The following is a 64885-nucleotide window of genomic DNA, read 5'->3' as shown; positions in this document are numbered from 1 at the left end:
AGGGAGGTTGTCCCCGCCGCCATCTTGGAGAACTAAGCCCAGATCTTCTGTGGATTTTTTTTGCTTCAATCCGTCTGTCTCTTCATGTCATCCCAGACAGACTGGATGATATATCCACTTGGTGCTTCTTCAGAAGGGTCTGAACACATCTAGACTCCCGAGATAGACCTTGATGATACGGACAACAACTCCAAACATCCGGCCAATGTTACCAAGAACATGGAGTCCCGGAAGTAATGATAAGGCCCCCACAGACACAGCCCTGATCTCATCATCGTCCAGTCTGTCTGAGGTCACATGAAGAGAGAGACGGATTGGATCAAGTCTACACTTAGAGGAGATCTGGGCTTAGTTCTCCAAGATGGCGGCGGGAACAACGCCCCTACCCAGATCTGCTAAATACTGTCTGCAAGTACCGAGAAGAACTGATGGGGGGCAAAGGGCAAAGGTCACACCGAATATCGATGGGATTTCCATTTCTCTTCAATCACAAAAATAAATGTAAGTATTCTCTCCACATCTTCTATCTGGGAGGTTAGAAATTCACATCAGTGATCTCAGATCATATCTTTCCTACAGATCTCTGATATACGAGGGCGCAGAGCTCTAGTGAGACATTAACCCTGCGAATATTAGTAGGCCCGACCCACTATTGTGTATAAGATAGGATCCCCTCTCTAATGGGCCGAAGGATCGGGCGGCTGGGTGTGACCATGCCAGGCTGAGTGTGCATGTATATGGGGGGGCAGGAGGGGTCCTCTATCCAGCCACTATTACAGTCTATGGCCGGGCTTAGATTGTCAGCTCTTCAGTAGCAGCTGCTGTGATCAGAGTTCCCATGCTGCCGGTTCTGGAGTCGTCCTCAGAAGACGTCACCTGTCTTTTTGATGAGTAATGTGCGGATTTATCAGAGCGGGGATCTCTGCGGCGGCCTTGTCTTCAAACAGTTAAGTCTCAGCACCTGGTGGGGGAGAGCCGTGTGCCTGACACATAAGATGGCCGCTGTGGTCATGTGCACTGCTGACACACTTTACTGCTGCTTGTGAGGTTTCCTCAGACGTCTTCTGATGCTCGGCTTCTTAGTACTGAGCTGACCAAAGATTTACTAGCACAGGGCACCCGAAACAAGAATATACAAGAGGGCCATACGTGGATACGAGTCTATGGGGGAAGAATGTGGACATGAGTCTATGGGGGCCAAATGTGGACATGAGTCTATGGGAGCCAAATGTAGACACAAGTCTAGGGGGGCCATATGTGGATAGGAGTCTATGGGGGAAGAATGTGGACATGAGACAATGGGGGCCAAATGTAGACACGAGTCTAGGGGGGGCCGAATGTGGACATGATTCTATGGGGCCAAATGTGGACATGAGTCTATGGGGGCCAAATGTGGACATGAGACAATGGGAGCCAAATGTGGACATGAGTCTAGGGGGCCAAATGTGGACACGAGACCTTGGGGGCCAAACGTGGACATGAGTCTATGGGAGCCAAATGTGAACACGAAAACATGGGGGCCAAATGTGAACATGAGTTTATAGGGGCCAAATGTAAACATGAGTTTATAGGGGCCAAATGTGGACACGAGACCATGAGGGCCGAATGTGGACACAAGTACATGAGGGTCAAATGTGGAAATGAGAACATGAGGGACAAATGGGGACAGGAGTCTGTGAGGCTAAAGCTGCTTTCTGATGGTTTCCCTTGGTAATTGTCCTCTCAGCTCCCACAGTGTAATGTAATAGGCCGCTATCTGGTGGTATAATTCTGACTGCAGCTTTAGCTGTGAATGGAGAACAGGCAGAATCACTACAAGATAGTAAACAATTTGCTGAGGAACTATTCACGTGGCACTGAAAACCCTACACCCCACGTGGCATAAACGACAAAAACCGCCCCGTATTACAGTCACTGCAAAGTGGCAAATCCATCCTCACATTGCCGAAAAAAGACGTGCAGCAGAATCACTGCGATTCCCAAAACTGTCGCAGTTGGAAATCACAGTATGTCACTTATACCTACAGAAATGTTGGCGGTAAACATTTTTCCCCGTAGCGCTTTTTTTTTCTGCGATGCGTTACGTGAGGTCTTAACCTAAATTGTGTTTTTTTGACTGAGAGCGCATGGATTTATGTATGAGATGTCACACAAATTTCAGCAACAAATCTTCTGCAATTCAAACATATACATAGATTTTGCCTATGGAATTATGTACATTTCTGGTCATCGGTATATTTTCTCTTAAGGAATGTAATATTGATGACTTATTACTAATATCAGATCAGTGGGGGTCAGAAGAGACTGTAATGCTCCAGTGAAGGCTACAGCCTCTACAATGACACTGCAGTACAGCGCCACACACTGTATAGTGGCTGGGATTGGTACTGCGGCTTAGCCCCATTCACATGTAAGGAACTGAGCTGCAGACAGGCCGTGTGTTGTATGAATGGCACTGCCGCTACTTCAAGAAGCTAATCTGTGGGGGTCCCAGGGATCAGATCTTAACCCCTTCCCCTAGAACGGGGAAAATTAGAGCGACTTTTTTATAGGTTTTATTTTTACAGCGTTCTTTGTGCAGGCACAATGACCTGTCGCCTGTATTCTATGTTTCGGTACGATTCCGAGGATACTAAATGTATATGGTTTTATTTACATTTTAACCCTTTAAAAATACAAAACTTTGCAAAACATTTTTTTCTTAAAGTCGCCGTATTCTGACAGCCGTAACTTTTTATACTTCCGTGGACGGGGATGTATAGGGCGTCTCTTTTTGCGGGACCAGGTGTACTTTTTAGTTGTACACTGTCATTTGTTTGACACACTCCATAAAGCAGCCTGTGATACAAATAAACGCCAGACAAGACTGGGAACCTTCAAGAGGCTCGCGGCTGTCATGGCAATGGAACGCCTGCCCAGGATCTTGTTCCTTGTGCCAGCGATCCTGCTATAAATGTGCCACTGGGAAAATGGCGCTTCGGCCTACTTTGATAAAGGTGCCAGGGTCCTTGATGGCATTAGTGCCGGGTCTCTGCTATATAATACGGCAGAGACCTGGCAGCTGAGCAACCATCATATTTACATACACAACATCTGCTGTACTATTATGGAAGATGTCGGGATGCAGTTAAAGAGGTTTTCCAAACTAAAAACGCTAACGACTATCATATATATACAGTATATGTATATATATATATATATATATATATATATATATATATGTCACTAATATCAGATCTGTTGCGGTCTGACACTCTGCACCCCTATGGATTATCTGTTCTCAGCTGATACACAGAGAATGGAGCTGGCATCGGATAGCGTTGTTCTCTGTTTGGGTCTCATTCAACTGAATAGTAGCTGCCCTGCATTACCATGTCTGGCCACTGCACAGAGAACGGTGCTCTCTGCTTCCTGCTCCATTCTCTGTGTATCAGCTGCTGAGAGTTGCTAGTCTATGGGAGTGCTGGGTGTCTGACCCCCATTAGTCTGACACCATGACCTATTTTTAGCCTTGACATTCCCTTTAATCCTGTTGTGGTGCCCTTCACTTAAAGAGACATAACACTGAGCGTTGCCCTAAATGTTGGGACTCTGTTTAGCGGGTACATTGCCTGGCAGCAGCACTCGGGGCCAGTCTGACCTTTTGTGGGATTCATGTTCCCGTCAGGATCAAGCAGATAAAAGGGAGAGTTCCCGTCATGTCAGGTTGTCGGCGGCTCCTGAGTAATAACCGGCCGCAGGTCTGCTCTGGTGACTCAGAATGAAATCTATTCTCTGACACTTTGGTGCATCAACACCCACAGGAAAAACCTAGACTTACACAACAGCTATCGGGGGTGGTTGAGTTGTGAAATATCCTGTCCAGGGACCGCCGCGTGATGTACTGATTGGAAATACTGCTGTGTACCTGAAGAGAGCGAGCGCCGCGTGAGAAACACGGAAACCTGTCCCAGATAAAAGAAAAGCCGCCCTGTTGTACACGGCATGTTATATCGAATATACATGTCATGCGCTTAATGCCGGAAAAACACTCTACCCAAAAAATTTTTTACTACCAGATTTTTCCTTTATGGCTGAATGATCCATTTTAACCCCATTTTTCGACGCTTCCTAAAAGCCATAACCTTATTATTTCCCCGCTCACAGAGCTGTATGGGGCTTATTTTTTGTGGGATAAATTGTACTTGGCAATGGAACCATCTAATATTAGTATAATATTCCGTAATATTCAGAATAGGGTGGAATTCGAGAAAAAACGCATTTGCACCATTTTCTGAGGGGTGTCACTCTGTAGTAAAAACAACATATGATATTCTTCATGGGCTTCAGGACGGCGCGATCACAGCAATACCAAATTAATAGGGTTTTTGTTATCATTTTAATATCTTTACAAAACCCAAAACTTTCCAAAAATGATTTTATTTGCTAAATTCTGACCCCCGTAACTTCATTGGTCAGCTTTTTTTTTGAGACACAATATGTCGCTTTTATTTACACCGCTTTGGGTAATGTCTAAGGTTCTGATCACTTTTTCTGAAATTTTTTTAAAGGAAGGCGAAATGGCACAAATGGTGTTATTTCAGCATTTCTGATTTTTTTTTTTTACTGTATGGGATAAATGTTTTTCTATTCTCTATGCCTAATGGGATTATGTATCACTGCGTTTATTTTTTATGAAAGGAGGTCAATTAAAATTTGATATTTTTAAAAAATATTTTAAAAAACTTAAAAAAAATTTTTTAACCCCTCAAGGGGACGTGAACCTGCGATCATTACCTTGCTTGTATTATCGTTGTATTGCAGTCATCATAATTGTATTGCAGTCTATGGTAAAATACCTATTGAGGTCTCCCAAGACTGTACTGAGCGGGAGCCATACTGGAAGACAAAGGCGAGTGGATGAGGGTGTACAGGGGGAATGGGGGTCATAAAGTGCCATCCAGTAATACAGGCAAAGAAAGAAGAAAAGCGCAACAAATCGCTGCAATGTCTAGAGACAAATATAGCCGTATAGCAGGCATCCAGCTGCGGAGCGCTGTAAATAAACTCCTCTGATCTTCAACGTCCTCCTAAGATCTCTCCAGCACCTGGAGCCAACGTACAGGCTGACACTACAGTCAGACCACAGGACCTGGCAGGGATCAGGAGCCGAAGCTGCACCAACCCTGCAACCGAATCCTCTATAAATAGACCTACACGAAGTCAACCATCTGCTGCCACGCCGCCATTCATACAGTATATAGGATACCTTAGTGACAGACGAGAGTAGAGAAATAACATCCGAGCTGTTACAGAACATCGCCATTATGTTTGTACCTATAGTACACACCTACTATGTCGCACATAGGATGATAATGTTATGGGGGCGCAGTGTACGGCACTATTACATGTGCACAGTATGAGCCAGCACTAGGGACATCAGGGGGGGATTTATTACGACTGGTGTTTCCTATATCAGTCTTAATTGTCAACAAGCTCTCTTAATAAATGGGTGACAGACAGTAAAGCTACGCTGGTCACTAGATGTCCTATAGATATGGCCAATATTCAGGAGTGAGGTGTAATAATTATGTTGGGCTGAGGCCTTAATATTCTGCATCAGTTAGGCGCAGAACGGAGAAGGTAGAGCGCAAGAAAGGGCGCAGTAACCAAAAACTGAGGTAGATGGGTTCATAAACCACCCCCACCCATCATCATTTATCTTATTTATCATCCGTCCGTCATTTATTATCATTCATTGTATCATGGATTGACTATAAATTTATATCAATGTAATATTAAAAAAAAACAACAACAATGAATTATCGAATCCAACTCTGACTCCTGCTCCTCCATAAATGGCGGACAGCCGTGGTCCGACAGAAGAAGTAAAGATATTCTAATTCCCAAAAATGTCAGCGATCGATCACTATGATCCTACTAATAATATACACTCACCGGCCACTTTATTAGGTACACCATGCGAGTAACGGGTTGGACCCCCTTTTGCCTTCAGAACTGCCTCAATTCTTCGTGGCATAGATACAACAAGGTGCTGGAAGCATTCCTCAGAGATTTTGGTCCATATTGACATGGCGGCATCACACAGTTGCAGTCGCAGATTTGTCGGCTGCACATCCATGATGCGAATCTCCCGTTCCACCACATCCCAAAGATGCTCCTCTATTGGATTGAGATCTGGTGACTGTGGAGGCCATTGGAGTACAGTGAACTCATTGTCATGTTCAAGAAACCAGTCTGAGATGATTCCAGCTTTATGACATGGCATTGCATTATCCTGCTGAAAGTAGCCATCAGATGTTGGGTACATTGTGGTCATAAAGGGATGGACATGGTCAGCAACAATACTCAGGTAGGCTTTGGCGTTGCAACGATGCTCAATTGGTACCAAGGGGCCCAAAGAGTGCCAAGAAAATATTCCCCACACCATGACACCACCACCACCAGCCTGAACCGTTACCGATACAAGGCAGGATGGATCCATGCTTTCATGTTGTTGACGCCAAATTCTGACCCTACCATCCGAATGTCGCAGCAGAAATCGAGACTCATCAGACCAGGCAACGTTTTTCCAATCTTCAATTGTCCAATTTCGATGAGCTTGTGCAAATTGTAGCCTCAGTTTCCTGTTCTTAGCTGAAAGGAGTGGCACCCGGTGTGGTCTTCTGCTGCTGTAGCCCATCTGTAGCCTCAAAGTTGGACGTACTGTGCGGCGTTCAGAGATGCTCTTCTGGCTACCTTGGGTGTAACGGGTGGCTATTTGAGTCACTGTTGCCTTTCTATCAGCTCGAACCAGTCTGGCCATTCTCCTCTGACCTCTGGCATCAACAACGCATTTCCGCCCACAGAACTGCCGCTCACTGGATGTTTTTTCTTTTTCGGACCATTCTCTGTAAACCTTAGAGATGGTTGTGCGTGAAAATCCCAGTAGATCAGCAGTTTCTGAAATACTCAGACCAGCCCTTCTGGCACCAACAACCAATGCCATGTTCAAAGGCACTCAAATCACGAGCAGTTGGACAGGTGTACCTAATAAAGTGGCCGGTGAGTGTAAATGTGACAGCTTGTGTGTTTGGATGTTTGTTCCTCAATCACGCGGTAGCTTTGGGGAGAGGGATTTGGGGGGCCAGTAGGTGCCCATGGCCATGGGACAGGGGGAACGCGGAGGAGGAGTTTGGGGGCCCACCCAAGAGGGGAGGGCCGCGCAAAACTGCTTTCGGTGGCCCGGGGGTACTACAGTGTTGCACGGGATGGGTCCCGCAGGGGAGGAGTTCACGGTGTGCCGTGTGGGAGGGGTCGGCGCAAAACAGAGGTTTGGGGGTCAGCGGGGGTCCGCGGGCACAGCCGCATCGTTCCCAACAACGGCCCGCGGTTGAAGTCGTGGGCAAATGCTAGTAGTAAATAACAAGCTATACATCTAATAATTAGAGATGAGCGAACAGTGTTCTATCGAACTCATGTTCGATCGGATATTAGGCTGTTCGGCATGTTCGAATCGAATCGAACACCGCGTGGTAAAGTGCGCCATTACTCGATTCCCCTCCCACCTTCCCTGGCGCCTTTTTTGCTCCAATAACAGCGCAGGGTAGGTGGGACAGGAACTACGACACCGGTGACGTTGAAAAAAGTAGGCAAAACCCATTGGCTGCCGAAAACATGTGACCTCTAATTTAAAAGAACAGCGATGCCCAGCTTCGCGTCATTCTGAGCTTGCAATTCACCGAGGACGGAGGTTTCCGTCCAGCTAGCTAGGGCTTAGATTCTGGGTAGGCAGGGACAGGCTAGGATAGGAAGGAGAAGACAACCAACAGCTCTTATAAGAGCTAAATTCCAGGGAGAAGCTTGTCAGTGTAACGTGGCACTGACGGGCTCAATCGCCGCAACCCAGCTTTCCCAGGATCCTGAATGGAATACACTGTCAGTGTATTCCCGTATACCCGATATATACCCCGATACCCGTTCCAACGGTGTGCCCCCCCACCTTCACCCCAGAAATACCCTGCAAGTCCCCTAGCAATAGAATTGGGGCTATATACACCCACAATTTTTACTACTGGTATACAGTGCCATTGTCTGACTGGGAATTCAAAGAATATATTGGGAATACAAATACCCTCATTTCTTGCTACTGCCATATAGTGCCAGTTTCTGACTGGTAATTCAAAGAATATATTGGGGTTACGTGCACCCACAATTTTTACTACTGGTATACAGTGCCATTGTCTGACTGGGAATTCAAAGAATATATTGGGAATACAAATACCCTCATTTCTTGCTACTGCCATATAGTGCCAGTGTCTGACTGGGAATTCAAAGAATATATTGGGGTTACGTGCACCCACAATTTTTACTACTGGTATACAGTGCCATTGTCTGACTGGGAATTCAAAGAGTATATTGGGAATACAAATACCCTCATTTCTTGCTACTGCCATATAGTGCCAGTGTCTGACTGGGAATTCAAAGAATATATTGGGGTTACGTGCACCCACAATTTTTACTACTGGTATACAGTGCCATTGTCTGACTGGGAATTCAAAGAGTATATTGGGAATACAAATACCCTCATTTCTTGCTACTGCCATATAGTGCCAGTTTCTGACTGGGAATTCAAAGAATATATTGGGGTTACGTGCACCCACAATTTTTACTACTGGTATACAGTGCCATTGTCTGACTGGGAATTCAAAGAATATATTGGGGTTATAAATACCCTCATTTCTTGCTACTGCCATATAGTGCCAGTTTCTGACTGGGAATTCAAAGAATATATTGGGGTTACGTGCACCCACAATTTTTACTACTGGTATACAGTGCCATTGTCTGACTGGGAATTCAAAGAATATATTGGGGTTATAAATACCCTCATTTCTTGCTACTGCCATATAGTGCCAGTTTCTGACTGGTAATTCAAAGAATATATTGGGGTTACGTGCACCCACAATTTTTACTACTGGTATACAGTGCCATTGTCTGACTGGGAATTCAAAGAGTATATTGGGAATACAAATACCCTCATTTCTTGCTACTGCCATATAGTGCCAGTTTCTGACTGGGAATTCAAAGAATATATTGGGGTTACGTGCACCCACAATTTTTACTACTGGTATACAGTGCCATTGTCTGACTGGGAATTCAAAGAGTATATTGGGAATACAAATACCCTCATTTCTTGCTACTGCCATATAGTGCCAGTTTCTGACTGGGAATTCAAAGAATATATTGGGGTTACGTGCACCCACAATTTTTACTACTGGTATACAGTGCCATTGTCTGACTGGGAATTCAAAGAATATATTGGGGTTATAAATACCCTCATTTCTTGCTACTGCCATATAGTGCCAGTTTCTGACTGGTAATTCAAAGAATATATTGGGGTTACGTGCACCCACAATTTTTACTACTGGTATACAGTGCCATTGTCTGACTGGGAATTCAAAGAGTATATTGGGAATACAAATACCCTCATTTCTTGCTACTGCCATATAGTGCCAGTTTCTGACTGGGAATTCAAAGAATATATTGGGGTTACGTGCACCCACAATTTTTACTACTGGTATACAGTGCCATTGTCTGACTGGGAATTCAAAGAATATATTGGGGTTATAAATACCCTCATTTCTTGCTACTGCCATATAGTGCCAGTTTCTGACTGGTAATTCAAAGAATATATTGGGGTTACGTGCACCCACAATTTTTACTACTGGTATACAGTGCCATTGTCTGACTGGGAATTCAAAGAGTATATTGGGAATACAAATACCCTCATTTCTTGCTACTGCCATATAGTGCCAGTTTCTGACTGGGAATTCAAAGAATATATTGGGGTTACGTGCACCCACAATTTTTACTACTGGTATACAGTGCCATTGTCTGACTGGGAATTCAAAGAATATATTGGGGTTATAAATACCCTCATTTCTTGCTACTGCCATATAGTGCCAGTTTCTGACTGGGAATTCAAAGAATATATTGGGGTTACGTGCACCCACAATTTTTACTACTGGTATACAGTGCCATTGTCTGACTGGGAATTCAAAGAGTATATTGGGAATACAAATACCCTCATTTCTTGCTACTGCCATATAGTGCCAGTTTCTGACTGGTAATTCAAAGAATATATTGGGGTTACGTGCACCCACAATTTTTACTACTGGTATACAGTGCCAATTTCTAACTAGGAATTCAAAATGCGCAAGGCTCCCGGAAAGGGACGTGGACGAGGCCGTGGGCGAGGTCGGGGGAATGGTTCTGGGGAGCAAGGTAGCAGTGAAGCCACAGGGCGTCCCGTGCCTACTCCTGTGGGGCAGCAAGCATTGCGCCACTCCACAGTGCCAGGGTTGCTTGCCACATTAACTAAACTGCAGGGTACAAACCTTAGTAGGCCCGAGAACCAGGAACAGGTCTTGCAATGGCTGTCAGAGAACGCTTACAGCACATTGTCCAGCAGCCAGTCAGACTCTGCCTCCTCTCCTCCTATTACCCAACAGTCTTGTCTTCCTTCCTCCCAAAATTCCGAAGCTTTACAGAACAATAACCCAAACTGTCCCTGCTCCCCAGAGCTGTTCTCCGCTCCTTTCATTGTCCCTCAACCTGCCTCTCCACGTCACGATTCCACGAACCTAACAGAGGAGCATCTGTATCCAGATGCTCAAACACTAGAGTCTCCTCCATCTCCGTTCGATTTGGTGGTGGATGACCAGCAACCCACCCTCATCGACGATGATGTGACGCAGTTGCCGTCAGGGCATCCAGTTGACCGGCGCATTGTGCGGGAGGAGGAGATGAGACAGGAGTTGGAAGAGGAAGTGGTGGATGATGAGGACACTGACCCGACCTGGACAGGGGGGATGTCAAGCGGGGAAAGTAGTGTGGATGTTGAGGCAGGTGCAGCACCAAAAAGGGTAGCTAGAGGCAGAGGCAGAGGTCAGCAGCTTAGGCGAAGCCAGGCCACACCCGGAATCTCCCAAGATGTTCCAGTTCGTACCCAGCCCCGAAAAACTCCCACCTCGAGGGCACGTTTCTCGAAGGTGTGGAGTTTTTTCAAGGAATGCGCCGAGGACAGATATAGTGTTGTCTGCACAATTTGCCTCTCGAAATTGATTAGGGGCTCTGAGAAGAGCAACCTGTCCACCACTTCAATGCGCCGTCATTTGGAATCCAAGCACTGGAATCAGTGGCAGGCAGCAACGGCAGGACAAAGGCCGCCTGCCGTTCACGCCACTGCCACTGCCTCTGCCTCTGCCTCTGCCACTGCCACTGCTGACTGTGCTGGCGATGCACTCCAGAGGACGAGCCAGGACACCACTTCATCTGCCTCCGCCACTTTGTTGACTTCTACCTCATCCTCCCCTGGTCCTGTCTTATCTCCTTCTCCTGCACCATCAAAGGCACCATCAGGCGTTTCTTTACAACAACCCACCATCTCTCAGACATTGGAGCGGCGGCAGAAATACACTGCTAACCACCCACACGCGCAAGCCTTGAACGCCAACATCGCTAAACTGCTGGCCCAGGAGATGTTGGCGTTCCGGCTTGTTGAAACTCCCGCCTTCCTGGACCTGATGGCAACTGCGGCACCTCGCTATGCCGTCCCTAGCCGTCACTACTTCTCCCGGTGTGCCGTCCCCGCCTTGCACCAGCACGTGTCACTCAACATCAGGCGGGCCCTTAGTTCCGCGCTTTGCACAAAGGTCCACTTGACCACCGACGCGTGGACAAGTGCATGCGGACAGGGACGCTACATTTCACTGACGGCACACTGGGTGAATGTAGTTGAGGCTGGGACTGCTTCCCAAACTGGCCCGGTGTACCTCGTCTCCCCGCCTAACATTCCTGGCAGGGACACGAGAAGAACACCCCCCTCCTCCTCCTCCTCTACCGCCTCCTCCTCCGCCACCGCCTCCTCCTCCGCCACCGCCTCCTCCTCCGCTGTTAGATTGACCCCAGCTACGAGTTGGAAACGTTGCAGCACTGGCGTTGGTAGACGTCAGCAGGCTGTGCTGAAGCTGATCAGCTTGGGGGACAGACAGCACACTGCCTCCGAGGTGAGGGATGCCCTCCTCGATGAGACGGCAATATGGTTTGAGCCGCTGCACCTGGGCCCAGGCATGGTCGTTTGTGATAACGGCCGGAACCTGGTAGCAGCTCTGGAGCTTGCCGGACTCCAACATGTTCCATGCCTGGCCCACGTCTTCAACCTAGTGGTGCAACGTTTCCTAAAGAGCTACCCCAATGTTCCAGAGCTACTGGTGAAAGTGCGGCGCATGTGCGCCCACTTTCGCAAGTCGACAGTAGCCGCTGCTAGCTTAAAATCTCTCCAGCAACGCCTGCATGTGCCACAACACCGGCTTTTGTGCGACGTCCCCACACGCTGGAACGCAACGTTTCAGATGTTGAATAGAGTGGTTGAGCAGCAGAGACCTTTGATGGAATACCAGCTACAAAACCCTAGGGTGCCACAAAGTCAGCTGCCTCAGTTTCACATCCATGAGTGGCCATGGATGAGAGACCTTTGTGACATCCTACGGGTCTTTGAGGAGTCCACAAGGAGGGTGAGCTCTGAGGATGCGATGGTGAGCCTTACAATCCCGCTCTTGTGTGTTCTGAGAGAATCCCTGATTGACATCAGGGATAACTCAGATCACACAGAGGAGTTAGGGATAGCATCCGATCCGTCACAGCTGGAGAGTAGGTCCACACATCTGTCCGCTTCACTGCGTTTAATGGAGGAGGAGGAGGAGGAGGAGGAGGAAGAAGAGTTGTCCGATGATGTGATGGTGATACAGGAGGCTTCCGGGCAACTTCGAATCGTCCCATTGTTGCAGCGCGGATGGGTAGACATGGAGGATGAGGAGGAAATGGAGATTGAACTTTCCGGTGGGGCCAGAGGAGTCATGCCAACTAACACTGTGGCAGACATGGCTGAGTTCATGTTGGGGTGCTTTACAACCGACAAGCGTATTGTCAAAATCATGGAGGACAACCAGTACTGGATCTTTGCTATCCTTGACCCCCGGTATAAAAACAACATCTTGTCTTTTATTCCGGTAGAGGGGAGGGCCAATCGCATCAATGCTTGCCACAGGCAATTGGTGCAGAATATGATGGAGATGTTTCCAGCATGTGACGTTGGCGGCAGGGAGGGCAGTTCCTCCAGTAGGCAACCAAGTTCTCACCGGTCCACACAAACGAGGGGCACACTGTCTAAGGTCTGGGACACCTTGATGGCACCCCCTCGCCAAAGTGCCGCCACGGAGGGTCCTAGTGTCACCAGGCGTGAGAAGTATAGGCGCATGTTGCGGGAATACCTTTCCGACCACAGCCCTGTCCTCTCCGACCCCTCTGCGCCCTACACGTATTGGGTGTCGAAGTTGGACCTGTGGCTTGAACTTGCCCTATATGCCTTGGAGGTGCTGTCCTGTCCTGCCGCCAGCGTCCTATCTGAGAGGGTGTTCAGTGCAGCCGGTGGCATCATCACTGACAAGCGCACCCGTCTGTCAGCTGAGAGTGCCGACCGGCTCACTTTGATAAAAATGAACCACCACTGGGTAGAGCTGTCATTTTTGTGCCCACCTGTGTAAAGCACCCCAACATGAAACTCCATGTCTGTACTCAACCTCTCCAATTCCTCCGCATCCTCATACTCATCCACCATAAGCGTTGCACAATTCTGCTAATACTAGGCTCCCTCCACCCTGATTTCCCCCAACTCTGCTGGTTAGAGGCTCCCTCCACCCTGATTTCCACCAACTCTGCTGGTTAGAGGCTCCCTCCACCATGAATTTGCCCAAACTGGGCTGTTTAGAGGCTCCCTCCACCATGAATTGGTCCAAACTGGGGTTTTTAGAGGCTCCCTCCACCATGAATTGGTCCAAACTGGGCTGGTTAGAGGCTCCCTCCACCATGAATTTCCCAAAACTTGGCTGTTTAGAGGCTCCCTCCACCATGAATTTGCCCAAACTGGGCTGTTTAGAGGCTCCCTCCACCATGAATTGGTCCAAACTGGGCTGGTTAGAGGCTCCCTCCACCATGAATTTCCCAAAACTTGGCTGTTTAGAGGCTCCCTCCACCATTAATTGGTCCAAACTGGGCTGGTTAGAGGCTCCCTCCACCATGAATTTGCCCAAACTGGGGTGGTTAGAGGCTCCCTCCACCATTAATTGGTCCAAACTGGGCTGGTTAGAGGCTCCCTCCACCATGAATTTCCCAAAACTTGGCTGTTTAGAGGCTCCCTCCACCATTAATTGGTCCAAACTGGGCTGGTTAGAGGCTCCCTCCACCATGAATTTGCCCAAACTGGGCTGTTTAGAGGCTCCCTCCACCATTAATTGGTCCAAACTGGGCTGGTTAGAGGCTCCCTCCACCATGAATTTGCCCAAACTGGGCTGTTTAGAGGCTCCCTCCACCATGAATTGGTCCAAACTGGGGTGGTTAGAGGCTCCCTCCACCATGAATTGGTCCAAACTGGGGTGGTTAGAGGCTCCCTCCACCATTAATTGGTCCAAACTGGGCTGGTTAGAGTCTCCCTCCACAATTAATTGGTCCAAACTGGGCTAATTAGAGGCTCCCTCCACCATGAATTGGTCCAAACTGGGTTTTTTAGAGGCTCCCTCCACCATTAATTGGTCCAAACTGGGCTGGTTAGAGGCTCCCTCCACAATTAATTGGTCCAAACTGGGCTAATTAGAGGCTCCCTCCACCATGAATTGGTCCAAACTGGGTTTTTTAGAGGCTCCCTCCACCATGAATTTGCCCAAACTGGGCTGTTTAGAGGCTCCCTCCACCATGAATTGGTCCAAACTGGGCTGGTTAGAGGCTCCCTCCACCATGAATTTCCCAAAACTTGGCTGTTTAGAGGCTCCCTCCACCATTAATTGGTCCAAACTGGGCTGGTTAGAGGCTCCCTCCACCATGAATTTGCCCAAACTGGGCTGTTTAGAGGCTCCCTCCACCATGAATTGGTCCAAACTGGGGTGGTTAGAGGCTCCCTCCACCATGAATTGGTCCAAACTGGGGTGGTTAGAGGCTCCCTCCACCATTAATTGGTCCAAACTGGGCTGGTTAGAGGCTCCCTCCACAATTAATTGGTCCAAACTGGGCTAATTAGAGGCTCCCTCCACCATGAATTGGTCCAAACTGGGTTTTTTAGAGGCTCCCTCCACCATTAATTGGTCCAAACTGGGCTGGTTAGAGGCTCCCTCCACAATTAATTGGTCCAAACTGGGCTAATTAGAGGCTCCCTCCACCATGAATTGGTCCAAACTGGGTTTTTTAGAGGCTCCCTCCACCATGAATTTGCCCAAACTGGGCTGTTTAGAGGCTCCCTCCACCATGAATTGGTCCAAACTGGGCTGGTTAGAGGCTCCCTCCACCATAAATTTCCCAAAACTTGGCTGTTTAGAGGCTCCCTCCACCATTAATTGGTCCAAACTGGGCTGGTTAGAGGCTCCCTCCACCATTAATTGGTCCAAACTGGGCTGGTTAGAGGCTCCCTCCACCATTAATTGGTCCAAACTGGGCTGGTTAGAGGCTCCCTCCACCATGAATTTCCCAAAACTTGGCTGTTTAGAGGCTCCCTCCACCATTAATTGGTCCAAACTGGGCTGGTTAGAGGCTCCCTCCACCATGAATTTGCCCAAACTGGGCTGTTTAGAGGCTCCCTCCACCATGAATTTGCCCAAACTGGGCTGTTTAGAGGCTCCCTCCACCATGAATTGGTCCAAACTGGGCTGGTTAGAGGCTCCCTCCACCATGAATTTCCCAAAACTTGGCTGTTTAGAGGCTCCCTCCACCATTAATTGGTCCAAACTGGGCTGGTTAGAGGCTCCCTCCACCATGAATTTGCCCAAACTGGGGTGGTTAGAGGCTCCCTCCACCATTAATTGGTCCAAACTGGGCTGGTTAGAGGCTCCCTCCACAATTAATTGGTCCAAACTGGGCTAATTAGAGGCTCCCTCCACCATGAATTGGTCCAAACTGGGTTTTTTAGAGGCTCCCTCCACCATGAATTTCCCAAAACTTGGCTGTTTAGAGGCTCCCTCCACCATGAATTGGTCCAAACTGGGCTGGTTAGAGGCTCCCTCCACCATGAATTTCCCAAAACTTGGCTGTTTAGAGGCTCCCTCCACCATTAATTGGTCCAAACTGGGCTGGTTAGAGGCTCCCTCCACCATGAATTTGCCCAAACTGGGCTGTTTAGAGGCTCCCTCCACCATGAATTGGTCCAAACTGGGCTGGTTAGAGGCTCCCTCCACCATGAATTTCCCAAAACTTGGCTGTTTAGAGGCTCCCTCCACCATTAATTGGTCCAAACTGGGCTGGTTAGAGGCTCCCTCCACCATGAATTGGTCCAAACTGGGGTGGTTAGAGGCTCCCTCCACCATTAATTGGTCCAAACTGGGCTGGTTAGAGGCTCCCTCCACAATTAATTGGTCCAAACTGGGCTAATTAGAGGCTCCCTCCACCATGAATTGGTCCAAACTGGGCTGGTTAGAGGCTCCCTCCACCATGAATTTCCCAAAACTTGGCTGTTTAGAGGCTCCCTCCACCATTAATTGGTCCAAACTGGGCTGGTTAGAGGCTCCCTCCACCATTAATTGGTCCAAACTGGGCTGGTTAGAGGCTCCCTCCACCATTAATTGGTCCAAACTGGGCTGGTTAGAGGCTCCCTCCACCATGAATTTGCCCAAACTGGGCTGGTTAGAGGCTCCCTCCACCATGAATTTCCCAAAACTTGGCTGTTTAGAGGCTCCCTCCACCATTAATTGGTCCAAACTGGGCTGGTTAGAGGCTCCCTCCACCATGAATTTGCCCAAACTGGGGTGGTTAGAGGCTCCCTCCACCATTAATTGGTCCAAACTGGGCTGGTTAGAGGCTCCCTCCACAATTAATTGGTCCAAACTGGGCTAATTAGAGGCTCCCTCCACCATGAATTGGTCCAAACTGGGTTTTTTAGAGGCTCCCTCCACCATGAATTTGCCCAAACTGGGCTGTTTAGAGGCTCCCTCCACCATGAATTGGTCCAAACTGGGCTGGTTAGAGGCTCCCTCCACCATGAATTTCCCAAAACTTGGCTGTTTAGAGGCTCCCTCCACCATTAATTGGTCCAAACTGGGCTGGTTAGAGGCTCCCTCCACCATTAATTGGTCCAAACTGGGCTGGTTAGAGGCTCCCTCCACCATTAATTGGTCCAAACTGGGCTGGTTAGAGGCTCCCTCCACCATTAATTGGTCCAAACTGGGCTGTTTAGAGGCTCCCTCCACCATTAATTGGTCCAAACTGGGCTGGTTAGAGGCTCCCTCCACCATGAATTTGCCCAAACTGGGCTGTTTAGAGGCTCCCTCCACCATGAATTGGTCCAAACTGGGCTGGTTAGAGGCTCCCTCCACCATGAATTTCCCAAAACTTGGCTGTTTAGAGGCTCCCTCCACCATAAATTGGTCCAAACTGGGCTGGTTAGAGGCTCCCTCCACCATGAATTGGTCCAAACTGGGGTTTTTAGAGGCTCCCTCCACCATGAATTGGTCCAAACTGGGGTTTTTAGAGTCTCCCTCCACCATGAATTGGTCCAAACTGGGGTTTTTAGAGTCTCCCTCCACCATGAATTGGTCCAAACTGGGGTTTTTAGAGGCTCCCTCCACCATGAATTTGCCCAAACTCTGCTGGTTAGAGGCTCCCTCCACCCTGATTTTCAAAAACAATGTTGGTGCCAACCTCAACTTACTACAAGGGCCAAATTCACTGCTGGTGACAAGCTCTCCTCACTGCAAGTGCCAAATACACATGTTTCAAGGTGTTTTCCTACTGTCAGAGAGGTGGTATTGAGTGTGTAAAGTGTGTAGTTGTTAGGCTGTGATGTTGGGGTAATAGAGGGTCTTTGGTGTGTTAGATGCCCCCAGACATGCTTCCCCTGCTGTCCCAGTGTCATTCCAGAGGTGTTGGCATCATTTCCTGGGGTGTCATAGTGGACTTGGTGACCTTCCAGACACGGATTTGGGTTTCCCCCTTAACGAGTATCTGTTCCCCATAGACTATAATGGGGTTCGAAACCCGTTCGAACACACGAACATTGAGCGGCTGTTCGAATCGAATTTCGAACCTCGAACATTTTAGTGTTCGCTCATCTCTACTAATAATGTAACATTAATAATTCTATAATATCATTAATAATCATTTTATTCTGAACCTGGAGTCAGAGCATAATAATATCCCAGTATGTTGTGTGAAGATACTCCATATCCTGCACTACAGAACCCGGCCCCTAGGGGCTGCTATATACTATGCCAATGGTCGGTGTAACCTATTACTGTCCTGCTCCTCACCTGCGGTATTGTCAGAACAATCATCTTATTAGGGAATTGTCAGATGTGGCCCCTGGGTTAGTTGTCACCTCCTGGGCCCGCAGTCCATGGGCTTTTGTGGTCTGTGTACATGGACTTGGCGTATTTCTATGAAGATGTGAGTCTGTCCCTCACTATGAGACTAGTGAACCATCAGATTACAGAGGGTGACAATTAGGGTTGAGCGATCGGGTTCCGAAAAGATCGGATCCCGATCGGCGATTGAGCAAATTTCACGTTTGGGATTGGCTGGAAAATGATCGGAAATCGGATTTTGAAATCACAAGATTGGCTCATCCTGAAAAGTGACTTTTCTCATAGAGAAGCATTGACTAGGGTTGAGCGATGGGGTTTGGAAAAGATCGGATCCTGATTGGCGATCGAGCAAATTTCACGATTGGGATCGACTGGAAAATGATCAGAAATCGGATTTTAAATTCGACCCTGAAATCTCAAGATCGTCTCAACCCTAGTGACAATAGATCATGACAATACTGTGAGGACGGGGCTCCAGACACTTGCCAGTGCCATGTTGGCTACATTCACACCTGTGTCAGTTTGTCCATTATTTTGGTTCATTGTAGGAACATTGTAATAACAGTGACGGATTGTGCGGGATACAACTGACCAGTCATTGCTGGGTCTCTGCTGCACTCTACAGAAAGTCTGACGCAGTCTCACGTAGCCGTAATCTGCACCCCATTTATCGCCATGTCCCAATGATGTCGCACCGTATCCGAGCAGGCTTCATCTCCTATTATTATAGTAAATATTGGCCGGGGTTTTATTAGTAGAAAACCAGTCTATGCAAATCTGTCAGCAGCCCCCGGGGCTGGAGAAGATGAATTAGACAGAGCCGGATGTCTGAGGTTTACAGCAAGTGGGAAGGGGTTTGGTCGGCTGATACTTCAGGCTCGTATTTCTCAACATTGTGTTTTTTTTGTTTTTTTTTAAGTTGACACTTTCAATCTTAACACTTTCCACCCCAGGTAAAATAAAGGTAATTTCCATAGCAAAAAAAAATGCCTACTCAGCAGAGCGCGAGCGATAGTCATGAATGAAAGCCTCGGAGCGGTGTAGGAGGACTGAAGTGGCGTCAGTGGAAACTAAAGCGTGTCAATATATCTTGTGGTTTTCTTGCAGCGCAAATCGAAGTCATTCCATGCAAAATCTGCGGCGATAAATCTTCTGGGATCCACTATGGTGTCATAACATGTGAAGGATGCAAGGTAAGAGCCCAAGGAAGGATCGTGAGATACCGGAACATAAGAGGGCGATATAATAAGGGTTATAATATAGGAGGACATCGTAAAATATCTCAATATAGGAGGGTAATATAAGAAAGGTTATAATATGCGGGAGGCATCATAAAATATCTGAATATAGGAGGGCAATACAATAAGGGTTATAATATGGTGGGTGGTCATCGTAAAATATCGGAAAATAGGAGGGCAATATAAGAGGGGTTATAATATGGTGGGGAGGACATCATAATATATTTGAATATAGGAGGGTAATATAATAAGGGTTATAATATAGGGGGACATCGTAAAATATCTGAAAATAGGAGGGTAATATAATAAGGGTTATAATATGAGGAGCATGATAAATTATCTGAATATAGGAGGGCGATATAATATGAGTTTGAATATAAAGGGGGAAATGTCATACAATATCTGAATATAGGAGGGTAATATAAGAAGGGTTATAATATGGGAGGACATCATAATATATCTGAAAATAGGAGGGCAGTATAATAAGAGTCTGAATATAATGGGGGGAATGTCATACAATATCTGAATACAGGAGGGCAATATAATAAGGGTTATAATAAAGGGGGACATCGCAAAATATCTGAAAATAGGAGGGCAGTATAATAAGAGTTATAATATAAGGGGGCATCATAAATTATATAATAAGGGTTATAACATGGGGGAGACATTATAAAATGTCTGACTATAGGAAGGCAATATAATAAGAATCTGAATATAAAGGGGGAATGTCATAAAATATCTGAAAATAGGAGGGCGATATAATAAGGGTCTGCACAGATAGGAAACCAGATAAAGGGTCAGAAAAAGGAGGTTAATGTAGGAGGAAACATCATAAAAGGTCTCCAAAGTACAGCACAGACTAAATAGACCTGAGTCTGTTCTATGGAAACAGACATAACTAGGACATGTCCTGTAAATCAATGGCACGGTATTGACTAATACTATCTAAAAGGTAGACAGTGGAAACTTATGGCCAGATTTATCACAGTGTCTGATGCTGTTTGATAAACCTGTCATATTCTTGGACTGTCTAGTCCTCCTATTTGACCTACTTTGGTGCATATTTAGAGACCGGTAGCACCATTTAGGCCATGCCCACTTTCCGCTGACCACACCCCCTCTGTGATCTTTCATACAAATAAAATATGTAAGACTTATCCAGACTCCCCCATTCCCACAGAGCGCTCTAAAGATCTCTGGCTTTATCCAGCAAGTAGTGCTGAGCCGCAGACCGTACCATGGGTGTCTAAAAAATATTAAAACAAATAGAGATAGTGGCTTGGAAAATTAAAAAATGAAATCATCATAAATTCCCACAGCAACAGGACTGGTGACATATGGCACCATGACTACTCCACTTTTCTATCCAGTCTAGCAGTATACTGACATGTACCAACCAGAAGGCTGGAAGGCTACCTTACTGGGACCAGCCGACTAGTTAATGTGTATGGGGGACCTCCCAACTCTCCTCAATGACATGATCGTACATGTTGAATTTCAACCCACTCAAGGGCTGACCAATCTCCTTCAGAGGTGTCAGGCAGTGGCTGAACAGTCTAGTAGATGGCCCAGTATTAACAATTATTGGGAATGCCTGGCCATACAGTGCAAGCAAAGTCATACTCCACCACCACAATGGCCACACATTTCTACAGGTAGAACTCAGTGTTGTGGGGCCCTCAAAATGTATTGTCTACTTGGTGGGACAATGTAAAGTATTAGTCTCACTTCCAAATTACTTGTTCTGCTTTATAGGGCTTTTTCCGCCGGAGTCAGCAGGGAAAACCAATCTACTCATGCAGCCAGCAACAAAGCTGTCCAATTGACCGCTCCAGCAGGAACCGATGCCAGCACTGCCGGCTGCAGAAATGTCTATCCCTGGGAATGTCCCGAGATGGTAAGAACTTAAGAACTCGGCGACGTCTCCTCTCTGTGAGTCGCCAGACTGTCCATGGACCAACCACATGGACAGGAAAGTAACACGACCAAATGAAGTGTTCAGAGGTCATGCATGTTGGGATGTGGCTAGCACATGGTCAGAGTGTTATGACTGGTTCGCACCAGCAGGAAATGTCACGAAATAGAAAAATAACTGTTCACCCACCAGCGACTCCTGCTAGTCTATGTTATGTTCTATGCAGTATTGACGTCACAAACATCCAAGTGACCACTGCAGCCGATCACAGGTCTCACAGTCTTGTGCTGAGTCCGAGGCCAGAGGTTGGCGATAATCGTCACAAACACGTACAGCACATGGTCAGAACAAAGACCTGCAGGACCATTAAAGCTGCTTGGGATTGAACAGAACAAATTTGTTAGCCATTCCTTTAAATGCCGGAGGACCCCTATAATCTTACCTAGAGAAATACTGTCCCCTGCTGTTAGGGATTGACTACCATAATAAAAAAAAGAAATTGAATTTCAATCATCCCCTTTTTCAGCCGTAAAGTTTGGACGTATGTCTAAGAAACAAAGGGCTATACTGCAAGCTGAGGTCCAAAAACTTCTGAAGGAGCAAAAATCGGAGATCTCTGTAAGTCTCCAAAGTTGTGAAGCCCAGGCTGAGCAACCGTCCACTACCACTCCTGAGCTGCCTCACTCCATTCAGCCCGCTTCGTGGATGGGCCACAGTAGATGGGACTCCTCCTGTTCATCCCGGAGCTGTTCACTGCCTCGAATGCAACTACAGAGGGAAGCCCTCATCCTTCACACCCCAGAAAAGACACAGACAGATGTCACAAGTAGGAAAAGTTATCTTCGAGATCAGCAGCTCCATCTGGAGAATGTAAGACCGAGCATATTCCATAATGTGGAATCCTACTGTAGCCTAAATCTCAGCAGCTGTCTGCCCGCAGAATGCATGATGTCAGCCACCGAGCTTGGTGAGTAGAGATTGCTATATAGTGCCACCGTCCTCTTCCTCTACTATTAGCATTGAATATTTCATTTCTTATGGTGTTTTAGAACTGCTTATGCAGAACGTGGTGTTTGCGCACCAAGAGACCTGCCAATATCGTCAGGAGAACCTGCAGATATTGAGATGGGAGACATTTTCACCTGAAGAGGTGCAGAGCTTACAGGAGAAGGTAGCCAGCTCTAGCGGCGATATTATTGGTGATATCATTAGGACTATCGTTACATATTCACACATGACCTCCTGCCTCTCTTTACAGTCCATGGACCAGATATGGGAGCGCTGTGTCTGTCACATTACAGATGCCATCCAATATATTGTAGAATTTGCAAAGCGACTCAGCGGCTTTATGGAGCTGAATCCCAACGATCAGATTGTACTTCTGAAAGCAGGTAGGAGAAGTCATGGTGTCAGTCTGAACAGGGGGGAATACTTGTATTCTGCTTTCTAGACATACAGTACATGACCAGAACCCCAGATTAAAGCCCCTCTACTTGTAGGTGCAATGGAGCTATTGTTGATCAGAATGAGCCGGGCCTTTAACTGCTACAACAACACCGTCTTCTTCGAGGGAAAGTATGCACAACTGGAGATCTTCCAATCTTTAGGTAAGTCACTAACAATATCCAATATCCGATCGTACTCTGCCCTCCTGTGGTATATACTGTACATACTTCTTGCAGTGTAGTTTCCTATCTGCTTCTGAACAGAAAACATCTTGAATTTCAGATTCCCCTACTTTACCTCATTCTGTATTGTCTAGTGACATTATACAGCATGCTCTCCTCTATAGTTTCTTAAATCAGCTAAGAGACCATAAGTATATGGAAAAGGAGGCTAAACTATATACTTTATTATAACTGTGTGACTGAAGCCCGACAAATTATCAGCAGTAATTGTGTCCCCCTGAGAACTGCCTGTATGGTATAGTCTATGTCTAACCATCAGAAGTAACTGTGATAGGAGCTTTTGTCTACTCATGTCAATTACCTGTATGGTATAGTCTATGTCTAATCCCCAGCAGTACTGTGGTAGGAGCTTCTGTCTACTCATGTGAATGGCCTGAATAATACAGTCTATGTCTAATCCTCAGCAGTACCTAACAGAAATGTCTGACTACCCATATGAAGATCCTGTATGGTATAGTCTATGTCTAACTATTAGCAATAACTGAGATAGGAGCTTGTGTCTCCCCATGAGAATTGCCTGTATAGTATAGTCTATGTCTAACCAAAGACAAATGTGAACTACCTGTATGGTATAGTCTAAGTCTAATCCTCAGCAGTAACTGTGATAGGAGCTTCTCTCTACCCATGTGAATAGCCTGAAGAATATAGTCTATGTCTCATCATCAGCAGTAACTGTGATAGGAGCTTCTGTCTACTCATGTGAAGACCCTGAAGGGTATAGTCTATGTCTAACCATTAGCAATAACTGTGATAGGAGCTTCTGTCTACCCATGTGAATAACCTGAAGAATATAGTCTATGTCTCATCATCAGCAGTAACTGTGATAGGAGCTTCTGTCTACCCATGTGAATAACCTGAAGAATAGTCTATGTCTCATCATCAGCAGTAACTGTGATAGGAGCTTCTGTCTACCCATGTGAATAACCTGAAGAATATAGTCTGTCTCATCATCAGCAGTAACTGTGATAGGAGCTTCTCTCTACCCATGTGAATAACCTGAAGAATATAGTCTGTCTCATCATCAGCAGTAACTGTGATAGGAGCTTCTGTCTACTCATGTGAATATCCTGAAGAATATAGTCTGTCTCATCATCAGCAGTAACTGTGATAGGAGCTTCTCTCTACCCATGTGAATAGCCTGAAGAATATAGTCTGTCTCATCATCAGCAGTAACTGTGATAGGAGCTTCTGTCTACTCATGTGAAGACCCTGAAGAATATAGTCTGTCTCATCATCAGCAGTAACTGTGATAGGAGCTTCTCTCTACCCATGTGAATAGCCTGAAGAATATAGTCTGTCTCATCATCAGCAGTAACTGTGATAGGAGCTTCTGTCTACCCATGTGAATAACCTGAAGAATATAGTCTGTCTCATCATCAGCAGTAACTGTGATAGGAGCTTCTGTCTACTCATGTGAATAGCCTGAAGAATATAGTCTGTCTCATCATCAGCAGTAACTGTGATAGGAGCTTCTGTCTACTCATGTGAATAGCCTGAAGAATATAGTCTGTCTCATCATCAGCAGTAACTGTGATAGGAGCTTCTGTCTACTCATGTGAAGACCCTGAAGGGTATAGTCTGTCTCATCATCAGCAGTAACTGTGATAGGAGCTTGTGTCTACTCATGTGAATAGCCTGAAGGGTATAGTCTATGTCTAATCATTAGCAATAACTGTGATAGGAGCTTGTGTCTACACAAGTAAGTAACCTGTTATGGCACAGTGTGTATCTAATCATCATCATCTGCAATCATCTGTAATAGGAGTTTGTTTCTTCCTGTGAAGAATCTGAATGGTATAGTCTATGTCTAATCATCAACAGTAATTGTGATAGTTGTTTCTGTCTTCCCATGTGAAAAGCTTATATGGAATAGTCTTTATTTAATCATCATCAGTAACTGCAATAGAAGTTTTGTAGGACCCTGTGAAGTCTGTCTGGTATAATCTATGACTAATTAAGTGTGATAGGACCTTCTATCTCCCCCCATGGAGGTCCTGTATGGTATAGTCTATGTATAATCATCAGCAGTAACTGTGATAGAGGTTTTTGTCTCCACCTGTTTTGGTCAGAGTGTCCCTTTAAGAGTGCATTCACACGGAGTAACGTGCCGCGTGACCTGGCACGTATACGCCGTGTGAGATTTTGAGCGCCGTATACGCTCCCATTGATTTCAATGGGAGTTAGTCTCATATACGCCGCATTATAAAGCGGCGTATACGATCCAGGCTCCCATTGAAATCAATGGGAGCGTATACGGCGCTCAAAATCTCACACGGCGTATACGTGCCAGGTCACGCGGCACGTTACTCCGTGTAAATGCACCCTAATACTACCCAGCCTGATATCCTCCAGTAGGGGGCAAGACAATGAATGACACCTTTATTTTTGTAGGATGCAATGACCTGATCAGTTCCATGTTTGAATTCTGTCAGTCGCTCTGTGCGCTCAACCTCTCTGAACATGAAATGGCTTTCTTCAGTGCCATGACCCTGCTGGATCCCAGTAAGTCTTTTACACCAAGGTTTCAAAGCCAAGTAACCAATAACTCATATCAATAATAAAAAGTACAATTGGCAGGAATTTTGAGAATATTCACAATAAAAGTTGTTGGGCAGAGAAATATGGTCCCTGTTCCCATAATGTCTCCGGTGAACTGATAGTCATCATAATTTATGATGACATAAGCTTCAGAACTATTGGGGCCCTACTATCTTGTGCCTAATCCTGTAAGCCCCAGACAGTAGCAGTCCATCAGTTTTGAGGGTTCAAGAATCATACACTAGGACAATGTTGTAAGTTCCACTAACAGGAGTCATGGTTGGATTTAGTAATATGACCAACAAATACTCTGTACTAGAGTTGAGCGATAGGGATCGGGAAAGATCGGATCCCGATCAGTGATCGAGCAAATGATCGTAAATCGGATTTTAAAATTTCAAGATCGTCTCAACCCTAATAGTGACTTTTCCCATAGAGAAGCATTGACTAGGGTTGAGCGATCGGGCAAATTTCATGATCGGGATCGGCTGGAAAATGATCGGAAATCGGATTTTAAAATCGATCCTGAAATCTAAAGATCGACTCAACCCTACTCTGTACTTTTTCCCAAAATCATTACCCTTTTTAGTAAGATTCTCAAGTTTCAGCTGATCGCTGAGGGTCCCAGCAAGTCAATATTTTGTAAAATTGTCAGGTATTGAAGCCCCTCAGAAACACACCGATATGATATCAGATAGTCCAAGCTGGCTCCATTCTCTTTTATATCTATTAAAAACCTGAAAAATGAGAACTGTCCTGACGTCTACATTTCTGTACCATGATCTATAAATTCCTACTTCATCTTTCGTCAGGTCACCCATGGCTACAAGAGAAACACAAGGTGGACACTCTCTACAGGAAGATACACTTGGCATTCAGACACTTGCTTAGGAGGACACATCGCGAGTTCATATTAATGAAGGTTAGACAAAGAATTGTTCTCTTCTAATAAATACATCCAGTACATATATGACATCTTACGCTAGGTTCATACTAGTGTCATCTTTCCACTGGAGGACCAGAACAAAGGAGAGGTGGACGGCTATAATAATAACATACGGAGTCCGACAGACCCCACTGACTATAATGGGTTCTGTTAGTTGTTTGTCATTATCAACGTTGGAAAAAGTCATCCGATCTACAGGTGGAGACTGCAAAAGAGTTTAAAATGGAGATGCCACCGCAGATGTGAACATAGCTTTAATTCTCACACGTCTCTTCTTCATGTGACCACAGCTCTATATAATCCTCACATGTATCTTCTCCTTCATGTGACCACAGCTCTATATAATCCTCACATGTATCTTCTCCTTCATGTGACCACAGCTCTATATAATCCTCACGTCTCTTCTTCTTCATGTGACCACAGCTCTATATAATCCTCACATGTCTCTTATTCTTCATGTGACCACAGCTCTATATAATCTTCACATGTCTCTTATTCTTCATGTGACCACAGCTCTATATAATCCTCACACGTCTCTTCATGTGACCACAGCTCTATATAATCCTCACGTCTCTTCTTCATGTGACCACAGCTCTATATAATCCTGACATGTCTCTTCTTCATGTGACCACAGCTCTATATAATCCTCACATGTCTCTTCTTCATGTTACCACAGCTCTATATAATCCTCACATGTCTCTTCTTCTTCATGTGACCACAGCTCTATATAATCCTTATATGTCTCTTCTTCATGTGACCACAACTCTATATAATCCTCACACGTCTCCTCTTCATGTGACCACAGCTCTATATAATCCTCACGTCTCTTCTTCATGTGACCATAGCCCTATATAATCCTCACATGTATCTTCTTCTTTATGTGACCACAGCTCTATATCATCCTCACATGTCTCTTCTTCATGTGACCACAGCTCTATATAATCCTCACATGTCACTTCTTCTTAATGTGACCACAGCTCTATATAATCCTCACATGTATCTTCTTCTTCATGTGACCACAGCTCTATATAATCCTCACATGTCTCTTCTTCGTGACCACAGCTCTATATAATCCTCACATGTCTCTTCTTCTTCATATGACCACAGCTCTATATAATCCTCACATGTCTCTTCTTCATGTCACCACAGCTCTATATAATCCTCACATGTCTCTTCTTCTTCATGTCACCACAGCTCTATATAATCCTCACATGTCTCTTCTTCGTGACCACAGCTCTATATAATCCTCACATGTCTCTTCTTCATGTGACCACAGCTCTATATAATCCTCACATGTCTCTTCTTCATGTGACCACAGCTCTATATAATCCTCACACGTCTCTTCTTCTTAATGTGACCACAGCTCTATATAATCCTCATATGTCTCTTGTTCATGTGACCACAACTCTATATAATCCTCACACGTCTCTTCTTCATGTGACCACAGCTCTATATAATCCTCACATGTCTCTTCTTCTTCATGTCACCACAGCTCTATATAATCCTCACATGTCTCTTCTTCGTGACCACAGCTCTATATAATCCTCACATGTCTCTTCTTCATGTGACCACAGCTCTATATAATCCTCACATGTCTCTTCTTCATGTGACCACAGCTCTATATAATCCTCACACGTCTCTTCTTCTTAATGTGACCACAGCTCTATATAATCCTCATATGTCTCTTGTTCATGTGACCACAACTCTATATAATCCTCACACGTCTCCTCTTCATGTGACCACAGCTCTATATAATCCTCACATGTCTCTTCTTCTTCATGTGACCATAGCTCTATATAATCCTCACACGTCTCTTCTTCATGTGACCACAGCTCTATATAATCCTCACGTCTCTTCTTCATGTGACCACAGCTCTGTATAATCCTCACACGTCTCTTCTTCATGTGACCACAGCTCTATATAATCCTCACATGTCACTTCTTCTTCATGTGACCACAGCTCTATATAATCCTCACATGTATCTTCTTCTTCATGTGACCACAGCTCTGTATAATCCTCACACGTCTCTTCTTCATGTGACCACAGCTCTATATAATCCTCACACATCTCTTCTTCATGTGACCACAGCTCTATATAATCCTCACACGTCTCTTCTTCATGTGACCACAGCTCTATATAATCCTCACACGTCTCTTCTTCATGTGACCACAGCTCTATATAATCCTCACACGTCTCTTCTTCATGTGACCACAGCTCTATATAATCCTCACGTCTCTTCTTCATGTGACCACAGCTCTGTATAATCCTCACATGTCTCTTCTTCGTGACCACAGCTCTATATAATCCTCACATGTCTCTTCTTCATGTGACCACAGCTCTATATAATCCTCACATGTCTCTTCTTCATGTGACCACAGCTCTATATAATCCTCACACGTCTCTTCTTCTTAATGTGACCACAGCTCTATATAATCCTCATATGTCTCTTGTTCATGTGACCACAACTCTATATAATCCTCACACGTCTCCTCTTCATGTGACCACAGCTCTATATAATCCTCACGTCTCTTCTTCATGTGACCATAGCCCTATATAATCCTCACATGTATCTTCTTCTTCATGTGACCACAGCTCTATATAATCCTCACATGTCACTTCTTCTTCATGTGACCACAGCTCTATATAATCCTCACATGTATCTTCTTCTTCATGTGACCACAGCTCTGTATAATCCTCACACGTCTCTTCTTCATGTGACCACAGCTCTATATAATCCTCACACATCTCTTCTTCATGTGACCACAGCTCTATATAATCCTCACACGTCTCTTCTTCATGTGACCACAGCTCTATATAATCCTCACACGTCTCTTCTTCATGTGACCACAGCTCTATATAATCCTCACACGTCTCTTCTTCATGTGACCACAGCTCTATATAATCCTCACATGTCTCTTCTTCTTCATGTGACCACAGCTCTATATAATCCTCACATGTCTCTTCTTCTTCATGTGACCATAGTTCTATATAATCCTCATATGTCTCTTCTTCATGGGACCACAGCTCTATATAATCCTCACATGTCTCTTCTTCTTCATGTGACCACAGCTCTATATAATCCTCACACGTCTCTTCTTCATGTGACCACAGCTCTATATAATCCTCACATGTATCTTCTTCTTCATGTGACCACAGCTCTATATAATCCTCACATGTCTCTTCTTCTTCATGTGACCATAGTTCTATATAATCCTCATATGTCTCTTCTTCATGGGACCAAAGCTCTATATAATCCTCACGTCTCTTCTTCATGTGACCACAGCTCTATATAATCCTCACGTCTCTTCTTCATGTGACCATAGCTCTATATAATCCTCACGTCTCTTCTTCATGTCACCACAGCTCTATATAATCCTCACACGTCTCTTCTTCATGTGACCACAGCTCTATATAATCCTCACGTCTCTTCTTCATGTGACCACAGCTCTATATAATCCTCACACGTCTCTTCTTCATGTGACCACAGCTCTATATAATCCTCACATGTCTCTTCTTCTTCATGTGACCACAGCTCTATATAATCCTCACATGTCTCTTCTTCTTCATGTGACCATAGTTCTATATAATCCTCATATGTCTCTTCTTCATGGGACCACAGCTCTATATAATCCTCACACGTCTCTTCTTCATGTGACCATAGCTCTATATAATCCTCACACGTCTCTTCTTCATGTGACCACAGCTCTATATAATCCTCATGTCTCTTTTTCATGTGACCACAGCTCTATATAATCCTCACACGTCTCTTCTTCATGTGACCACAGCTCTATATAATCCTCACACGTCTCTTCTTCATGTGACCATAGCTCTATATAATCCTCACACGTCTCTTCTTCATGTGACCACAGCTCTATATAATCCTCACGTCTCTTCTTCATGTGACCACAGCTCTATATAATCCTCACACGTCTCTTCTTCATGTGACCACAGCTCTATATAATCCTCACGTCTCTTCTTCATGTGACCACAGCTCTATATAATCCTCACACGTCTCTTCTTCATGTGACCACAGCTCTATATAATCCTCACGTCTCTTCTTCATGTGACCACAGCTCTGTATAATCCTCACACGTCTCTTCTTCATGTGACCACAGCTCTATATAATCCTCACACGTCTCTTCTTCATGTGACCACAGCTCTATATAATCCTCACATGTCTCTTCTTCTTCATGTGACCACAGCTCTATATAATCCTCACATGTCTCTTCTTCTTCATGTGACCATAGCTCTATATAATCCTCACACGTCTCTTCTTCATGTGACCACAGCTCTATATAATCCTCACGTCTCTTCTTCATGTGACCACAGCTCTGTATAATCCTCACACGTCTCTTCTTCATGTGACCACAGCTCTATATAATCCTCACACGTCTCTTCTTCATGTGACCACAGCTCTATATAATCCTCACATGTCTCTTCTTCTTCATGTGACCACAGCTCTATATAATCCTCACATGTCTCTTCTTCTTCATGTGACCATAGCTCTATATAATCCTCACACGTCTCTTCTTCATGTGACCACAGCTCTATATAATCCTCACGTCTCTTCTTCATGTGACCACAGCTCTGTATAATCCTCACACGTCTCTTCTTCATGTGACCACAGCTCTATATAATCCTCACACGTCTCTTCTTCATGTGACCACAGCTCTATATAATCCTCACATGTCTCTTCTTCATGTGACCACACCTCTATATAATCCTCACACATCTCTTCTTCAAGTCACCACCCTGTTCATACGCACTACACATGTAGCCTCAACCGTATTCTCAAGATTGAATTTTCAATAACAATTTATTTTTTTCCTATTCCCATCCCTTCAGCTTCCAGAAAAAGAAAAGCTCTCCAGCATATGTCAGCTGCACCTAGAAAAGCTGAACATCTTCAGACAAATGTACCCGAGCATTGCGTGGGAGAGATTCCCTCCTCTGTATAAGGAGTTGTTTATCTCAGAGACTGAGAATTCGTGAATAGAACTGGATATCCTGGATTGTTCTCATCTCTTGTCCTTCCGTAACACAACTTTTGTTGTGGGGAAAAACCATCCTCGAACATCACAAAGAAACATGAAGAGCTTGTAAAGTTTCCTCCATCTAATCAAGACATCCAAGTGGTGGTGAACCGACAACGACAAAACTGGGCAATGAAGAGTCTTCAATATAAGGGCTTTATATTGTAACCTAGGGCAGGATAGGAGGAATTGGTGTTAATAGTAGTTCCTCAGTCCTCAATTTTTTAAGGGTCTCAAGCATTAACCAGTAGAATGTGATCATTATCCCCTATTATACGTTGTATTGGGCCACAGACCCATATTGTATATTTTATTGAGCCATTAACCCCCATTGTATATTTTATTGAGCCATTAACCCCCATTGTATATTTTATTGAGCCATTAACCCCCATTGTATATTTTATTGAGCCGTTAACTCCCATTGTACCAACACATTAGCCCTAAGTAAAAGCTTACAAATAAAGTTGCCATTCCCTTCGTTCTTCTTTTATCAGATTACGTCCGCCTTTACCATTTCACCTCTACTTCTATTTTATTCAGCCGGTCTACAATAAGCTATTTTTGTTTCATTTTGTCTTCTTTTATTATTATTTTTTTAATTAATAAAATTAATTTCACGGACTTCCGCCAGCACGGATCTTTTACTATTTATATGGGTTTCTAGATTTTTGCTAAAAAAAACGCCTTAAAATCTGCAACAAAAAAAACGCTGTTTCCACAAAGAGGGGTTTTAGCCTTAAGGGAGTGTCTTCACACGGAGGAATTTAGTGCTGAATTTGCAGATTCCGCCTCAAAATCAGCTCCAAATTCTGCCTGAAAACAGCCTCCATTCATTTCAATGGGAGTCAGATGCTGATCATAGGGGAAAAATAAGTGTTATGCTCGATCTTCATATAGATTCTGCCTGATAACTCCCATCGAGGTGAATGGGAGGCAGAAAATACCACCTGGTAGGTGCCAAATTTGAGGCACATTTTGATGCTGAATTTGGACAAGTAGAAAAATCAACTTATGGTCCATTTACAGAGTTTTTTGGTGTTGATTTTGAAGCTGAATCCACCTTGGAATCCACGTGGAAAAAATGACTCCCATTGACTTCAATGGGTTCCTTTTCCTTAACAACCCCTTATGCTCCAATGACCAATTGCATTGTCACTACTAAAAACAACAGCCCACATTTACTATGGTTTCTGCACCCAGAAAGTAGCCAAAGATGCATCTCAATTTTGGCGCACCATGGCACATCTCGGCGCCTGTGCCCCAATTGTTTAGTAGTAGTCGAGTCCAGGATGCGCCGGTACACGAGATTTATTATAACTCACACCAGTCTTTTGCGTTATGCCACAGGTGCACCTATATGTGGAGCCTCTTAGTAATTCTAGTGTGTGTTGTCTGGAACCAACTCACTGCGGTCTATGGGAGAGTTTTCTAGACTTGCTCTGTGCAGGGAGATAATCTATGACATCATATATTGTCAGTAGTAATGTAATGTTATAAGTGGTGTTATCTATAGAGGTGCTATCTTCTACAATGAGTGGTGTTGTCTATAGAGGTGCTAGCTTCTGTTGTAATCCTCTCTGTGATGTCAAGAAGCAATCACTACAAAGAAAACCCTAAAGAATCGTCAAGTGTCTGACTATTATTAGTAGAGATGAGCGAACACTAAAATGTTCGAGGTTCGAAATTCGATTCGAACAGCCGCTCAATGTTCGTGTGTTCAAACGGGTTTCGAACCCCATTATAGTCTATGGGGAACAGATACTCGTTAAGGGGGAAACCCAAATCCGTGTCTGGAGGGTCACCAAGTCCACTATGACACCCCAGGAAATGATGCCAACACCTCTGGAATGACACTGGGACAGCAGGGGAAGCATGTCTGGGGGCATCTAACACACCAAAGACCCTCTATTACCCCAACATCACAGCCTAACAACTACACACTTTCCACATTCAAAAAAACCTCTATCAAAGTGGGAAAATACCTGGAAACCTTCTTTACTCCCCAAATGGATGGACACAAACCCCAATTTAAGCTCAACAAACAGTAACAACCACCCCTTTAAATCATGTTCCCCATGACAACCACAAATGGAATAGGCAATGGGAATTCCAAAAGCCCTCACCCTTAACTGTCATTTTGAGTGTGTGTGTGTGTGTGTGTGTGTGTGATGTGGTAAGACCTTCCAAAATTCACTTTTCTAGCCCTTAACATGAGCCCTTCCAAACAAAGTTACAGGACCTTAAGCTGAGCTACCAGCAGAGATTGAGGCCCTTGGCATGAGTAGAGCCTTGCACCAGCAGTGTTTTTGGCACTTAGGGTGAGTTGAGCCTTGTACCAGCGTGTGTCCCTTAACATCAGGCGGGCCCTAAGTTCTGCGCTTTGCACAAAAGTTCCACATTAACTAGGCTGAATGGTACAAAGATTAGTAGGCCCGAGAACCAGGAACAGGTCTTGCAATGGCTGTCGGATAACGCTTAAAGCACATTGTCCACCAGCCAGTCAGCCTCTACCTCCTCTTACCCAACAGTCTTGTCCTCCTTCCACCCAAAATTCCCAATCTTCCCAGAACAATAACCCCAACTGTCCCTGCTCCCCAGAGCTGTTCTCCCTTCCTTTGACTGTACCGCAACCTGCCCCTCCATTTCGCGATTCCACGGACCTAACAGATGAGTATCTGTGTCCAGATGCTCAAACACTAGAGTCTCCTCCATTCCATCTCCGGTCGATTTGGTGGCGGATGACCAGCAACCCACCCTCATCGACGACGATGAGACGCAGTTGCTGTCAGGGAAGCCAGTTGACATGCGCATTGTGCAGGAGGAGGAGGCGAGACAGGAGTTGGAAGAGGAGGTGGTGGACGACGAGGACACCGACCCCACCTGGACAAGGCGGATGTCAAGCTGGGAAAGTAGTGTGGATGTTGAGGCAGCTGCAGCACCAAAAAGGGTAGCTAGAGGCAGAGACATGTCCAGAGGCAGAGGTCAGCTGCTTTGCCGAAGCCAGGCCAGACCCGGAATGTCCGAAGATGTTCCCTTTTGTACCCAGCCCAGAAAAACTCCCCCATCGAGGGCACGTTTCTTGAAGGTGTAGAGTTTTTTCAAGGAATGCGCCGAGGACAGATATAGTGTCATCTACACAATTTGCCTCTTGAAATCGAGTAGGGGCCCTGAGAAGAGCAACCTGTCCACCACTTCAATGCACCGTCATTTGGAATCCAAGCAATGGAATCAGTGGCAGGCAGCAACGGCAGGACAAACGTCGCCCGCCGTTCATGCCACTGCCTCTGCTCACAGTGCTGGCGATGCACTCCAGAGGACGAGCCAGGACATCACTTCATCTGCCTCCGCCACTTTGTTGACTTCTCCCTCATCCTCCCCTGTTTCTATCTTATCTCCTTCTCCTGCACCATCAAAGGCACCATCAGGCGCTTCTTTACAACAACCCACCATCTCTCAGACATTGGAGCGCCGGCAGAAATACACCGCTAACCACCCACCCACGCAAGCCTAGAACGCCAACATCGCTAAACTGCTGGCCCAGGAGAGGTTGGCGTTCCGGCTTGTTGAAACTCCCGCCTTCCCGGACCTGATGGCAACTGTGGCACCTCACTATGCCGTCCCTAGCCGTCTCAACTTCTCCCGGTGTGGCGTCCCCGCCTTGCACCAGCACGTGTCACTCAACATCAGGTGGGCCCTTAGTTCCGCGCTTTGCTGCAAGGTCCACTTGACCACCGACACTTGGACAAGCGCCTGTGGTCAGGGATGCTGCTTATCTTTAAGGACAGGCAGGGTGAATGTGGTGGAGTCTGGTCCCGGGGTGCAAACAGAGGTACTCTATCTCCTCTCCCAGGCCAAAATTCATGGCAGGAGTAGACTGAAACCCTACGACGCTGCAACCTCCACCACAGCTACTAGCGGCAAACGCTAAAACACTGGTGTGGGGAGACGTCAGCAGGCGGTGCTGAAGCTCATCAGCTTGGGGGACAGACAGCACAGTGCCTCCGAGGTCAGGGATGCCATCCTGGCTGAGATGGCATTTTTTTTTCCCTGCTACACCTGGGGCCTGGCATTTTTACGCCTGTGATAATGGCTGGAACCTGGTAGCGGCTCTGGAGCTTGCCAGCCTCCAACACGTTCCATGTTTGGCCCACGTCTAACCTAGTGGTGCAAAGTTTTTTGAAAACATACCCAAATGTACCGAAGCTACTGTTGAAAATGCGGCGCTTGTGCGCCCACTTTTGCAAGTGCACAGGAGTCGCTGCTAGCCTAAAAACACTCTAGCAAGGCCTACATCTGTCCAAACACAGGCTGTTGTCCGTCATTCACACACGCTGAAACCCTACAATACCATATCTTGAGCAGGGTGTGTGAGCTGTACAGACCTTTGATGGAGTTCCATCTACAAAACCCAAGGGTTCCTCAAAGTCAGCTCCCAAAGTTTCTGCACCATGAGTTTCCAGGGGTGGCAGAGTTATGGCTAGGGGCAGAGGCATGGATAGGGATGATGTCTAGGGGCAAAAGCAGTGTGGATGTGGAGGCAAGCTAAGCAGGAAAAACTGGGGGTACAAGCTAAGGCATGGACTGGGGTGATGTCTAGGGGCAAAAGCAGTGTGGATGTGGAGGCAAGCTAAGCAGGAAAAACTGGGGGTACAAGCTAAGGCATGGACTGGGGTGATGTCTAGGGGCAAAAGCAGTGTGGATGTGGAGGCAAGCAAAGCAGGGAAAATGGTGGCTAGAGGCAAAGGGATGTCCATAGGCAGCAAGGGCAAAGATGCAAAACTCTCCCGTTTCAAGAATTTTCCTGACTTGTCTCCCCACAAAACATTCCTGGGAGGAGGGCTGAAACACCACCCTCCTCCTCCTCCGCTGTTAGATTGACCCCAGCTACGAGCTGAAAACGCTGCAACACTGGTGTGGGGAGACGTCAGCAGGCTGGGCTGAAGCTCATCAGCTTGGGAGATGGACAGCACACTGCCTCTGAGGTCAGGGATGCCATCCTGGATGAGATGGCAATTTGTTTATCCCTGCTGCCCCTGGGGCCAGGCTTTTTTGTCTTGTTGGAGGGCTCTGGAGCTTGCCAGCCTCCAACACGTTCCATGCCTGGCCCACGTGTTCAATGTAGTGGTGCAATGATTTTTAAAAACATACCCCAAATTAGCTGAGCTAAGGGTGAAAGTGCGGCACTTGGACACCCACTTTCCCAAGTCTACAGTACCTGGAGCTAGCCGCAATACACTCCAGCAAGGCCTACATCTGCCTGAAGCACCTACTGTTGTGCGAGGTCACCACACGCTCTAACCCTAGATACCGTATGTTCAGCAGGGTGTGTGAGCAGCAGAGACCTTTGATGGAGTACCAGCTACAAAACCCAAAGGTTCCTCAGAGTCAGCTCCCTCACTTTCTGCACCATGAGTTTCCATGGGTGGCAGACTTATGGCTAGAGGCACAGGCATGGATAGGGGTGATGTGTAGGGGCAAAAGCAGTGTGGATGTGGAGGCAAGCTAAGCAGCAAAAACTGGGGGTACAAGCAGCCGGTGGCATCATCACTGACAAGCACAGCTGTCTGTCAGCTGACAGGCTGACTTTCACCAAAATGAACAGACAATGGATAGACTCATCATATACATGTCAGTTACATGACAAATTTAGTGCAATTTGCAAGTCCAAGATGGGTTGGAGATCTGCGGAGAGGAATCTCACCACCTCTTGCGGGTGCCATCATTTGGAAGGCAAGCCCTGGGCTCAGTGGGTGAGAGCAAGCGCAGGATAATCGTCGTTTGGCCTGGCGGCCACTGCCTCTCCCACTGCTGACAGGGCTGGCGCTGCAGTCCAGACCAGCAGCCAGGACACCTCCACATCTGCCTCTGACACTTTGGGGAGTTCACCCTTATCCTCACCTTTTCCTGCCATTTCTCCTTTTGCCCGCGCCATCATGCGCCTCTTCCCAGCAACTCCCCATCTCCCAAGCCTTTCATTTCATGCTAAAGTACAGCGCAACCCACCCACATGCCCAAGGCTTCAACGGCCTCATCTCAAGAAATCTGGCCCAGGAGATGTTGGAATCCCAGCTGGGGGACACTCTGCCCTTTTTGGGCAGAGTGTCTACTGCGCCACCGCACTGTGCCGTCCACACCAGCACTTTCCCCCAAACATGAGGCGGTCCCTAAATTCAGCGCTTAGCCCTAAAGTTCCATGTGACCAGTTACGAATGGACAAGTGCATGCGGACAGGGACGCTACCTTTCAATTTGGGCACAGTGGTTGAATGTAGTTGAGGCGTGGACCGGGTCGCAAAATGTGGTGGCCTGACTTGTCTCCCCACACAACATTCCTGGGAGGAGGGCTGAAACACCACCCTCCTCCGCTGTTAAATTGACCCCAGCTACGAGCTGGAAACGCTGCAACACTGGTGTGGGGAGACGTCAGCGGGCCGTGCTGAAGCTCATCAGCTTGGGGGCCAGACAGCACACTGCCTACAAAGTGAGTCATGCCATCCTCGATGAGACGGCAATGTGGTTTTTGCCACTGCACCTGGGCCCAGGCATGTTGTCATGTGTGATAATGGCCGTAACCTGGGATTGGCTCTGTAGCTTGGCAGCCTGCAACATATTCCATGCCTGGGCCACGTTTTTAACTCATTGCTGCTAATCATTTTAAAAAGGTACCCCAATGTTCCTGAGCTACTGGTGAAAGTGTGGCGCTTGTGCGGATAGTTTTTAAAGTCTATAGTTGCCGCTGCTAGCCTCTATGCACTCCTACAACGCCTGTACCTGCTGGCACAACGGCTGTTGTGCGACGTCTCCACACTGCTGGCACTAAACATATCATGTGTTGAGCAGAGTGTGTGAGCAGCACAGACCTTTGATGTAGTTCCAACTCCAAAACCCTCGGGTTCGTCAAAGTCAACTCCCTCAGTTGCTCAACCATGAGTGGCCATGGGTGGCAGACTTATGTGAAATCCCATCCCATCCATTGCACTGGACACGAAACATTAGCATGCGCTCAGCACAACTTCGGATATGGCAGCTGCGTTAAGCAGGGTGCAGGGTACAACACAGACCAGGCCCGAGCACCAGGAACAGGTGTTAGAAATACTGCAGCATCCGCCATTTCCTTCCAATTTTGAGGTTTTGGACCCGCCACCGACTTGTCTGGACCTAAGTGGGGATCATGAGACACAGTTGCCATCAGGGCAAGCTGTGGTCATGTGCGGTTTGCAGTAAGGGGCCAGTGCGCAATTGGAAGAGGAGTTGGTGGATGACGAGGCCACCGACCCCACATGGACAGGGGTGATGTTTAGGGGCTAAAGCAGTGTAGATGTAGAGGGAAGCTAAATCAACAAAAAACCTGGGTAGAAGCAAAGGCATAAACTGGGGTGATGTTTAGGGGCTAAAGCAGTGTAGATGTGGAGGGAAGCTAATTCAACAAAAAAAAACAGGGTAGAAGCAAAGGCATAAACTGGGGTGATGTTTAGGGGCTAAAGCAGTGTAGATGTGGAGGGAAGCTAATTCAACAAAAAAAACAGGGTAGAAACAAAGGTATAAACTGGGGTGATGTTTAGGGGTGAAAGCAGTGTAGATGTGGAGGGAAGCTAAGCAGCAAAAACAGTGGGTAGAAGCAAAGGCATGCAAAACTCTACCCTGTTGGAAGACTTATTCCTAGGTCTGGAACACGTTAATGGCCCCCCTGGACAAATTACTGCCACTCAGGGGCCTAGTGTCACCAGGAGGGACAAGTATAGGCGCATGTTGTGGGAATACCTGGCCGACACCAGCTCTGTCCTCTCCGATCCCTCTGTGCTCTACAGCCTACACTTATTTTCTCATCTTTTTTTCTGCACTGCACATCTCTTGCCTGCTTCCTTTGGGATCTTACAAGTGGTGGTCCACTTCCAAAGATGGTAATTTCACTAGACAGTGTAACGGGAGTAGCTGAGGGATCGCTGTCTTAACCACTTTTTGGCACAAAATTAACTTCCAAAGCCAAATATGGTGCAAGTATATGATGCAAGGACACCTACACACCTATCTCTGACACATTGGGGAGTTCACCCTCATGCGCCCTTTTGGCCTGCACCATCATGCGCCTCTTCCCAGCCACTCCACATTTCCCAAGCTTTTCATTGCAGGCAGAAGTACAACACAACCCACCCCCATGCCCAAGCCTTTAACAGCCTCATCGATAAACTGCTGGCCCTGGAGATGTTGGTGTTTGTTTATGCTTCTGGAGACCCAGGCCTTCCGTCAGCAGATGGCAGCTGGGGCACCTCCCTATGCTGGGCCTAGCCGTTACTACTTCTCTTGGTGTGCTGTCTCTGCCTTGCGCCTGCATGTGTCCCATAACATCAGTCGGGCCCAGAGCTCTGCGCTTTGCTGCAAGGTCCACTTGACCACCGACACATGGACAAGCGCCTGTGGTCAGGGATGCTGCAGTGCTTATCTTTAATGACAGGCAGGGTGAATGTGGTGGAGTCTGGTCCCCGGGTGCAAACTGGGGTGGCCTATCTCCTCTCCCAGGCCAAAATTCATGGCAGGAGTAGACTGAAACCCTACGATGCTGCAACCTCCACCACAGCTACTAGCGGCAAACGCTGTAACACTGGCGTGGGGAGATGTCAGCAGGCCGTGCTGAAACTGATCAGCTTGGGGGACAGACAGCACAGTGCCTCCGAGGTCAGGGATGCCATCCTGGCTGAGATGGCATTTTTTTTTCCCTGCTACACCTGGGGCCTGGCATTTTTGCGCCTGTGATAATGGCTGGAACCTGGTAGCAGATCTGGAGCTTGCCAGACTCAAACAGGGTCCACGCATGGCCCACGTTTTCCAACTTGTTGGTGCCATGTTTCTTTGAAACCTACACCATTGTGCCTGATATACAGGTCAAAGTGGGGCCATTTTCGTAAGTGAGAACTAGCCTCTGCTAGACAGAAAACATTCAGAGCACACTCCTCTCATCTTCGCACCGTTGGCTGGCGGAGGAAGACGAGGGGGTTGGAGTGGCATCTGATGTCCCTGTCCCACACGAGGCTAGAGGGTGCACTTCAGTGCATCCCATTGCTTCACCACAAATGGTGTGAAGGGGAGTGGAAAATGGAGGAAATGGAGAGTGACCCTTACAGTTGGGGCCAGCAAAGGCATGCCAAGTAACACACTGGCACACATGGCTGACTTCATCTTGGGTTGCTTTTCAACACATATTTCACATCATGAAGAACAAATAATACTGGATTTTTACAAGCCTCGAACCCCGGTCTAGGTCTAATGTCTGTTCCTTTCTTATATTAGGGGAGAGGGAAAAAAAATTACTTCAGTGATACGTTTAGCGTACATAGACTGACTATTAATGTGCATCCCACTTAGTGTTGTTAGGGTTACACACCGTCACAACCTGGCTAAAGCTTCTATAGCTGTTAATAAAGTCAACATAACTTTACGGTATCCAAAAAGACAGCTGGTACCGACAGAGAGCAAGACAAATGTCAACCAAAGCTGTGAGCTCTGAACACCCACAGTGACTTTGGCGTCATCATCATTATAAGGGAGCGGGTGGTAATAAATAACTTGGCAGTGCCTAAAACCCAAAAAGCTTATACAACTATATTTACATTAAGATACACAAATGACACTTTTCAGTAGCATGTCATGAGACAAGCTGATAAGCTCTTCCTTTGTGCAGTGCTATTTGAAAGTTAAACGCTGCCTTTATTTTAATTCTGGAGAAGGTGCAGACATTAGATTTAGAACATGTTGTCTTCATTGTCCAAATCCTCTATATAGGTAACGTGTTTTTCGGGCCGAGCTGTCTGGGAACGAGCTGGTGCAGCACTGACAACCTGGGTGAATATGACAAGAGCCTGAGATGTAGGGTGAATGAATCCCCAAATTATTTGTGGAATTCCCAGTGAGACAATGGCACTATCTACCAGTAGCAAAAATTGTGGGTGCACGTAACCCCAATATATTCTTTGAATTCCCAGTGAGACAATGGCACTATATAGCAGTAGCAAAAATTGTGGGTGCACATAACCCCAATATATTCTTTGAATTCCCAGTGAGACAATGGCACTGTATAGCAGTAGCAAAAATTGTGGGTGCACGTAACCCCCATATATTCTTTGAATTCCCAGTCAGACAATGGCACTATATACCAGTAGCAAGAAATGAGGGTATTTGTAACCCCAATATATTCTTTGAATTCCCAGTCAGACAATGGCACTATATACCAGTAGCAAAAATTGTGGGTGCACGTAACCCCAATATATTCTTTGAATTCCCAGTCAGACAATGGCACTATATACCAGTAGCAAAAATTGTGGGTGCACGTAACCCCAATATATTCTTTGAATTACCAGTCAGAAACTGGCACTATATAGCAGTAGCAAAAATTGTGGGTGCACATAACCCCAATATATTCTTTGAATTCCCAGTGAGACAATGGCACTGTATAGCAGTAGCAAAAATTGTGGGTGCACGTAACCCCCATATATTCTTTGAATTCCCAGTCAGACAATGGCACTATATACCAGTAGCAAAAATTGTGGGTGCACATAACCCCCATATATTCTTTGAATTCCCAGTGAGACAATGGCACTATCTACCAGTAGCAAAAATTGTGGGTGCACGTAACCCCAATATATTCTTTGAATTCCCAGTGAGACAATGGCACTGTATAGCAGTAGCAAAAATTGTGGGTGCACGTAACCCCCATATATTCTTTGAATTCCCAGTGAGACAATGGCACTATATACCAGTAGCAAAAATTGTGGGTGCACGTAACCCCAATATATTCTTTGAATTCCCAGTCAGACAATGGCACTATATACCAGTAGCAAAAATAGTGGGTGTATATAGCCCCAATTCTATTGCTAGGGGACTTGCAGGGTATTTCTGAGGTGAAGGTGGGGGGGCACACCGTTGGAACGGGGATTTGGGGTGTATATATGGGGTATACGGGAATACACTGTCAGTGTGTTCCATTCAGGATCCTGGGAAAGCTGGGTTGCGGCGATTGAGCCCGTCAGTGCCATGTTACACTGACAAGCTTCTCCCTGGAATTGAAGTTATATGTAAGCCCAATATATTCTTTGAATTCCCAGTGAGACAATGGCACTATATGACAGTAGCAAAAATAGTGGGTGTATATAGCCCCAATTCTATTGCTAGGGGACTTGCAGGGTATTTCTGGGGTGAAGGTGGGGGGGGGCACACCGTTGGAACGGGTATCGGGGGTATATATCGGGTATACGGGAATACACTGTCAGTGTATTCCATTCAGGATCCGCGGAAAGCTGGGTTGCGGCGATTGAGCCCGTCAGTGCCACGTTACACTGACAAGCTTCTCCCTGGAATTTAGCTCTTATAAGAGCTGTTGGTTGTCTTCTCCTTCCTATCCTAGCCTGTCCCTGCCTACCCAGAATCTAACCCCTAGCTAACTGGACGGAAACCTCCGTCCCCGGTGAATTGCAAGCTCAGAATGACGCGAAGCTGGGCGTCGCTGTTCTTTTAAATTAGAGGTCACATGTTTTCGGCAGCCAATGGGTTTTGCCTACTTTTTTCAACGTCACCGGTGTCGTAGTTCCTGTCCCACCTACCCTGCGCTGTTATTGGAGCAAAAAAGGCGCCAGGGAAGGTGGGAGGGGAATCGAGTAATGGCGCACTTTACCACGCGGTGTTCGATTCGATTCGAACATGCCGAACAGCCTAATATCCGATCGAACATGAGTTCGATAGAACACTGTTCGCTCATCTCTAATTATTAGGCATAGTGGTCATTGAAAATAGTGACATGGAAATTTAAAAAAAATGGTGTCGGACCCATCGGGTCCATTTGGGGCCAGTAAACTCTTTTAAGAGTGTACAGTAAAGCAAAATGTGTGCCCCGGGAAATACAGAGGAGAAATGTAAGAGATTCAGAAAAAAAACTATCAAAGGTAGTGACAGACAGGTAGGGATCACCAATACCTCGGCAGCAAAAACAAATGCAGATAGTTTAGGGCCCCCAAACTGGGTAACAAGTTCCCTTTAAAGCCACACCTTAAAGACAAAACATCTCAAACTAGGTGAATCTATAAAGTTTCTCCTAAGAGAACGCAGGTGATTCAGCTCTAAAATTGGAGGTATTGCACCAAAAATTGGGAGTCCCCAAAGACAAAGGTTAGAAGCACCTGATACAGCAAAGACAGACGACCTGTATGAGACGTAGAACGTGATCTTCGGACAGATCACTTGCTCGGTGCCAGGTCAGGGATCACACTGGGTTGAGGGCTTGCAGCAGACGGCTGGGGCCAAGCACATCTTGTGTCTGGTCACACACCACTGGGTCTCGGTGTAGTACCTATGCATTTCTTCCCCTTTCAGTAAGGGCAGGGTACATTAAATATTAACGGCTTATAGGTGTAGCGTGTCTGTCTCAGTATGAAGCCTGCTTTCCAGATGTCTCAGGCGAGCTCTTCCTGGCACTCATCGACATCCAGTAAATGCATAAAGCTGATCAGTGGGACCGAGGCTGCGAGAAGCTGCGGGGGCTGCGATACACAGGTAGGACAATGTCTATTACATGCTATCTCGCTCCAATATTATAACTACCAGGTGATGGACTGACAACACCGCGCACCACTAGTCAGATTTCCATACAAGTTCCTGGAAAGTTGCCGACAATTTACAGATGCCATTTCATCTTTTTTCGTATGGATTTGATGATTGTGTCAAAGTTATAACATAAGCAGGGCTGTGGGGTAGGAAGGCCAAACCACCGACTTGGAATCAATTCATCTGTTTCCTCTGACAGTCATGGCCAGTAAAGTTCCTCTTAACAAATATAGTGTTTGTATTCCTATAAAAGTTGCAGTTAGTAACATCTTTCCAACTCCGACTTCACTGAAAATCTGGCTGATGCCATGACTCCGACTCCACATCCCTAGTTTTAGGATGTTTAGATTATTTTGTATCTGTTTTTCAACAACTGTCGGGATTCCTTAAACCATGGACCTCCTGACTGCCTCCCGAGGGAAAATGTCAAAAAGAAGGGTCAGGCAGCTGGTAGTGTTATGGAGGAGCTTATTCTCCTCTTTCCATTGAGCACACATGCATACTCAGCATGGGGAGAAATAGCCAATATCCAGGAGTGGGAGCGTAGCGACAGGAGTCCTTGTGCCCCGGGTTCTGGTTATTAACCACGTCTATGTATTGAGATACAGAGCAAGGATAGCGCTGGACAGACTAGATACAACCCAAGAGCTCTCTATGGTGTATGAGCAACCTCATCCCTGAAAATATCAAAGTCATAACTAACTGGGCCATTCACTTAGTCCAGGTCTCCATAATCTGACATATTATAATATTATAATATCATTGGGCAGAGTATTCTACTTTCTATAATTTTCAATCTCAATCGTAACAAGCAGACGATGCTTGGTAAACTACATATATGATGAACTAGAGATGAATATCATGATAACAGTGCCATCCATATGTCCTATTATTGTACATAGTAAGAGACGTGGATCTGCTTGTATCCTATACTAGTAAGAGTAATACATTTCTATATCTACTCCTGTCAATCCCCCACATGTAGTCATTGCTTTCCTCCAGTCCTCCAACAGGATACATAGTGACATATTATTAGAATGATCAGATCCAAAGGATCTTATATTGCGGCTTGAAACATTTTTAGATCGTCTTCATTTCCGACAACTTCTGTAAAACTCTGATCTCTGTAGGTAAGGTACTGGTTGTAAGATAACCCAAAAATGGAGAAAAAACACTTATATTATATATTATTAGTACAAGTCTTATCTGCGGTTTCCTTTTACAAGGTGTCAGGTCACAAGACAAGGTAATACGGTAAGAAACGAGGACGTAAGGACTAGAAACGTCTCTGTAAAACGAGCTTTCTATGTATGAACGATGGCCATAAATGTGATAATATAACACAAGTATGATGACATGCTCTGCAATGTTTTAGTCCTATCGTGAATGAGTCCTTCACGTCTAAGTTCCAGGACGATAAGATGACCAGGACAACATGTAAAGGGAAATCGATAAAAGAAGGGCACATAATAGAGATACCACTATTTAGGTGCCCATAGGCCCACAGCCCACCCTACTGATTTCAGCAGAACGCCCACCCATCTATATGTGTATGAGGGTGTTGCTGACTCATCTGTCCAGAAACAAGTATTGGCCATGTTAAATTTCAATATGTCTGATTGTTTGTTCTCCCAGGAGATGAGGCGTCAGCGGGGTTGCCTGTTGGTGACTGACTCTCATCTGCCTAATGACTCCGCTCATCCAAGGGTGTGTGTATGGCAGGGTTGGGAGAAAAAGTCCTCAAAAGATGATAGAAAAAAGAAAAGATGCTCAAGGACAAGTGAAGGATTTACAAAATTCTGCTGAGAAGTTGTAGGGACAGAAGAAGAGGTAAAATAGCAGCGAGGACCATAGAATAAGAGAGGGTGGGAGTAAAGCGCCTTCATATCCTCTCAACTTTTCTTCTGCTAGGTCATAGGACCAGAAGAATGGATCAAACAGTAAAGATAGACTGTCTAGTGACAACAATAGATCCCAATGACTAAAATAGGGACTGTCAGGTATCCACTGATTTCCCCTGGACGATCTGCTTACAGATCATGTACTGGACGGACACTGGGGTAGGCTAAAAAGACAAGGGAGTTGGATTAGTCCTAGAAGAAGCCATGGCATATGTAACAACATTATAGGTCTGATCTAAGCTTTAATGCTGATCGATGGGGCTCAGAAAGCTGAACTAGGAGAATGCGTCCATCTATTCATTCTCTATGGCATGATCAAGAGAGCAGAAATGCTCCTCTTTAACCAAAGGGGGCCCCGTTCTCATGATCACTGTCCGCTTTTAGTCTGAACCACTAGGCTACATTACAGATCAGTATTAGATCACTCTGTAACAGTGGGCCCATACATTGTCATGCTATACTCTTTACCGAGGTACAAAATGGAAGAACTTGTATTACCTATAGGGTTGAGCAGGGTGTCATGGAGGAGAACATGGAATACAAACATTTATCTCCAACTTGACATCCTGGAATGACTTTTACTGCTGTATGCCATGATTAGGGTTGGGCAATCGGGATTGGGAAAGATCGGATCCCGATCGGTGATCGAGCAAATTTCACGATCGTGATCGGCTAGAAAATGATCGAAAATCAGATTTTTAAAACGATCCTGAGATCTCAAGATCAGCTCAACCCTAGCCATGATACGCACCCAATATCTTCATGTCTATAGCATCAGATATTGCATATGACTGTATAAGGTCCCCGTCGCTGGCAGAAAGCTACAACTCTGACTATACCGCTCCAGATTGTGTTTCACGCTTGTCACAGAACAGGCAGATTATCTCCTCTGGTTTCAATCCACTGCCTGCACTCCCCTAATGCGTCTTCTTTCAGCTATCCTGTCCTGAAGTCTTCATTGAAAGAAAATACCCCATGCAAAATTTCCTAGAAAATGGTAATAAGAGGACGCCCGGCTGAGACAGAACTTCACTTCCAGTTTTCAATTAAAACTCTTCATTAAGCCTTTCATCACTGCATTGTACGCAGAGAGCGCCTGCGGCCGGGCTCATGTATACGATTCTGACATTAAAGGCAATCTACAGATATCACATCTGTTAGTTAACTGGGATTGAAGCCCTTGCTGTGCTGAATGTAACACACACCAGTCTGGTGTTTCCTTGTCCTGAAAGCTGAAATGATACGGCAGACCTCCGCCTGACTTCTTGTCTTCTTTCCAAGCAGAAATCTGCTTTCTAGGCTGAGGATCTGGCAAGCAGCAGCTGCACACTGGACACCAAGGTCAGCTCAGCCTACTTACAGATTCATGTCATTTCAGGTGATGGCCAAACAGTCCTAGTGCGCCATGTTCTCAGGGGGAAGAAAGAACATAGATGGAAGACTGGCAGATACTTAATCCCCCTCCCCATTAACAACACATCCATGAGCTGGGTGTGCACTTGTATGGAGGAGTCAGGAGGAATAGCTGTCTGCCAAGTCAGTGTCTAGAGCTATAAAAGGGGCTGTCCAATGGGTTCATTTCGGCTTCTTTCCTCCAGTGGTTTCTTCATGAGGTCTGATTCCAACTATGGTTCACATGATTGAAGCCAGCCCCCATCCCCCGGGTTGCTCTACCCCTCCTCTTCTGACTTCACAGGTTAAGGATTAGCAAAGACAGCCCCAATAGCACAGGTAATAAGGGGCAGAGCGACCTGTGAGATAGGGCAAGGCTCCGATCACATGAATCAGGCTGGAACCCCCAAGTCCAGCGTAAAGAAACCACTGGAGGAATGAAGGTCAACTGAACTCCCTGAACAACCCCTTTAACAATGCCTTTAGGTAGGGTTGAGCGATAGGGATCAGAAAAGATCGGATTCCGATTCCAATCTTTTCCTGCGAGATCGAGGTCGGAGGTTATTTCCCACAATGCTTGGCAACTGGACAATCATTATTAGCTTTTCCCACAATGATTGGCCAGTAGCCAAGCATTGTGGGAAATAACCTCCGACCTCGATCCTGTGGGAAAAGATCGGAATCCGATCTTTTCCAATCCCAATCGCTCAACCCTACCTTTAGGCTACGGACATATATGACCTGATGCCATATATAGTAGCATTGTAGTGGATGGGATATAATCTGCGGCATGTCAATTATTGGTATGGGTTTGGCCACACTTTTCATCCTGATAGATGGACCGGCCGTGCAGAAATTACATCTAGACTCCAGACAATTTCATCAGTTTATTTGCCATGGTCATATCTCCATAGCCTAACATTGCAGCCGACCTAACAGAAAGGGTTACTGGTTACAAATCTCCACTCCAAAAACCCATAAGGAACACAAGGAACACCAATGAAGTGGATCTTTTCACTTCTTATTTTTTTGTGATCATTTTCTTAAGCTCTCCTGATGAGGGTTTCATTGTGCTCTCTCTCCTGTAGGTCCTACAGTCCTGGTGCGCCGTCATCTTACCACTTGCTATTTCGGTAACGCATTACTTTGTTTTATATTCGTTATAAATAGCCTCACGACCCCATACCTTCTCCCCCCAAAGGACACAGACTGGTATCCTTGTGTGTGGCAGGTCTGACGCTCAGACACATGGTCGGCTGATCTTTGCTCACCATTTATATGAGCGTGAAGGAGGAAACTTCATCTTCTCTATTCATATTTTCCTGGGTACAGTCCTCTCGTGTCGCAGGCAGTCTCCGCCTGCCAGGATACGACAAAATTAGCAGATTAAATATTCAGCAGAAGGGGCGCTAAGATTTCACATTGATGCCATCAGAAACTCAGTTAACAAGAGAAACGCTGGGACTTTCTCTGCCGCTTCCATGACACAGGAGGGATCGTGTGCCAGAGACGACTGAGACAACCTATTAACCTCCATTTGGCAAGTTAACGGAGCAAATTATAGAGACTGCAACATATATGAGTTTAGGAGGAAACGGTAACCAGCCTGTATTCCATGTCAAGAGAACCGCATGGAAGCTAAGTTGAAAACGCTGCCGGTATCTATATAGAAAGGTATATACTGTGTTCTGAGGATATAGCAGCAGTACTGTATATGGCTTGGTTGCAGACCACTGCTATACCTAAATTTAGCAATCCCTTGTGGTGAACTTTGAGAATAATGTTGATATTTGGAGACCCTCAGTAAAGACTGTCAGGTATCAGACAAGGCTATATTAATATCTGCACTGGGCTCGCAACTCTTATTCTTCCGGTGATTCTAAACGAATCTGCACTGGACGGACAGCCGGTACAGAGGTGAACCCAACCAAAAAATAAAAACATATAATATATTTATATTATATAGAAACTCAAGAATATCAATGTTATTGTTCTCATCTATAGATTTTGTAGTTTTGACTTCCATCAACTAAGCCATGTAGTAATATCACTGTGTAACATAGAACATACCATTCAGGAATATGGGGAATGTCATAAGTGATAAGTTTCAAGTTTAGAAATCTAAAAAGACTGTTGTTTTGGGGGGGGTTTAAGGTGTAAATACAAATTTGCCCAATTGACCTCACACCTTGCCCTTACACTGACAAAGAAAAGGGTAACAATGTTGTGACCGTATAACTTTCAGGCTCCAAATCTCACCATCACTACCGCTTGGAACGTGAGACCGATCATGTTATATACAATCGTCTCATACATGAATGTGACTTGTGACTATTTAGCTTATGATCAGTTCTATTGTTATTGTTACTATTTTGCTCCTAAAAATCTAAATTTGGATTATAAATTTAATTTTATTATTTTGTTAGTATTTTGTAAATCCACCTTTGGTTTTCACCACTGCTTGAATCTCTCGATCAGATTCAGGAATGTCTCGATCGAAATCTGCTGCCAGGTGTCTTCTACACGTTCCCAATGTTGGTGCATACTGATAAACTTACTCGGGTACGAATACACCTTTTTCTTCAACTCTACACACAAGCATATGATTGGGTTCAGGTCTGGGAACTCTGAGGGCAAATCCAGCACCTCTACTTCACTATCATTGAACCATTTCTTCACTAATCTCGACATATGCTTCGGGTCATTGCTTGGCTGGAACACTGTGTCGTTCTTTACACACCCATAGTACTTGAGTGCACAAAGTAATTCGTCTTGTAGGATAGTCACATATGGCTCAGCATTGAGACCACACTGACAGAGCTGACCTGTCCAGACTGAACCTACAAAGCAGGTCTCAGAAGCTTATCTGTTTTTTGTACGTGCCTGGATCCATGTCTGTACTATGGTTTTAAATTTTTGAAGTAAAAGTTAAATTTTATACATAATTGGGCATGCTGGAGTAATTTTTTGTATTTTTGACTACAAAGCAGGTACTGTGCCACCCATTGTTGTTGCCAAAGCGGGAGTTTGGTAGCCGGCTCCTGTATAGTCAGGGGAGAGTTTTCTTATGTTTAGTTAGTTCTCAGCCGAGAAGGCTTTTGGATACTGGACCAAGATTGATGGCCTACAACTTGGTCCAGTATCCAACGCCTTTGTCTTTTAAACAACCCCATACCATCAGGCTTTCTCCACTAAACTTGACAGTTTCTTCAATTTCTTGTTCCATTAGCCCTTGTTTCCCTTGTTTTTTCTAGACCCATTTGTACCCAACAGAGCCCTTTCCATTAACTTTCATCTCATTGCTCCAAATAACTAATTTGCAATTTTCTACTCTCCACTTTTCATACTATTTTGCAAACTTTTTTCTTGGGAAATCTTCTTCATGGCTGATACTCAATATGAACCAGTGATCTAATGCTTGGAAACCAAACTAATAACACCCTGAGCTATAGGGAATATGATGACAGGTTGTACTGTTGTAGTAGACAAGAAGAAAAACATTTTTCCACCACCAGGAGCAACAATGCAACAAACAGCAACAATGCATTCACATGACAAGAATCTGCATAACTTATCATATGTTAAATAGTCACATATCACATGTATGGTTGAGATGGCCAAGATGATTGTCTATAAAATGATTGTAGTCTCACGTTCCAAGTTATAGTGGATGGTGAGATATGGAGACTGAAAGTCACAAGGTCAGAACATTGTTACCCTTTTGCTTCTCAGTGTATGTCACATACCGTTGCTAAGATAATACTCACAGGCTACAATTGCAAGAGTTTTGACACCAATGTATTTTACACGATGTTAGTGCTTGTATAGGACACAGCCCTAATACTTTGCTTTGATAAATCCACAGGTCTGGAGAAGAGACAGGATGACCCTTCCAGAACACAATCCTTCTTGCTCTCTGTGAAGATGGATATCAGAAGTTGTCCACAGAGTCTGCACCCACTAGCCCTTCTATTGTCCATCGGGATCTTACTTCGGGTTTTGTGCTCCTGCTGCCCCTCTAGTTGTGTCTGTCCTGCCTACGACAATGCCACGTTGTGCAAGCACAGGCTTCTGAGCTTAGTTCCGGTAGAAATCCCTCTCACCTCACATTTCCTGGACCTTAGTTATAACCACATCAGGTCCGTGCAACATGGAGCCTTTTCCCATCTTCAGTATCTACAAGAGCTAGACCTGAGCCACAACCAGTTATCCCGCATAGAGCCCGGAGCCTTTAGCGGCCTGATGAACATTCGTATCTTATTAATCCATCATAATCAACTGAAACTTCTGCCTCCTGGGGTCTTTACAGGCATGCCATATCTGACGTGGCTGGATGTGCGAGCAAACCAACTGGTCATTCTGCTGGATCAGACATTTCGTGGGCTGAAGGAGCTCCGACACTTGGAGATCAGTGACAACCCTCTTCTCTTCATATCTCCAGGGGCTTTCCTTGGAATGCCACTACTACAGAGACTGGGGCTGGAGAAAACCAAGCTGAGCATGGTACCAACTCACGCTCTTACTGCACTTCCACGTCTTTCAGAACTGAGATTGGGTGGGGTTACCAGCACTGTGCTCTATGATCTCTCATTTTCGGGGTTGCCGCTCTTGAGAGTACTAGATATGGATCACTGGTCCTCCCTGAAGACTTTGGGTCCATTAAGTCTGTCCGGACTTAACCTTTCCTCCCTTTCACTGACCCAGGGTAACCTAACCTTAGTTCCTAAAGAAGCGTTGGGTTCCCAAGTCCATCTTCGCAGACTAGATCTCTCTCAGAATCCAATTGCTGTCCTTCAAGAACGGTGTTTTGCTTCTCTGAGAAGTCTGGAGGAGCTTCGGCTTTCAGGGTCAAGACTGTACTCAATACCTTCAGGGTCATTCCATGGCCTTGATTATCTACGTTTGCTAGATCTGTCCCATAATCCACTTCAATGGGTCGCAGAAGATGCGCTCCCTCCTCCGGGAACCTTAGAAACGTTATTGCTTTCCAGTACCAACCTTTCATGTGACTGTCGTCTATGCTGGCTCTTGCACCAGAAAATTAATTTTGGGGGGAGCCCGCCAGTCTGTTCAGCTCCTGCAATACTACAGGGAAAGGTGATCCCAGAACACTCGGACGTGCTCTGCCCAGAACTGTTCACCTGCCAACCTCCCAAGATAGTGGATCAAGGGCCACGAGAGTTAAAGGTTACAGAAGGTGACAGACTGACCATAACATGCCAGAGCTATGGAGTACCAGAGCCGTCCACACAATGGGTACTGCCAAAAATGCCCTGGACAGTAGATCCTAAATCCACGGAGCAAGATCCGACGGGGAAGATGACCACAGAGGTTCCTCAATACACATCGACTCTGGCAGCAGACGTGACCAGGTCAGTATGGCCGTACACACGGTCCTCGAAATGGAGAGCAATAAACATGCCCCTGATGAAAAAGTCTGTAGAGGATGTAGCAGGAAGGATCTCTGTCTTACCAGAAGGATCCCTCCAGTTTCTTCAGGTCCAAGTACAGGACACTGGCTCCTACCTCTGTCTGGCCAGTAACTTGGCAGGTAACGACTCAGTCTGGGTTCACCTGGAAGTGATGCCCTATAACGGTACTCACCTTTCACCACTCTCCATAGTGCATACCCATCTGCTCGCTGTTATTACCGCGGGAGGAATCCTGCCCTTTATCAGCTCGGTCACTCTCTGTTTTATCTTTATTTTCCTTTGGAGCAGAGGACGTGGGAATATCAAACACACCGCAAACATAGACTATATCCCGAGGACTTCTCGAGGAACATCGTCAGGAGAAGATAACAAATTTACCATGAAGCTTATCTGAAGACATTTTTTTTAACATGTTGACGCAAAGCAAGTTTAACTTTCCATTCTGAGGAGTTTATAGGACAACTCAATAAATCCGATGTACGGTATATAAAACACGTTATTGTGGCATTATACAAGGTGTACACCGAGTCTAAAAAATCAGCAGGGTCACCCCAACTAAAGACACAAGAGCTGCAAAAAAAACCTGATCATGGTCGAGCTGATTATTATACACTAAAACTAGCAATTCATGTAAATTCTTTAGTGCCTGATGAAATTGTACATATGTCTTTTTGCAATGTTTAAAGGGAACATGTCAGGACAATTTGGGACACTAAACCACTCATAGGTCCTTATAGACTGTATCTCAGGTTTAGTATAGCATTTCTACTTACCTGTCTCCAGGAGTTCCCATTGCCAGCGCAGTTCTTCAGTGAGGTCGGAGGACACCTCAGCTTCAGTGCCAGATCTTGGCCGCATGAACAAATGAAGCTGGGGTGTACGCCCCCAGCTTCAGCAAAGAACCGAGCAGTCGCCGGGAGCACCAAATAAGTCTCATGTGACTCATCTGTCTCCTCTCTAGGAAAGTATAAAGATCTGTTCTTTGCCCCAAGTCCATATGGGACTCTAAACCTCCAGTCCATAATGTCCTGGGGGTGGCTTAGTGTCCTGAACAGGTTTTATGTAAAGACTTTTTTATTTGGCTCGTCTAAGGCCTCATTCACATGTCTTTTTTTTTGTTTTTTCCACTGTCACACAGACCTAGTGCTTTTATTCAAAGCTTTGTATTGGTAAAAGAAAGTGAAAAAAGACTCCCTTTAATACAAATGGTCTCCCAAAATGCATAGACTTGACATGTTAGTACAGGGCCGGGTACTGCCCCAAAATCAACTCATTTTATGAAACTCATGTATAGCTCTTTACCTCCCTCTAGTGGTGGTACCCAATACTACAGCCACATAAATTTCCCAAATGTACTACTAGGATGTATACCAACAAAACGACCCACCTATTGTATAAGCTGTCGAGGTCTGGACTCTATAATACTTCTGTAGGTGTCCTGTGCTATCTGGTACCGAGATGTCAGCATTCGGTCTTGCGAGTCCTGTCAGGTGCTCGGTGCGGCCTTCATGAATCCGACTTGACTTTCCAACACAGATTCTGTGGAATTTGAAGGTCGACTCAACATCACAAACTTTTTGTAGTGTGGCAGTGTGTATTATCCTGATGAAAGAGGCCAAAGTCATGGGGGACCTGGTCTGGACAAGCACTTGGCTGTCTACAAGATGGCTGTCCATGTAACCCTACAAACCAGGTCACCTTTCTTCATTGCTACATGGTCTAGCTAATGTTGGCCATATTGCCTTCTGGTGGTGGATAGGGGGCGGTATGGGTACTTAAGACTAGTCTGTTTCAAGCTTTGATGCCCTGTGTGTTCTGCCATCCTTCTATCATAGCCATACTTGCCAACTCCTGGGGCCGTACTACAATACAGTAAGGCTAAGATCCCATCGGCGCCACAGAAACCGTCGAAAATTGGCAGAGAGAAAAGTCCTGCATAGAGAAGAGCATCAGCAGATAACCGACGGAACCCATTGTCGTCAATATGTCCATGTATAAGAGCAGTCCGTCTCTCCATTGTTGGGGCCCCTCAGGCAGTACGTGGTGTTGTATAGTCCACTGTTACATATGGGACCTCGGGGTCAGGGCTTAACATGATCTCCTATAGCTGATAGAACTGGGGTTACAATTGTAGGACAGATAGAACTTAGTACAGTCCACACCTTGTTCAATTTAATCTAGTTAAAACGGGTGTGACACGTACTCCCCAAAATGTGAGACTCAGGCACGTGGTCCTCCGCAGCCAGGCCTGGCGCACCCTCCTCATTTACATCATTTATACATTTAATTCGGAGAGACAAGCCGGGATCTGTTCTTAGAAAACACCCTGTAAGTATCCAGCATCAGTATACAGAGACCCGCTATATACTTGTGTAGCACAAGTCACTGGCCCAGCTGGATTACTCATTTTAGGTCAGGTTTCTGGCACACAAACCTTAAAAGTCGCATCTTTTTTCTGCAAAGTATGATTTTGCACATAAAAATTCTGACTTATTAATATCTGCTCGGCCTTCACCAATATCCCAACTGTGGTGGAGGATCCACTATGTCAGTAATGGGTTAATTATTTGTCAGTAATTGGTTAATAGAGGATCTATTGTGTCAGTAATGGGTTAATAGAAGATCTAGTGTGTCAGTAATGGGTTAATAGAGGATCTAGTGTGTCAGTAATGGGTTAATAGAGGATCTAGTGTGTCAGTAATGGGTTACTGGAGGATCTAGTGTGTCAGTAATGGGTTAATAGAGGATCTAGTGTCAGTAATGGGTTAATAGAGGATCTAGTGTCAGTAATGGGTTAATAGAGGATATAGTGTCAGTAATGGGTTAATAGATCTAGTGTGTCAGTAATGGGTTAATAGAGGATCTATTGTGTCAGTAATGGGTTATTAGAGGATCTATTGTGTCAGTAATGGGTTAATAGAAGATCTAGTGTGTCAGTAATGGGTTAATAAAAGATCTATTGTGTCAGTAATGGGTTAATAAAGGATCTAGTGTCAGTAATGGGTTAATAGAAGATCTAGTGTGTCAGTAATGGGTTAATAAAAGATCTATTGTGTCAGTAATGGGTTAATAAAGGATCTAGTGTCAGTAATGGGTTAATAGAAGATCTAGTGTGTCAGTAATGGGTTAATAAAAGATCTATTGTGTCAGTAATGGGTTAATAAAAGATCTATTGTGTCAGTAATGGGTTAATAGAGGATCTATTGTGTCAGTAATGGGTTATTAGAGGATCTATTGTGTCAGTAATGGGTTAATAGAGGATCTAGTGTGTCAGTAATGGGTTAATAGAGGATCTAGTGTGTCAGTAATGGGTTAATAGAGGATCTAGTGTGTCAGTAATGGGTTACTGGAGGATCTAGTGTGTCAGTAATGGGTTACTGGAGGATCTAGTGTGTCAGTAATGGGTTAATAGAGGATCTAGTGTCAGTAATGGGTTAATAGAGGATCTAGTGTGTCAGTAATGGGTTACTGGAGGATCTAGTGTGTCAGTAATGGGTTAATAGAGGATCTAGTGTGTCAGTAATGGGTTACTGGAGGATCTAGTGTGTCAGTAATGGGTTAATAGAGGATCTAGTGTGTCAGTAATGGGTTACTGGAGGATCTAGTGTGTCAGTAATGGGTTAATAGAGGATCTAGTGTGTCAGAAATAGATTAATGGAAGGCTAGACAGACAGTAAAGGGTAACTTCCACGCACTCTTCTGACAAGACACGGTACCGCACGGTGAGTACACTCCGCAGGGCTTCTGAGGAGAATGCGCGGGAATACACAGAGCCCGAGTGCTAGAGCGGAGCAGTCTGACTGACAGGCGAGACAGCCAATCAAACAACGCCTCATGTGCATTGTTGTCAAACTCCCATCAAACCACGCCCACGTGCTTCCTATTGGTTCACCCAGGAGATCTCAGCCAATCAGAAAAAAAACTGCGCTGTCTCCATGTAAGATGACGTCACTGACTTCACAGATCACGGTATGCAGGTAAGTGTGTGATACTGACTGGTGACGTTCCCATAGCAACGGGGTGCGAGGCTGTAAGTGAGGCGGCAGGTCTGGCTGTATATCCAACATAGAGAAGACAGATACACGGCTCAGTATACAGTATCACACAGGATAGGATACACCGCTCAGTATACAGTATCACACAGGATAGGATACACGGCTCAGTATACAGTATCACACAGGATAGGATACACCGCTCAGTATACAGTATCACACAGGATAGGATACACGGCTCAGTATACAGTATCACACAGGATAGGATACACCGCTCAGTATACAGTATCACACAGGATAGGATACACCGCTCAGTATACAGTATCACACAGGATAGGATACACCGCTCAGTATACAGTATCACACAGGATAGGATACACCGCTCAGTATACAGTATCACACAGGATAGGATACACCGCTCAGTATACAGTATCACACAGGATAGGATACACCGCTCAGTATACAGTATCACACAGGATAGGATACACCGCTCAGTATACAGTATCACACAGGATAGGATACACCGCTCAGTATACAGTATCACACAGGATAGGATACACCGCTCAGTATACAGTATCACACAGGATAGGATACACCGCTCAGTATACAGTATCACACAGGATAGGATACACCGCTCAGTATACAGTATCACACAGGATAGGATACACCGCTCAGTATACAGTATCACACAGGATAGGATACACAGCTCAGTATACAGTATCACACAGGATAGGATTAGATACACAGCTCAGTATACAGTATCACACAGGATAGGATACACCGCTCAGTATACAGTATCACACAGGATAGGATACACAGCTCAGTATACAGTATCACACAGGATAGGATACACCGCTCAGTATACAGTATCACACAGGATAGGATACACAGCTCAGTATACAGTATCAGGATAGGATTAGATACACGGCTCAGTATACAGTATCACACAGGATAGGATACACCGCTCAGTATACAGTATCACACAGGATAGGATACACAGCTCAGTATACAGTATCACACAGGATAGGATACACCGCTCAGTATACAGTATCACACAGGATAGGATTAGATACACGGCTCAGTATACAGTATCACACAGGATAGGATACACGGCTCAGTATACAGTATCACACAGGATAGGATACACCGCTCAGTATACAGTATCACACAGGATAGGATACACGGCTCAGTATACAGTATCACACAGGATAGGATACACCGCTCAGTATACAGTATCACACAGGATAGGATTAGATACACAGCTCAGTATACAGTATCACACAGGATAGGATACACCGCTCAGTATACAGTATCACACAGGATAGGATTAGATACACAGCTCAGTATACAGTATCACACAGGATAGGATACACCGCTCAGTATACAGTATCACACAGGATAGGATACACCGCTCAGTATACAGTATCACACAGGATAGGATTAGATACACAGCTCAGTATACAGTATCACACAGGATAGGATTAGATACACAGCTCAGTATACAGTATCACACAGGATAGGATACACCGCTCAGTATACAGTATCACACAGGATAGGATTAGATACACGGCTCAGTATACAGTATCACACAGGATAGGATACACCGCTCAGTATACAGTATCACACAGGATAGGATTAGATACACAGCTCAGTATACAGTATCACACAGGATAGGATACACCGCTCAGTATACAGTATCACACAGGATAGGATACACCGCTCAGTATACAGTATCACACAGGATAGGATACACCACTCAGTATACAGTATCACACAGGATAGGATACACCGCTCAGTATACAGTATCACACAGGATAGGATACACCGCTCAGTATACAGTATCACACAGGATAGGATACACCGCTCAGTATACAGTATCACACAGGATAGGATACACCGCTCAGTATACAGTATCACACAGGATAGGATACACCGCTCAGTATACAGTATCACACAGGATAGGATTAGATACACAGCTCAGTATACAGTATCACACAGGATAGGATACACCGCTCAGTATACAGTATCACACAGGATAGGATACACAGCTCAGTATACAGTATCACACAGGATAGGATACACCGCTCAGTATACAGTATCACACAGGATAGGATACACCGCTCAGTATACAGTATCACACAGGATAGGATACACCGCTCAGTATACAGTATCACACAGGATAGGATACACCGCTCAGTATACAGTATCACACAGGATAGGATACACGGCTCAGTATACAGTATCACACAGGATAGGATTAGATACACGGCTCAGTATACAGTATCACACAGGATAGGATTAGATACACAGCTCAGTATACAGTATCACACGGGATAGGATTAGATACACAGCTCAGTATACAGTATCACACAGGATAGGATACACCGCTCAGTATACAGTATCACACAGGATAGGATACACAGCTCAGTATACAGTATCACACAGGATAGGATACACCGCTCAGTATACAGTATCACACAGGATAGGATACACGGCTCAGTATACAGTATCACACAGGATAGGATACACCGCTCAGTATACAGTATCACACAGGATAGGATTAGATACACAGCTCAGTATACAGTATCACAGGAGAGGATTAGATACACAGCTCAGTATACAGTATCACACAGGATAGGATACACCGCTCAGTATACAGTATCACACAGGATAGGATACACAGCTCAGTATACAGTATCAGGATAGGATTAGATACACGGCTCAGTATACAGTATCACACAGGATAGGATACACCGCTCAGTATACAGTATCACACAGGATAGGATACACAGCTCAGTATACAGTATCACACAGGATAGGATACACCGCTCAGTATACAGTATCACACAGGATAGGATTAGATACACGGCTCAGTATACAGTATCACACAGGATAGGATACACGGCTCAGTATACAGTATCACACAGGATAGGATACACCGCTCAGTATACAGTATCACACAGGATAGGATACACGGCTCAGTATACAGTATCACACAGGATAGGATACACCGCTCAGTATACAGTATCACACAGGATAGGATTAGATACACAGCTCAGTATACAGTATCACACAGGATAGGATACACCGCTCAGTATACAGTATCACACAGGATAGGATACACAGCTCAGTATACAGTATCACACAGGATAGGATACACCGCTCAGTATACAGTATCACACAGGATAGGATTAGATACACGGCTCAGTATACAGTATCACACAGGATAGGATACACGGCTCAGTATACAGTATCACACAGGATAGGATACACCGCTCAGTATACAGTATCACACAGGATAGGATACACGGCTCAGTATACAGTATCACACAGGATAGGATACACCGCTCAGTATACAGTATCACACAGGATAGGATTAGATACACAGCTCAGTATACAGTATCACACAGGATAGGATACACCGCTCAGTATACAGTATCACACAGGATAGGATTAGATACACAGCTCAGTATACAGTATCACACAGGATAGGATACACCGCTCAGTATACAGTATCACACAGGATAGGATACACCGCTCAGTATACAGTATCACACAGGATAGGATTAATACACAGCTCAGTATACAGTATCACACAGGATAGGATAGATACACAGCTCAGTATACAGTATCACACAGGATAGGATACACCGCTCAGTATACAGTATCACACAGGATAGGATAGATACACGGCTCAGTATACAGTATCACACAGGATAGGATACACCGCTCAGTATACAGTATCACACAGGATAGGATTAGATACACAGCTCAGTATACAGTATCACACAGGATAGGATACACCGCTCAGTATACAGTATCACACAGGATAGGATACACCGCTCAGTATACAGTATCACACAGGATAGGATACACCGCTCAGTATACAGTATCACACAGGATAGGATACACCGCTCAGTATACAGTATCACACAGGATAGGATACACCGCTCAGTATACAGTATCACACAGGATAGGATACACCGCTCAGTATACAGTATCACACAGGATAGGATACACCGCTCAGTATACAGTATCACACAGGATAGGATACACCGCTCAGTATACAGTATCACACAGGATAGGATTAGATACACAGCTCAGTATACAGTATCACACAGGATAGGATACACCGCTCAGTATACAGTATCACACAGGATAGGATACACAGCTCAGTATACAGTATCACACAGGATAGGATACACCGCTCAGTATACAGTATCACACAGGATAGGATACACCGCTCAGTATACAGTATCACACAGGATAGGATACACCGCTCAGTATACAGTATCACACAGGATAGGATACACCGCTCAGTATACAGTATCACACAGGATAGGATACACGGCTCAGTATACAGTATCACACAGGATAGGATTAGATACACGCTCAGTATACAGTATCACACAGGATAGGATTAGATACACAGCTCAGTATACAGTATCACACAGGATAGGATTAGATACACAGCTCAGTATACAGTATCACACAGGATAGGATACACCGCTCAGTATACAGTATCACACAGGATAGGATACACAGCTCAGTATACAGTATCACACAGGATAGGATACACCGCTCAGTATACAGTATCACACAGGATAGGATACACGGCTCAGTATACAGTATCACACAGGATAGGATACACCGCTCAGTATACAGTATCACACAGGATAGGATTAGATACACAGCTCAGTATACAGTATCACAGGAGAGGATTAGATACACAGCTCAGTATACAGTATCACACAGGATAGGATACACCGCTCAGTATACAGTATCACACAGGATAGGATACACAGCTCAGTATACAGTATCAGGATAGGATTAGATACACGCTCAGTATACAGTATCACACAGGATAGGATACACCGCTCAGTATACAGTATCACACAGGATAGGATACACAGCTCAGTATACAGTATCACACAGGATAGGATACACCGCTCAGTATACAGTATCACACAGGATAGGATTAGATACACGGCTCAGTATACAGTATCACACAGGATAGGATACACCGGCTCAGTATACAGTATCACACAGGATAGGATACACCGCTCAGTATACAGTATCACACAGGATAGGATACACGGCTCAGTATACAGTATCACACAGGATAGGATACACCGCTCAGTATACAGTATCACACAGGATAGGATACACCGCTCAGTATACAGTATCACACAGGATAGGATACACCGCTCAGTATACAGTATCACACAGGATAGGATACACCGCTCAGTATACAGTATCACACAGGATAGGATTAGATACACAGCTCAGTATACAGTATCACACAGGATAGGATACACCGCTCAGTATACAGTATCACACAGGATAGGATACACCGCTCAGTATACAGTATCACACAGGATAGGATAGATACACAGCTCAGTATACAGTATCACACAGGATAGGATTAGATACACAGCTCAGTATACAGTATCACACAGGATAGGATACACCGCTCAGTATACAGTATCACACAGGATAGGATAGCTACACGGCTCAGTATACAGTATCACACAGGATAGGATACACCGCTCAGTATACAGTATCACACAGGATAGGATAGATACACCGCTCAGTATACAGTATCACACAGGATAGGATACACCGCTCAGTATACAGTATCACACAGGATAGGATACACCGCTCAGTATACAGTATCACACAGGATAGGATACACAGCTCAGTATACAGTATCACACAGGATAGGATACACCGCTCAGTATACAGTATCACACAGGATAGGATACACCGCTCAGTATACAGTATCACACAGGATAGGATACACCGCTCAGTATACAGTATCACACAGGATAGGATACACCGCTCAGTATACAGTATCACACAGGATAGGATACACCGCTCAGTATACAGTATCACACAGGATAGGATTAGATACACAGCTCAGTATACAGTATCACACAGGATAGGATACACCGCTCAGTATACAGTATCACACAGGATAGGATACACAGCTCAGTATACAGTATCACACAGGATAGGATACACCGCTCAGTATACAGTATCACACAGGATAGGATACACCGCTCAGTATACAGTATCACACAGGATAGGATACACCGCTCAGTATACAGTATCACACAGGATAGGATACACCGCTCAGTATACAGTATCACACAGGATAGGATACACCGGCTCAGTATACAGTATCACACAGGATAGGATTAGATACACGGCTCAGTATACAGTATCACACAGGATAGGATTAGATACACAGCTCAGTATACAGTATCACACAGGATAGGATTAGATACACAGCTCAGTATACAGTATCACACAGGATAGGATACACCGCTCAGTATACAGTATCACACAGGATAGGATACACCGCTCAGTATACAGTATCACACAGGATAGGATACACCGCTCAGTATACAGTATCACACAGGATAGGATACACCGCTCAGTATACAGTATCACACAGGATAGGATACACCGCTCAGTATACAGTATCACACAGGATAGGATACACAGCTCAGTATACAGTATCACACAGGATAGGATTAGATACACAGCTCAGTATACAGTATCACACAGGATAGGATACACCGCTCAGTATACAGTATCACACAGGATAGGATTACACCGCTCAGTATACAGTATCACACAGGATAGGATACACCGCTCAGTATACAGTATCACACAGGATAGGATTAGATACACAGCTCAGTATACAGTATCACACAGGATAGGATTAGATACACAGCTCAGTATACAGTATCACACAGGATAGGATTAGATACACAGCTCAGTATACAGTATCACACAGGATAGGATAGATACACAGCTCAGTATACAGTATCACACAGGATAGGATTAGATACACAGCTCAGTATACAGTATCACACAGGATAGGATTAGATACACAGCTCAGTATACAGTATCACACAGGATAGGATTAGATACACAGCTCAGTATACAGTATCACACAGGATAGGATTAGATACACAGCTCAGTATACAGTATCACACAGGATAGGATACACCGCTCAGTATACAGTATCACACAGGATAGGATACACCGCTCAGTATACAGTATCACACAGGATAGGATACACCGCTCAGTATACAGTATCACACAGGATAGGATACACCGCTCAGTATACAGTATCACACAGGATAGGATACACCGCTCAGTATACAGTATCACACAGGATAGGATACACGGCTCAGTATACAGTATCACACAGGATAGGATTAGATACACGGCTCAGTATACAGTATCACACAGGATAGGATTAGATACACAGCTCAGTATACAGTATCACACAGGATAGGATTAGATACACAGCTCAGTATACAGTATCACACAGGATAGGATACACCGCTCAGTATACAGTATCACACAGGATTAGGATACACCGCTCAGTATACAGTATCACACAGGATAGGATACACCGCTCAGTATACAGTATCACACAGGATAGGATACACCGCTCAGTATACAGTATCACACAGGATAGGATTAGATACACAGCTCAGTATACAGTATCACACAGGAAGGATAGGATACACAGCTCAGTATACAGTATCACACAGGATAGGATACACCGCTCAGTATACAGTATCACACAGGATAGGATAATACACAGCTCAGTATACAGTATCACACAGGATAGGATACACCGCTCAGTATACAGTATCACACAGGATAGGATACACAGCTCAGTATACAGTATCACACAGGATAGGATACACAGCTCAGTATACAGTATCACACAGGATAGGATACACAGCTCAGTATACAGTATCACACAGGATAGGATACACCGCTCAGTATACAGTATCACACAGGATAGGATACACCGCTA

General features: G+C 45.3%; 2 protein-coding genes across 2 annotated transcripts; both read left to right on the top strand.

The window, feature by feature from the left end:
• The first annotated feature begins 19483 nt into the window (after positions 1-19483).
• On the top strand, positions 19484-31694 carry LOC142188811 (nuclear receptor ROR-gamma-like). The gene is made up of 9 exons (XM_075262034.1): positions 19484-19570; positions 21371-21512; positions 22057-22497; positions 22580-22701; positions 22789-22921; positions 23030-23137; positions 25610-25720; positions 26569-26678; positions 31548-31694. The coding sequence occupies exons 2-9, from the start codon at positions 21500-21502 to the stop codon at positions 31692-31694; spliced, it is 1185 nt and encodes a 394-aa protein (XP_075118135.1). The 5' UTR covers positions 19484-19570; positions 21371-21499.
• Positions 31695-51539: 19845 nt separating this feature from the next.
• LOC142188801 (leucine-rich repeat and immunoglobulin-like domain containing-NOGO receptor-interacting protein 4) lies at positions 51540-53441 on the top strand. Its single transcript, XM_075262017.1, has one exon. It carries the CDS (start codon positions 51540-51542, stop codon positions 53439-53441), a length of 1902 nt encoding a protein of 633 aa, XP_075118118.1.
• Positions 53442-64885: the final 11444 nt, after the last annotated feature.

Source organism: Leptodactylus fuscus, unplaced genomic scaffold (assembly GCF_031893055.1).
Source record: "Leptodactylus fuscus isolate aLepFus1 unplaced genomic scaffold, aLepFus1.hap2 HAP2_SCAFFOLD_80, whole genome shotgun sequence".
In the NCBI taxonomy this organism is placed as follows: domain Eukaryota; kingdom Metazoa; phylum Chordata; class Amphibia; order Anura; family Leptodactylidae; genus Leptodactylus; species Leptodactylus fuscus.
Note: the sequence above shows the minus strand (reverse complement) of the source record. Positions and strands in the feature narration are given on the sequence as shown.

Bases quoted from the DNA above. Each gene is read 5' to 3' on its own strand.
- LOC142188811 (XM_075262034.1), top strand. The intron at 22,922-23,029 runs GTAGGAGAAGTC...CTCTACTTGTAG, and splicing joins GATTGTACTTCTGAAAGCAG to GTGCAATGGAGCTATTGTTG. The intron at 26,679-31,547 runs GTTAGACAAAGA...CCATCCCTTCAG, and splicing joins GCGAGTTCATATTAATGAAG to CTTCCAGAAAAAGAAAAGCT.
- LOC142188801 (XM_075262017.1), top strand. From the start codon at position 51,540: ATGGATATCAGAAGTTGTCCACAGAGTCTGCACCCACTAGCCCTTCTA.